The following is a 72,089-nucleotide window of genomic DNA, read 5'->3' as shown; positions in this document are numbered from 1 at the left end:
AGTTGTGGTGTTGTGTGAAACATTTGAGGCATCACATTTGAGGTGCTAGGCTCACAAAGTCTTAAGGAATCCAAGCAACTACAAAGGTATGTCATTCTACTATTTTTTATATTACAAGTACCCCATGCCATGCTAGTTAGGATGTAAACCTTGGAAAATTCTTATTTGCATGAATATTAGAGAAAACTTAGATCCAAGGTTTCTAGGGTTGCATGTACACCATAAAAGTGTTAGAATGATCAAAACCCATCAAGAATGAGCCGGAAGGGGTCGAGCCAGAAACGTTGTTGGTAGAAGTAGACATCTAAAAAGAAAAAGAGACAGAGTTTGATTAGATAAGAATCCCCAATTTAACACCCAAATGAAAAATTAGGGCTAGGACCCAACACAATTATTTACAATTCAGAAGATGGATGTCGTAATCTCATTGCAAATAATTTGAAGGTAAGTGAATGACGATTCACTAATTTCCACCATTAAAAACGAAAAGGACAATTATGTTTTAAATTAATTGAAATTCCTAGATCCTTTTGGGATTCATTGAACTTTTCAGTGGCATGTTTAAATCTCGATATGCCCTTCAAGTTTGTGACTAAGATACCGAGGATCACAAACAAGGTGTGAGTAACAATGCAAATGTACTTGGTACTCTCGATGTCATTTAACACCTAATCAATGTGCCAGTTAGCCACACATGCTCCATTGATCTATGATAACCATTGAGTTAGCCTTTTCCACTTTTGCTAGTCTCAGATTAGTGTTCCGGTTAACAACACACGCTCCACTAACGACTTGACAGGATGCAAAGTGTAATTTCATGGAATAGCATCATTTTTCACATTTTTCCTAAAGTAATTAATATTTGGGAATTTTATAAAAATATTTAGTTACTTTATTAATCATTATACTTTTAATGATGAATTAGTTACCCTATCCTACCCGTTCGGCTAACGACCCTTCACCAGTCAATGAAGCGGTGGGTGAGAGTGGACACCTATTAAACTGTCATTTTATAGGCAGCAACCTTATACCCCTTTCATTGGCTTCGTGAATGAGGCCTACTAACAGTAAGACTAGCTTAATCTTAAACACACACACACACACACACACATATATATATATATATATATATATATATATATATATATATATATATATAATTATTATTAATCTTATAATATTATAATAGTATAAGGGTGTATTTTAAACATTTCAAAATACTAGGGTTTTAATCAAATATAAATTTTTCGAAGATTAATACTTTTTAATTTTAAAATATTAAATATTAAAACTTTTATTTAATAATTATCCAAAATTAAACAATTAATTTAAATTATTAAATCTTGAAGGATTATCCATTAAATTAAACAATTAATTTAACCTAACCCCTTTATCCCCTAAAATTCAAAAATTTGGGATGTGTTAATTCAAAGATCTTTAATTATCTATTTAAACAATTAAAGGGATAATTACAAAAGATGACATTATCCTAATTCTTAAAATCTTGGAATCTTATATTGGGGAATAAGACATTTTTTGAAAACCCTAGGGTTAGACAACCCTATTTTCGAAATTTTAATGCCAAAGGAAAGGGTTCAAGAAAACCTTAACAAAATTCGAAAACTTGGGGTTTGGAACCCTAATTTCAAAAATTCAAGCCCTATGGTTTATTAGCCATAAACCCTAATTTGTCATGTTCATACTTTCGTATCAAATCCAATTGAAAACAAAAACCAAAGGCTTTGATACCACTGTTGGGTTTTATACAAACGATCCTATTTGTGCATGCAACCCTGGTTTTAGATCTATGTTTTCACTATTAGACATACAACAAATGAACTCAAAAGGAAACCCTAGCATGCATCTAATATATCGAAAATCATAAAAAAGGGATTAGAAAACATACCTTTGTTGCTATATAGTAATAGCAACTAAATATTGAAGTTCCTTTGCTCTTGAGAACAGGCACCACAAATATAGTACCTCTGATGACTCACAAACACACAAGAGTGAAATGATGAATATGAGAGAGATGAGAGAATGTAACTAGCTCTAGAAATCACCTCTTATAGTGTTTATAAAGGTGTAGGATGAATTCTTAAGCCTAGGGGTCTATTTATACTTGAGGCCAGCTAGGGTTTCAGGGTGGAAACCCTAATCCGTTATCTTAGGGCCTAAGCAAGTCCATGGACCTCCTTGCATTAGGCCTTGGACGAAAACTCTTGGATCCTTCTAGGATTTTCGGCCTATCCCTAATAAGGGTGATCCAATGGCCCAAAGCCTCAACTATCAAATAATTACAAAACGACCCCTGTACTTTTAATCAGTTCCTTTAATCCCAAAATTAATTCGAAATTAATTTCTGATTAAATAATAATTAATAATATGATTCCAAATTAATATATTATTCATATAATATATTAATAAATCATATTTATGCCCCAATTTATTATTCTTAATAATAAATCAGCCTCTCTCCTCAAGAATCATCATATTTAGTCACCAGTGTGAAGGTAACCCAAAAGGACCATGCTACTATCGGGTCAAGTACATCCCATTTATAGTTATGGGCTTAGACACCTAATCTAACAAGATCATAAAGATGTGAGATTTTTACCTCAAAAGCTTGCAAATGAGAAGGTAATCTTGGATCTACAAGCTCAAGCTATCCCCTCAAGTGTTCATTTTCTTCTTCTCCTAACAAACCACCAACAAACACTCTTTTAAGCTAAAAACTTACCAAATGCTCCAGGGTTTAGATTTTAGGGTAAAAGAAGATGGAGGATGATCATAAGTGTCCAAGAGGTGTTATAATGAGGTTTAAATATGGAAAAGACCCTAAAAACCAGGGATTTTCATCTGGATGGAGTACACCCCGCGTACTCCTAGTATGCCTAACGTACTCCATAGGGTACCCGCGATCCTCCCTGCCTAGTACACCCAACTTACTCCATTGTAGTCCCTGCGTACATAGCTTATCCCTTAAACCACCAAACTTCTAGAGGCCATAACTTCTTCGTTTTAAGTCCGATTTTGACAATCTTTATATCCATAGAAAGGTAAGGAGGAGCTCTACACATCTATCAACTCACCATTACCTTAAATCTTTTCGAATTAAAATCCAAAACCCATAAAGGCCCGAACTGACACATTACTGATATACCCTTGGGCTCCAAAACACTAACCGAACTCCCGGGTCAACCAATCTACACTTTCCACACGCAAAGGGGTCTAATACTATCTTTACTGAGGCCTTAAGCCTTATGATAATCGATCTTCGGGTCACAACCCCGAATAAGGAAACAATTCGGAACATGGTGTTACAAATACTCCAAGGCTTGGGTTACCTTTATAACTTACATTTGCCAAGGAATATCCTAGATGTGTACTCAAACCATTGATCTAAATGATTCATTAGGTAAGGTGATTCTTTCAGATGATCGTTGATTAGGATTTGTGAGAATAGATTGGGTTGGGTATGTATGGGCATATTGTCTTATATATATATATATATATATATATATATATATATATATATATATATATATATATATATATATATATATACGTTGAATTATATATCTATATTGTTGGTCATGTAGGTTTGTAGGATTATTAATTATGAGTTATTATCATAATAATATTGTGAGATTGAAAATCATTGGTGTCTCATCAGGTTCCTAAACCTGATCCACTCAAATTATATGCATCACAGGGAGTGGTGCTAAGACTGTTGGAACTTGATTAGGATGTAGAGTGAATAAGAGACAATCTATGATAGTATTTAGGACTGATATGTATTTACGATGTAACTCATGTTGTGTATTGATTGTGACATCCTTATGATTTTGTTATTCTAAAACAACATCTCTACTCAAAATATTTTAATAAACTGATATTTTTTGCAAACAAAGACAACATCTGTAGGGTTTTGTTATTCTGAAATAATATTTGTCGCACTTATGGGGCATCTAAGCGTACTTATTCTACTAAGATGACATATGCACCAAGTTCAACTTCATTAAGAGATAAAGGAAATGGTGTTGTTGAAACCTCGCATCGTAGATGGGCTTCTGGTTGATTTAGCTTGATTGATAAAGAAATAGAATAATATATTGGATTTTCTGAAGATGACGGGGAGGAGGGGGTACTTGGATTGATGTTGATGATGATGAGTTTTAGGCATTTTGGTTATTGATGATTTTTGTTATGTTATGTATTTGTTATTTTGAGATATGACATTGGTGTTTTTGCTTCTTAAGTTAATTATTAAGTTGCTTGTCTATGAGGTATGGTTCTAAAATACTTTAAAGTTGTTTTGAAAATAAAGACGACCCGCATATGTGGACCCCTCGATTCAAAGTGCCTTGAAAAATAAAGCTCTCAGGTAGCTAATCACCTCGGAGCGCTTCACGCCTTTTAAAACTAAGGTTAGTATTCCATAATGGCATCCAAGAGTTTGAATTCCAAAATTGGCATTCCAAATATTATTATTGACATGATACTCGAAACCAAACATCTGACGTATGTTATATGTCATCTACATGAATATTCGCTCTACCCCGATGGATACTTTATTGTTGATATCCACCTTGCATTTTTTTAGTTTTGTGTGGTTTTGAGTTTGTTGTTATTGTTTGATGTTGCAATAAATGTAAATCAAAACATTCATTTGAAGTGTGTGAAGATGTGTACTTTTAAGTTTTACAATGCCTAAGATATATATTTATCTACTTATAGATATTTTACGATGGTTACGAATAATTGGGTAATTTTGTATTTATCCTAACAAAATCCTCCATAATAAATGAAAATAATTTTGTCATATTTCATTCTTTCCTTCAATCTGCCAAATGTTAATTTGTGGTAATTTAAAAATATATATTTGCCCTTGTCACTTGTCATTTACTTTAATTTTCATTTTCTAATATATCAATAATCTAGTTTCCATAAATTAAATATACCATAATGATTATATTAATTTTAAATTTTAAATTTAAAATTCTAAAAATTTATAGCTTAAACCTTCTTATTTAACATTTTTTTTATAATTAACCAATTTAATACACGGGTTGACAACTAATCACATACTTTCAATTTATTTATTTTTTGTATGTTTATTTTCTTAAAAAAATTAACAACTAAGCACATAATTTCAATTTATTTATTTATTTTTAAAAAATTTCTCATAGTTTTCACTTATTTCAAATTTCAAATATAAATAAACTTTCCATTTACTCCTTCGTATTTAACATTTTGTTTTAATCAACCCGTATAATATATGCGTCTCACACTTAATTACTTTATTACAAAAAAAAACCTTCATATTATATATTTCTCAAGACATGGTTATTGTTAAATACGAAAATATGTCAAATCTTCTTCATATCGTGATATATGATATTTAACCTTAGTATGCATATTTAATTATTTATCCTTATACACACTTAAATCCGGAAACTTTTTCCTCATAACACACTCAAATTAAACGTGAATTCGTGAACAATAAAACGACCGTTAACTACCCAAAAAGTCATTGTTGGTTAAAACATTGGAGGACTAAAATGGAGGGTGAGTGATAGTCCAGGGACTGGAATGGACCATTATATTTAATAGTGCGGTTTAGCCTGGATGTTCGATCCTCAACGACCACTTCTCCTTTTTCAATTTCAAAATTCACAGAGAGCCGGCCGAAGTGACATCCACGACGATCAGGCAAACAGAGTGTTCATCAAGTGCTCGATCCAGAAAATCGGTGGAGTAAGAACGATTACTATTGAAATGACGTCGATTCAAGGAAGCGATAGTAGTTGGGTGGGAAGAAAACCTCTCAGACGACTTGGTGGCATGTCAGATGCCCTCTCAATCGCTGCCGACCTTGGTTTCTCTGTAGCTCCTCCTCCTTCCCAGGTCAATTTTCTTCTCTGTGATCTTACACACATTCGCCTTAAATACATGTTGAATTTGTGAATTTAGGGTTCTAGCCTTCTAGGTGTCTGCAATCCCCAAACGAGGTGAAATTAGTGACTATTTTTATGTTACTTTGCTAATGGCTTTCAAGTTACAAAATTATTTAAGATTTAGGTTTACCTATTTGAAGATTTTGATCGGGGGTTTTGACGATAATTTATTGTATGTGACATGTTTTATATACAATCACTGTATGAAAACTGGAAGGGTCTCCTTTAGTATATTGTTAGATTTCCTGAATCTCTTTTATATGATATTTGGGAAATGTGTGAAAGATAGTCACTTATTTGTAACATGTAGGTCTACTATGCAATGAAGAATATTAGCGTACTTGTGCTTCAACCATACTGATAGATTGGAAAATGTTTGTGTTTTTTATATTTAAAAAGAAAGAAATTAAGATGCAGTGGTTGCCACCTGATTACATACAAGTTGTGCATCAGGATACATTGTGGTCCTTTTCTCTAAAAGCAATCTATGCTTATCTTTGAAGTTAGAGAAGCAGTAATTTATCATCACTGGTTACTTATATTGTCAAAATATTAGACTGCTTGCATTTCCCTTGATTTTTTTTGTGTTCTTGTTTAGGAAGACTTGCAGAATTTATCAGCTGGAGGTGAAAAAGGGGATGACTTGATACGAGTCTTGAGGGAACTTACCTCTGTACAAAGAAAAATTGCAGATTTGCAAGTGGAACTTCAAGGTCGCAAGGTGAAGTCATCAATCTTTCTATATTGATTCTAGAATTTTATTTTGGGTTAAAAAAAAAAAAACCCAACTTTCATTTTGTGATTGCTGATTTCTTTTTGCATTTTCAGGAAGATAAAAATGTCGCCCACTTGACACACGTAAGTGAAATGGAGAAAAAGATAGAAACTTTATCAAGAATCACTACTATATTAAAAGATGTTATCCAGAATAAGGTAATACATTTTCTGCCTTGTCTCAAATCTTTTTATCAAACACTTTTTTTGAGATTTCTCATTTGTACTTTATTCAACTTTCAGGACCGAATTATAGCCCGTCTTCAACAGCCATATTCTTTAGACTGCATTCCTGTGGAAGCAGAATATCAGGTTAATCTTTTAATACTTGCAATATTTTATTTTCATATCAAGAAAACTTTTATGTTTAACATTTCCAAAATTTTACAGAAACAATTCTCCGAACTATTGATGAAGGCTGCTAGTGATTATGGTGCTCTAACAGCATCTGTTGCAGATTTCCAGTGGACTCAAAACTTTAAAGAACCACCATCCGTTTGGGGGGTATGGCTATCAGGGCATTTACGTCTTTTCAGCTTACAAAAAAAAGCAAAATTTTCATTTTTTGTCTCATTGACATAAAAAGTACTAGTAAATTTGTTTTGTTCTGTTCTGTTCTGTTTTGTACTGTATTGACACAGACAGTGTGATGCAGGAGATGCTACGGCCAATCCCTGTGGCGTTGGCATCATGTACGAGGTTTTTTGAAGCGATGACAGCCATGAGAGAATCTTTTGCGACACTACAAAAACTTAGGTTAGGACCCTCTGAGTCTGGAATGACGATAATGCCCTTGGGAAATAATGATGTTTCTCAAAGAACAACATCGCTGGATTCCAATTTTATGACTCCACCTCCATGGGAAAAGGAATCGAGTTTTGATGATTTGGGTCTTGGAAGCTCGAAAAGGCAAGAGCAAGAAGAGATTGGAAACAATAGTGATTTAGATGGAATGAGTAACCGAAGATTATCTTGGCCTTTGGGAAAGGCAACTGGTTTATGATAAAATTGATTTGATTTTGTTTGTTGGTTTTATTGTGTATGTGTGTGTATTTTCACCATGTTTGATGAGAAGAAAGTGTTTGATTTTGCATGCATTGGTGTTGTAAAATTTACAAGAAGTATAAATTTTGATTGAATGGAATACTTGATTCAGTCGAGAAGAGGAATTTGATTGATATGTGTATATAACATTTTAACAAACATCATTAATCATAACAATCAATAAACAACAAATTAACACCTAGAAAAATCAACACAAAGGTCGCTTAATGTTGATCATTTAAAAATTTTGCACTTCGAAAGTAGTTGACCAATGTTTAAATCACATATTTTAGCTTTGGGGTTTTCTTTCAATCTTAAGAAAAAAAAAAAAAAAGGTGAACATTATAAAATCACGGACGTTATTGGGAATTTGAGGTAAGCATCTGGCATTTGTGATATCATTTTTTTTCATCTATGTAACATACTTTTGTATAGCAAATTTGTAGTTTCATATGAAATGCACGTCAATCCGTTAAAAAATCTATATGTGAGGTCAATAATAAAACACTATTAATATTTAGATGTGTCAAAGTTTGAACATTGGACATTCTGTATGAAATTTTCATTTCTTAACTACTACGACTCCCACAAGGATAGTTTTATATACAATAGTAACCAATGTTACAAAAATTGATTAAGAAAAGTACTAAGTTTGTTACACCTACATGGTTAAATCTTTATACAAAGATAAAATTATAGTTTACTATATTATGGCAATATGGCATCTGCTACTATGCTGCACGTTCTATTTATCGATGGGCTTTTCTCGAGCACCGAAAAATCTCAAAGTAGAGTACTAGAGTAGCAATGTGATTATTACAATCTTTTCCTTTAAAAAAACACCAATTTATTATTAAAGTCTTTGCTTTTTCAGTTTTTTGTTTAGTTTGGTATAATAATTTTCTAATAAATCATTAGTCGCTAACGTGAGTATTTCGCGATTGGTTCAAAATATATCCTCATGAATTTTAGATTATATTTGGATTTTACTGCCAAATGGATTTTAGTTTAACATTTTTTATTAGATCAAATATTCAAGTACTGTTTACGACATAAGATGATAAAATGAAATTAAGAGTAGTATTAGATTTGTGGTTTGAGACATAAAATGAAATTAAAAGTAGTTTAGATTTGCCGTTTGAAACATAAAATGAAATTAAGAGTAGTTTGAAATAAATTAGATTTGTTGTTCTAAAAAAATACTAGTATGAAAGCTTACGTTATGTTTATCTTGACATATAAACTAATAAATATCGATCGAATCTATCATATTCTTCTTAATAATACAAAATAAAAAAAAAAACCTATTTGCATCAAGAGAACAGCTCTTGTGTAGGACTTGAATTGAAGATTCGTACTGAAAAATAATGACACCCACAAGTTGAAAGTCCTCCTTCACTAATCTTGAAGGTAATGTAAATTTCTTGATGCAAAACTCAACTGGTATCATCAATATTAGCATGATCTATAATAAAACTTTCAAAGTTTGTATACAACTGGGTTTGTACAATCACGAATAGTAGGGAAGACTTAATATTTATTTAAAAACTACACTGTGACAAATAGATAATAATTATTAAGAAACAAATAAAAAAAATACAAATCATAAAATTACGCATAAAAACTAGTGATTTATATAAGAAACTATTACAAAACAAATTAAAACTAACAGATCATAAAAAATTATGTATAAAAATATAGATGTAAAAAGTTATAATAAAAACGATCACTTAAAAAACTATTTTTGTAAAAATGAATTCGTTGAAAATAAATTTGTAAAAAATGTAAGGAAAGTTGATTACTTTTTATAAAAAAATATTAATTAAAAAAAACATAAAAAGCTAGAAACTAAAAAGAAGGATAATTTAAATAAAATTGTAATATGTATAAATGATTGAAATTTTAAGGATTTAACTAGTAACTTTACAAAACACCAAAAATTTAAAAGAAATAAGTATTTGCCATTTATAAATAAAAAAGGAAAATGTAGGACCATTTCTACAACTCTAAACTCTATATCAATTTTGTTCAAATACAAAAGTTGAAGTCGTGAAGAGGCATTGGTCCTTGAGTTGTTGGTTTTGATTCGAATGTGTGAATATGGTCTTTTTGGTTCCTAGAAATAACATCCGTTTTATTTTGGTATTTGGTATGTTAAATGATTGTTCAATTACCATATACCCTAAATTTCAAACTTTTAATAAACTTCTATTTATTTGTTATTAGTATTTTATTATCAATAATTTATTTATTCTTTAACCTAAAAACAACAATGAGGAGGAGTCTCCCATCCCCAATGTCCAGTTCATCATCATCTTTAGTAGTGCGTCCATAGAGTGAGTGTTGGCAGGCCCGGTCCTGAGATATTGGAGACCCTGTGCAAAATTAAATTAAGGCCCTATATCTTTTTTGTAAAATATTATTAAGGAAATCTTTTACCGCTAAAGACAAAAGGAGTCCACTATTTTATCAAACAAAATTTTTATTGTTTATAATATAAATGAGATTTGTAACATGCAATTCTGTTTTAATTAACTTATTATTATTATTATTTTCTTCTAACTCTTTTTAGTAATATAATATTAACAAAAATTCTCAATCGGAGGCCCCTTACGATTGGAGGCCTGGTGCGATAAGGGCAAAGTGATCATTCTATCAAATTTAAAGACAATAAGGATAAAGTGATCATTCTATCAAATTTAACAAACAAAAACAAACATGTTAAATCTAAAAACCCGATCCATGGTTAAAATGATCAATTTTGTAAAATTGAAAGCCATTGAAGTGTATCAAAAAAATCATCAAACCCCATAGACCGAATTTGAAATATACTCTATAAAGTTTGTGTTTTGTATGACATACTTTTTTATATATTTATAAATTTATAAATAATAGAATATAAGTATTAGTTGTAGCTATAACTTAATATTTAAATTCGAATCCTATGTATAAATAATAAGAAAGTAAGTGGGAAACATGGGGTTGATTTGTTTTGTTTTTCAAAAATAATTCACAATCACGCCACATGCTTTCACAATTATTTCACTTCTTCATCGCCTATTAAAAAATTTAGAAAACTATACGAGTCAGAAATTAATCAAAGAAGAAAGATGTTCTATTGAAAAGAAAAGGTAAATTTCACGTAAGGAATATATATTTAATTAACTTTATCTTAAGAAGAGCACATTTAAAGTGAACGTTTGTTTGCCGATATCATAAATTTATAATTAAATAAATGATTTAATTAGTTAAAATAGTTTTAACTTAAAGGTAACTAGGTCCGTGTCCATATTTAACCATAAACTTACAAGATTATTTTGTATAAAAAAATGTTTTGTGTAATATAAATTGATTTAGATGTACAAATGGTCCTAAAAAGTGGTTTAAAATTACACATTTTAGGAAAATTAATAGAAGGATAAAATTAAAAAGTGAAGAAAACAAAGACATTTAAATAAAGTGTGGGAACGGATTTTTCGTTGTATATTTAGTATTGAATTTAACAATTTGTTCTTCATAATAAAACCATGCTAAATATGATGAAATATGAACATTCATGCATATATGTAATGTTATTTGTTTATTTAACACCATGAAATCGACAACTCAGATTCTTTAATTCAAGATATTTAGTTAGAATATATTTTTATGCAGGCTAGGCTCATTATTAATAAGAATCTTGCAAACAAAAATTCGCAGCAATGTTTTTGATACCCAAGAAAGTTATATCACATTAAATGGACTTTGACATGTTGTAAATATCATTAATAAACGACCTACCTAACGGTTCATTTACTATTGGACTTAGAGAAAGTTAAAAACCAGTAATTGATAGTAGCTCATAGAATAAATTTTATTTGTTATATGTTTAGTGGATGTAAAATTTTGAAATATGTACAATTTTATAAAAAAACATTATTTAAAACTAGATAAATATATAAATATATTTTAAAGGTAATTCTAAAAATTTAGTAAAAAATCTCAGTAGTTTTTCTTATAGGCTACAAGCTTTTAAGTTTTTTTTTTTTTTAAAATAAAAGTTAAATGTTTGTATTCTCAAACAAAACTTTTTTGTTAAAAGCTACAAAACTAGAAGATATTAAAGGTTCACTACCAAACATCTGCTTTTAAAATATAGTGTTTAAGGAAAAGTTTTGTTTCTAAAATGAAAATTATATCATTTATTTTATAATTGATTTTCTTAAAACATTTGATTAAACTTATATACAAATAAAAGTATATAAATACAACTCTTCAGATGGGATGCATGATAAGGCATTAATAATTCAACATAATATATGTATTTGTAATTTGTTGCACGTGAGAAAATTCTCATACCAAATTATATATATTATCTCCCCTCCACAAACGCTATGTTTATGTCTAATTTTAATCATATAGATATATCTCTAATGATTTTAAAATCGAAAAGTAATTAGTTTGTTATCATCCTAACAAGTTGTTTTTTGAACTAACCAATAAAAACTGTTATATTTTTAAATTTAGAAGGCAATTAACATGAATAAAGAGATAATGTCAGCTACTTCCCTTTGATTTGACACAAAAAAAGTCAAATTTAGGGTGTGTCTATTAAAATAAATATTAAAATAAGAATGTATATTTAGTATCCACAACGTGTTATGTATCGGAAAACCTATAGATGGGCAAAAACGATGTCGATATGAACAATACAAAAATAAAAATACAAACTTTGAGAACTTATTACTTAAAATCCAAAAATACTAGTACTATTATTTTACGTAGCGTGGGTGCGGGTCCAGTATTATCCAGTGGGTAGTTCTTTATGCTAACATTTCTTCCTTATCCACGTCATCACACTTGATCCTATAACTCTATCCTACAGGCAGGAACAGGTCTCCGATCCCTAGGCTATATTTACTCTTCTGCCCCTATATCTTCGTAACAGTAAGCTTCTACCCATTTCCATTAATGCCCCTGTCGTCCTCTCGAAACTGCTTTCGTCTTCTACGTGTCGTCGCCGGAAAACGCCACCTCAGCCTTAGCGACGAAGTTATCCGAATTCGTCACTTCTAAATTTAGAGAGAGAGAGAGAAAAAAAGAGAGAGATCGCACACAGAAGTGTGCGTTGATTCATGAACGACTATGAATTTCAAAATTGTAATATCATATGTGCTGTATTTAATAATGGTTGCTCTGATAAGCATGGACTGATCCATTCCATTGTTATGAAGTTCGACGGTGTTTTTGTTTTGCCGCTCTCTTCTTCTTCTTCTTCTTCGCAGTTCTTATGCATTGTTCGCTTGATTGATCTCCATCAGGTTCCGATTACTTTGATACTGTTTTATTGTTAATTTGCGAGCATTGGATTTATAGTTTAGGACGTTTGATATGCTTTTTATAGATCCTCGGATTTAGTTTATTTTTTCTGAAAATTGAGCTTGTTTTTTGTGTTTTGAGCTAAGCAGAGCTTCGATTGCTATTTAAATGGCGAAATGCAGCACTGCTCGACACTTTTTTAGGTTAACCAGTCTTCAGATTGGGTATGAATCTTCACGTCAAGCATACCTGATTTATTAATTTTAGGTTTTCACAATTATTTTCACTTGGTGCAACTTGCGAATTAAGATTTTGCTTCATATTTGAGATTGAATTGTTCTATCTGTGGTATTGATGAAATTTTTTTGCAACTTGAATTCATATCGCGGAGTTAATTCTATGGTATCATATTTTTCTTTGTTGCAGAGACTTGCAATCGTATCTTTCAGATCTTAGCCTCTTCTTAGCACCTGATAGCAAGACATTCTATGTATTGGTAGATAACAGACCATGGCTGCAAGACTTAGTATCACGTCCTGCACACCTGTGGCAATTAATGGTTACCAAGGTCTCTAAAAAAATCTAAAACATCATATTATTTCTCCACCTGTTATACGTCAAACAATCATATCATCATAATACTCTTCTTGATTATGTTTTCAGTCTCGGATGTCCCCTTTCGCGATCAGAAGAGCAAGAAACGACAGGAAAGACACCACCCAAAATTTCAACGAGTTGAAGTTCTCTTCTGAAACTTCAACTTCAACCCCATCTGAAAATCTGAGAAGATGGTTCCTGGTGATTGATGCTGCAATTCTCTCAAGAAAAAGGGCCCTGCTACCTGTTGAGAAGCTTAGAACTTCCTTGCTTGCAAGTAGCAAACTGCATAGAACCTTATATGGATTCATCGTTTTTGAAGTCGCCTGGAAAGATGTACGTGGCATCAATTACTTGAATGAACTTCAGGTATTTAAATCTCTCATCTTATTTCTTTATATATATCTTTCTGGTTGATTCATGATTTAACTGGGATTTCTTATTCTTTGAACAGACTGATACTTGTCTTGCCATAGAAGCAAAACATATGAGAAGATGGGAATTCGATAGTATATCTCAAGCTGCTAAAGGCATAACTTCATGGTTTCCAGGGACACCAAGTGAGTGTTCTCTTTTAAAACAGCAACTCAACTCCATGAATGTTGAGACTGATTCTCAAAGCAACTCATGTGAAGAGGTAGATGAAGCTACTGAATACATGGACGCATTACTTATATTTCGTTTCAATGATCATGATCTTCCTTTCGAATTACAAGACATAATTATGCCAGACTTGCGATTGCTTACTTTATTAGAAGCTGGACTTCCATCTTGGGTTATCTTCTTTCAATCCTACCCAGTATTCTGCCATATATATCGGCCATGGATGTGCCCTCTAGCAAGATTTTTATACGTGGCAATTTCAATTGTTACAGTTGTGATTGGCTTCTATGATTTGTATAAAAACATCCCTCTTCTTAAAGCAACCGCATCCCGTTTATGTGGGCCACTTTTTGGGTGGATAGAAACATGGGAGATGGTGTCACGAATCAAGTATTTGGGGACTATGTTGTTTTTGCATAACTCTCAGAAAGCAGTCAAGTGGTTCTTGATGATGACGTGTACTCTACAATCACATGTTTCATTTCTGACTCGGCCATTAATGGTTGTTTTGGAGGCCCTTCTTCCCATTTGGAACATATTCATACAGACGGGGGATTATTTTTTCTCTTTCGTTTGGATTCTGATGACAACATTTTGGAATACATTTGAGAATCTAATCGATATCATATTGCTTCCTGTTTATTTCATCGCATCGATCATTTGGATTATTGGTAAGTTAATAACTTTATTTCAGGTTCTCGATAGTTTGAAAACTTATTTAAAATTTTTAATATTGCAGCAACAGCGATCTTGTACCCGGTATTTTGGTTTGTTTGGGGGATAGTGTGTGCTCCAGTTCACCTTGTTGTTGGGGTATCGAATTTTGTGGGATTTATGTTTAACCATATGTATAATTTGAGTGGAGTTATATGGATTTTTGTGAGTGGTATATTTAAGGTGGCTTCCAATGCTGAAACAGCTGCTAGCACTTATGAAGTTTCCATGTGGCGTGCTCTTTGGAATGATCTTTTCTCTCAGGTACATATACATATGGATGGATGTATCATGTCATCAGGTTTCATATATTGTTTATGTGGTTAATAAATTAGTTTGTATAATTTTTATTTTGGTAGATTTTTCGTGCTGTTCGGAGCATTTTGAATGGGTTTGTTGCATTTTTCACAGCTTGCAATAGGCATCGACTAAGGTGCAGTATTTGGATAAAAAAAAAAACAGAATTCTCCAATATTTATAGAAATTAATACAAATATTTTGTTATATGGATTAATTTGCAGCATATATAATCATGTACAAGAGTTAATTAGAAGACTTGATCAGCCAATTACAGGGAGGTCACGCCTCTTGAATTCCATACAAAGAGTGAAGAAGTCAGGAAGCAAGACACTGGTACGTTGTTCTTGTTAGTTTGTGTCAAAGTTTCCTACCAAATTAAAAAGTGTATATGATATGATGGTTTGACATTGAACGTGAATTTGTTATATATGGATATTTATAATATAGGTGGAAAGCATGGATAGAAGGAGGGGATTGGTTGCTAAAAACATAAAACAGTGTTGACAAGTAACTAAATGTTGTATACAAAGAAACACCATTGATATAAAGATCGAGGAGGTTTGTTATGAAAGACGAAATTGGTAAAGACAATATCAGGCAGCTTGTTGTGTTGAATATTTTTGGGCTAACAACAAGAAGGCGTGATTTTGGAGACGAAATTGGTAAAGACAATATCAGGCACCTTGAATGTACATATTTTTTTAAGGAAATAGATTTATTAAGGTAATTAACTTTTCGGTTTGTTCACATTTGATTAATTTTTTTTTAATACACATCTAAATAACAAATTTTTATGAAGAGTTTACGTATGACCATTATAACTAGGGGTGTTCAAAACCGGATATCCGAAAATTCGGATAGTTGATTTTTGATATCCGAATCCGTGTCCGAAATTTCGGATACGGATTCGGATATTAAACCGGATATCCGAATTTCATTAATTTTAAATAAATATCCACATCTGAACATCCAATCCGTAAAATTACTGCAACTCTTAAAATTAATAATAGCAACTATGTTAAATCTTACGACATTGATGGATATCGATAGCAACAAATAAATATATGTAGCATTTATTTAATAGTTTTTTATTATAAGCCAACAAACTAGGATTATAACAAACAAATATATAACGATTGTAAATGGAAAGGTTTGCAATAAAAGTTTGGAAAGAATGGTCACGAAAATGGTGGGGAACATTAGTCCATTAAGCATGTCAATGTTTCTAATTTCTCATTTTAAAATACTAAAAAATAAAGAAAAATTATTTTTTTCGGATATCGGATATCCGAAATATCCGAAACTTTATAAATTCACTATCCGTATCCGAATCTGAAAAATCGGATATCCGAAATTCGGATATCCGAAATTTCGGATAATTTCGGATCGGATATTTCAGATGCGGATATTTTTGAACACCCCTAATTATAATTGGTTATAGCAGGTTACTTCCGGTTATAATGGTAAAGATTCCAAAAAGTTCAATATTTAGATGTGTACAAAAAAAAATAGTTATCGCTGTGAACATAAGAGTAAATTACACGAATGGTTCCTATGATTTGGGTAATTTATGTGTATGGTCCCTAACTTATTTTTTAACTCGGATGACCCTTACCATTTATTTTTGTTATGCGTTTGATCAATGTCTTACTTCAAAAGACTATTGTGCCATTTTTAATTTATTTTTTAAATAATTTTTCTTATAATTATGTATTTATTTTTTATATATTAAAAAAACTAATAGATCACACATATTTGTATCTTCTCACTTTAAACCCGAAACCACATTTGAGAAATCTAAGCAGGGTCCCATCAATCACCATCTCATCACTCATCTTCCTCAACTTTTATTTTCTTTTCATCTTTAGTGACATCAATGTCTTCACCGTCCTTTTTTTCCGGTCCTTCAACTCCGACGAACCAACATCACAAATTACTGTCTCTTCGTTGACTTTTCCACCACCACAATCCAATAGAAGGGTTGTGGTGTTGGTTCGTCAGAGTTGAATGACCGAAAAAAAAGGATTGTGAAAACGTTGATGTCACTAAAGATGTAAATGAAATAGAGGTTGAGGAGGATGAGAGAGGGATGGTGACTGGTGGGACCTAGCTTAAATTTCTCAAATGTGGTTGCAGGTTTAGTCCGTTTAGACTAGGGATGAGCATACGACCCGTGGGACCGGACCCGGACCGAACCGGATTATCATATTAATGGGCTGGTTTTCGGGTTTGGTTTTTATCAATAATCGGGTTTCGGGTTTGGATCGGACCATACCTGAATTAAAGGATTTAACCCGGGCCGGACCGGAAAACCAAAAATTATTTTCTTTTTTTATCGACAAACAGTAAGCGAGAGTTACTAAAATAAAAAAAAATATTGTCCGATTGAATTGATTCGGCCTCTCCTGTGGATCACATTATAGTGTCAATTTTTTTTTGTTTCGACCTCTTCTCTTGATCGTATTATGGTGTTGATTTTTTTCTCGAAAAACCAAAAGTTATTTCCTACTACATTTTTTTTTAATAAAAATAGTGCAGTTTTTTTTAAATAGTATTTTTTAATAAAAATAATGTTGTTAAGTGTAAATTTTTTTTTATAAAAATAGTGCAGTTTTTTACATAAAAATAGTGATGTTAAGTGTAAATTTTTTATATATAAATAGTGTAGGTTTTTTTTTTAATAAAATAGTGTGACTTTTTACTAACGTTTTTATTTGTTTGCATACACCTCATTTACACGTATTCTAATTAGAGTCTCGCATCGTACCATTGTATTCATCATCTTTTATGTATTTTTTTAGTTGAATTGTGCAAACAACAAAGATACGAATAATGGATGTTACGTAATAAGATTATAATTTGAAATACTATGCTAGAGAGTGACATGACAAACAAAACCTGAAACTGTAAATAACAAACATACGAAACCTAGTTTGGTACAGGATTTGACCGAAATCGTAAACAATACTACTAAAGTCTAATTCGGTCCAAAACCCGAAACCCGGTTTAGTACCTGGAACCGGACCGGACCAAACCCGGACCCGCTACACCCAAAAACGGTCCGGTTTTCGGGTAAGGCAATTCATGATTTTTGGTCTTCGGGTTTTCGGTCTTTGGGCCGGTTCGGTCCCGGTTCGGCCCGTTGCTCATCCCTAGTTTAGACCATCTCCAACCCACTTCCATTTTCCCCCAAAAATAGAGTAAAAATAGGGCAAATAGTGTTTCATCTCCAACCCTACTCCATTTTTTACCCCATTTTCCCCAAAAAGGTATATTCCTAGTGTATTCTATTATTCCAACTTATATAGATTGTCAAACACACCCTTCTACTAATTTAGTTTTAACAAATATATAATCTATATTTTTTTCATTACATTAATATTAAATACAAAGCTTATATTTATAATAAACTTATAAATAACTATTATAAATGCATTTATAAAAATATTACACATACACTTTTAAATAAATATTAATTAAATAAATAATAGTATAATAGTATTGTTACTTATTGATTTTATTAGATTATTATTGTAATATATAGGTTAACTACATGTTTAATAGCATATGTTATCGTGTTTGTAATATATATTTTAATTATGAGTTTTTGTAAAATACGTTATCGTTTTTTAAAATTTCAATATGTATTTAAATTTTTATATGAATTTGATGAACAAAAAACAAACTTTATAAGTATTAAATATTATCTTTAAATTATAATTAGTAGGTAAAAATGAACTAGAAATGTATAAATATATAACAGAGGGACTAAAACCGACAACGCAAAGTTCATCCCCATTTTGGGAGAAATGAATAGTATAACACCATATTTGGTGTAATACTATTCATATCCCCCAAAATAGGGGAATAAATAGGGGAGGGTTGGAGAAGAATGAGGGAAGAAATAGGGGATAAAATGGAGAATAGGAGTGGGTTGGAGATGCTCTTAGGGTGAGGAAATACAGATATATGAGGTCTATTAATTTTTTTAAATATATAAAAAAAATAAATACATAAATAAGAAAATTAATTAAAAATGGCACAATAGTTGTAACACCCAGAATCAGAAAGACCAAGAAAATAAAGGAAAGGCTCTAAGTCAAGAGTCAACTCGTCGAGTCCAGGGAGGAACTCGACGAGTCGGAGCGGGATCCGGGGCATAAATTAAGTGACCGACTCGGCGAGTCGGCTAGTGGACTCAACGAGTCTGGTCTGGACGAGAAAAATCCTAATCCCGAGGGTTGTGCCCTATTTAAAGAACATTACATCCCTTCCCCAGCCTCTTTGCTACCCTTTTGAGATCCAGAAACCCTAAATCGTGAGTGAGAGTCCTTAGAAGCAATTTGGAGCTTAGATAAGTGGTTTTTGTGAAGAGGTCTTGAAGATCAAGAAGCTTGGATCAAGGGGGTTTACAGAGATTTGGATTATTCTTCAGTAGGAGGTCATCTTGGAGGTAATAAGTTGTTACCTTCACTCTTTTTGCATCTAGATCTATTCTAGAATGAGATTTGGGGCTATTTTGGCAAGATTGAGGTCTATTTCGGGTTTGGGGCTTAGATCTGAGGTTGCTACTGCAGATTTAGGGTTGTAATGGTTCATAATGTCTTAAAACAGCAGTCAATGAGTCATTGGTGAAGCCCCTTTGTCTTCAACCCTAGCCCTAGAGTGTTTTGGGCCTATATCTCCTTGGTTTCACGTAAAGTTTGCAACTTTATGTGAGGGTTAGACTGTAGAAGAGTAGATCTATGGATTGGAGCCCCTGTATGGCTCGAAAATCCACTGTTTGGATTGAGAACTGGAGAGACTCGGCGAGTCACATGGGTGTAATCGACGAGTTGTATGAATATGTGCATGGACTCGGCGAGTTGGAAGAACAACTCAGCGAGTCTGTTGAAGATTGCCTAGGACTCGAAGGGTCTGTTCTTGGACTCGACGAGTCAGGTCGCAGAACCCCCAACCTCTTCTGGTTAAGACGTAGATCAGTGAGTTGAGCGGTGACTCAGTGAGTTGGACAGGATGGGACTCAGAGATCGTTGAACTCGACGAGTCCTGGGGTGACTCGGCGAGTTGGGTCGTATTTTGAGAGCTTCTAAGTTTAAGGACTCGGCAAGTCTACGGGTTGACTTGGCGAGTCGAGTCAACTGGAAGGTTGACTTTGACCAGGACGTTGACTTTAACCAGAGTTGACTTAGTTTGACTTCTAGAGTTCAGTTTGGAACTAAGTGTTATATTAATATTAGTAGCTCGAGGAGTTAGTGGAGCAGCGGATCAGAGAGTTATCGGACATCAGCCAGAGGATTATCAGCAAAGTTCAGCAGTGCGAGGTGAGTCTCCTCACTGTTTGTATGGGTCTACGGCCACAATTCCAGCCCATTTAGTTATTATGTATGATAGGAAGACCCGGGGGGTTAGCCCTAGGCATTATGCATGAAATACCAGTAGGCGGCTCCTGGCACACAGTATGTTATGTATGATAGGAAGACCCGAGGGTTAGCTGTAACACCCAAAGTTTTGAAGGCCAAGAAAGGAAAGAAAACCCTAAGTTTAGGGGTCGACTCGGCGAGTCCAAGGAGGGACTCGGCGAGTCCGAGCGGGATCCGGGTTGAGGAGTAAGTGACCGACTCGGCGAGTCGGCCAAGGTGACTCGGCGAGTCTGGTCTGTGCATGGAAAACCCTAAATTCGGGACTTGGAGCCTATATAAACGTCTTAATCTTCTTCCTAGGGTTCCTTACTGCCTCTTAAGCCCTGGATATCAAACCCTAGCCGCCATATCCTCTATTTGAGCCATTTATTGCCTTCAAGAGTGCATTAAGCTTGGAGAAAGAAGAAGATTCTTGAGAGTGCAAGAAGGGGGTTGTAGACCCGGGATTGGGAAGACATTTCTGAGCTTTTGGAGGTATAAACTCGTTCCTGGACCCTTTTTGCATCTAGATTTATGTGTGGTTGTTGGGGCTCTTTAGCCATAATGATATTATTTTGAGTTAGGAGCCGGATCTGGAGTTGCTACTTCAGATCCAAGTGTGTTATGGACTGGAGAAGCATAAAGTATCAGCCCTTGAGTCGATTTTGAAGCCCCTTGGCCTTAAACCCTAGTTTATGGTGCTTTTTGCCTAGATCTCCCTCTCTACACGTAAAGTTTGCAACTTTACGTGGGGGATAGGCTTGGGAGGGGTAGATCTACAGTTTGGAGTCCATGCATGACTAGAAAGTCCTCTGCATGTAAGTAGATCTGAATGGACTCGGCGAGTCCTTCTAGTGGACTCGGCGAGTAGCATGAAGATAAGGAGGAACTCGACGAGTTGGATGAACAGCTCGGCGAGTTGGATGAAGATTGTCGTGTGCTCGGCGAGTCTGTTCTTAGACTCGGCGAGTCAGGTCGCGTAGTCCCAAACCCTTCGAGTTAAGATTCGAATCAGCGAGTCGAGCAAGGACTCAGTGAGTTGGTCAGGACAGGATTCGGGAATCTGTAGACTCGGCGAGTCAGGGGCTGACTCGACGAGTCAAGTCGCGATTGGAAGGACTTTGAGCATAAGAACTCGGCGAGTCAGTAAGTGGACTCGGCGAGTAGGGTTGACCTGGAAGGTTGACTTTGACCAGGACTTTGACTTTGACAAGAGTTGACTTAGTTGACCTTTGAAGGTCAGTTAGACTAAGTGTTATGTTGATATTGGTAGCTCGGGGAGCTAGTGGAGCAGCAGTCTGGAGTCAGTGGTCAGGTAGCGGTCAAAGGAATTAGCAGCAGCAGTTCAGCAATATCAGGTGAGTTTCCCTTTGTATGAATGGGTCTACGGCCACAATGTCGGCCCATGTAGTTATGAATAGAAGACCCGGGGTTAGCCCTAGGCACAATATGCTAGTATGATATTCGGGACGAGGTCCAATGATAAAGGGCGGGTGCCCAAGGAATGTTTTATGTGGTAGTTTGTACTTGTTGTCTGTGTGATACTTGTATGTGCCTGGTAGGGAGGTGAGAGTGGGCGAGGTCCCGTATCTCACCAATAGCAGAGTGTGGATGGTGTTCCACATCTCAGTAGCAGCAGAGCAGGGGCGAGGCCCAAGTTAGGGAAGGAGTGAGGGTGGGCTGGGCCCGTACCTCACTATCATCAGGAGTATGGACGCGGTTCCATGACTCATCAGTAGCAGGACAAGAGCAGGGCCCAAAGATAGGCGAGGCCTTAGAACAAGAGTCGTAGTTTATGTTTAGCTTAGGTGATGATATGTGATATGTGTATGTGTTATTATATGTTAGTGGGCGGGGCCCTGTGACAGGCGAGGCCTAAGTGAAACAGATCTGTATCCAAGCAGGGCTCGAAACCAGGCGGGGCCATTGTAGCGGGCGAGGCCCGAGGTAGGGGGCGAGGCCCGAGGTAGGGGGCGAGGCCCAGGATAGCGGGCGTGGCCCGGTATGTGCAGTATGTGGTTATGCATGGTATGTGGTAGGGTGGGGAACTCACTAAGCTTCGTGCTTACGGTTTTCAGTTTTGTTTTCAGGTACTTCCGGTAGCGGAGGGAAGAGCTCGGGGTGATCGCATGACACACACCATAGTTTAGACAGCCTGGGAATGTTTACTCTGATAACGAATATGTATTTTGGAAACTAATACTTTGTTTATGTTTGGAAATGATGAATTTGCTTAACGTAATGTTTTAATGAAAAGAAAATTTTTTAGTCTTGAATTTTGGGACGTTACATTAGCCCTAGGCATAATGCATGAAAGACCAGCAGGCGGCTCCTGGCACACAGTATGTTATTATGTATGATAGGAAGACCTGGAGGTTAGCCCTAGGCAATATGTACGAAAGACCAGGAGGTGGCTCCTAGCACACAATATGTCATTGTGTATGAAAGACCAGGAGGTGGCTCCTGGCACACTATATGCGGAGTAGCCTAGTAGAGTAGTATGTATAGTTGTCTTTGTGATAGTTGCATGAAAGACCAGGGGTGGCCCTTGGCACTTGTCTGTAAGACCTAGGAAGTGGCCCCAGGCTTGACCAGGAAGACCACGTGTGCCCCATGGCATAACCACAAGACTATGTTTGACACATAACACCTTACTTGATTATGGATATGTTGGTTATGTATGGCTCTTGGCTATGTATGGCATGTATGGATCAGTTGGTTTGTATGGTATGTGGTATCTGAGGAACTCACTAAGCTTCGTGCTTACGGTTTTAAGTTTTGGTTTCAGGTACTTTGTTTTCAAGGAAAGGAGTCGGCTCGATTGCAGCGCATCACACTATGTTTTCCGCACATGAGATCTTTGGGATTACACTCTAATATGGTTTTATGATAATATGTTTTGATTACCGACACTTTGGTTTGTCACGAGATATTATAATGAATGTTTTTATACTGATGGTTTTATGTAATAACTTATTTAAAAATGAAATTTTCGGCAATGAATTTTGGGATGTTACTATCTTTTGAGGTAAGACATGGATCAAATACACATCGAAAATAAATAGTAAGAATCATCCGAGTTAAAAAATAAGTTAGGGACCAAACTCAAATTACCCAAACCAAATGCACCATTCGTGTGATTTACTCTTACATTTTCGGTTTGTTCACATCTGGGTAATTATTTTATTTTTTATTTTTTGTATATATCTAGGTAACAAACTTTTTGGAAATGTTCATCTATAATCATTATAACCGGATGTAACTTGCTACAGTCGGTCATAATAGTCATATGTAAACACTTCCAAAAAGTTGTTACCATATACAAAAAAAATAATTACCTAAATATGAACATACCAAAAAATTAATTACCTTAATAAGTTTAGTTCCCTATTTTTTAAAAAGAAACCATTTTCGAAAAAGGAAGTGATATTTCCTTTCCATACGGTACAACACATTTTAGTTATTTATGAAAAATAGGTGTTATATAATTTTTATTCTTAGTTAAAAAGTTAAAAATATCTTTTAGTGGAAAAGGATAACAACAGGAAATCTACCAATTATTGGAAAAAGAAAAATGTCTAACTAGTTATTATAAAGCTTTTTAAAGAATTTAGATAAAAAAAAAAGGTTTTTCTGAAAATAATCAGTAGGTTGTAAATTTATCCTTTTGAAATATAAAAAATGATGTCGTTTTAATTTTTTTACAGGTTTGATCTTTGAAAACACCAATAAAAATAAAATATAAAATTGTTTGCATCATGACTTTTTTTAAATATTTTTAAAGTTTTTTTTGGTATGAATATTTAAGACCATTTTCACATTAAAGATCGTTTTATATAATGTAAAATTGAAGTTTTTTTTTCTTTTTAAATCGTTACCTATGAAAATTTTAAAAATCGTACGTCAGCGATTCCTGTTCGTCTACAAAATCATGGTGTTTTTTTAGTCAAAAGTAACATTTTTTGTGTTAGGAATTTTTAAAGGTTATTTTCAAGGCAACAAAAGTTATTATATTAAAAAAATATGATTTAACAATGAATAAAAATGTGAAAATAATGCATTATAAATCACGGACTATTTAGGGCCCATTTAGACAATTTTGAAGCTATTAAGGTATTAACCCATTTCGCATACCATTTTTTAGACATTCACACAAAAGACCGGTCTCGGACCAAATCCGAAAAAAGATCAAAGTCAGACTGGCTTAAAATGAAACCGGACAGAAAAAAGATCGGTCCTAAAACAGACTGCACCGAAAAAAGACTGGCTCGAAACCGTCTAAGACCGGTCCGAGAAAAAACCGACTATTCTCATATGGGTCCCAAAAAACCGAACCGTTCCAAGATTGACACAAGACATATTGTCTGAGACCGACCCGAAACCGGTGTAAGACCAACCCGAGACCGGTCTGAGACTTCTCAAAAAATACCGAAAGCCAATGTTTGTAAATATATCATTTTTGTGTTAATTACATAACTTTTAATCACACACTATCTAACTTTATTTCTTTTTTTCTTTTATTAAACTTTAGTTTATTATTTTAATAAAGTATATTCTATTATTTTTGTGTTAATTGCACATTTATTAAAGAAAAAATCGAAACCAAAACTAAAAAAACCAACAAATACCGAAATCGGGTCAAAAAACGCAAAAACCAAACCGAGCAAAGCGCACGGAAAGACTGTGAGACCCGACCGAAAAAGACCACGAACGGTCCCAAAAAAGATCGGATAGAAAAAAGATAAAAAAGACAAAACCGAAAAAAGACCAGCTCGAGATCGAACGAGACCGGTCCTAAAAAAAACCGAACCGCTTCGAGACCAACCACAAAAAGACTGGACCATTTCGAGACCAACCTGAGACCGGTCCCCGACCGCACCATTTGCTAATTTTGTAGTGGATCCTACGAAATTAGTTGTTAATTTCGTAAGACCTTAGAGCATTGGGTATGGGCCACTGTTATAACGTCTTCTTACATGCCACATCAGCTTTAACACCACCATAACACTATGTAGGAAATGATGTTTCAATGTTAGAATTTGTTAAGAGATAGAAAAAGGTAGAGAGAGAGAGAGAAAGAGGAAGATAAATGATTTTTATTGGTTCTTATTCCCGTTTTGATACGCTGTAACGCCCACAAGATGCAACACAACAAGAAGGGGGGCGGTGTACAACGAGATGCAACGCCGTTTTTGGCGTCCACCTCAGCCACAAGGAGTCTCAACGAGACCCATACCTTACGCTCTTAGTTTCTGTCTAAAAATTCAGAAAAACAAATTATAATTAGATTTTGGTTCAAAAAGTACTTCTATAATAAAAAAAAATTTACTTTGCATAGCTGTTTGGTTGACAAAGAATACAATGTGTTTTCTTTTTTGTTTGTAAAATTGTAAAAATAATTGATTAATAGGACCAAAATAACATTTTATTGATTTTTTAAAATTTATTATTATTTTTATTAAAAATGATAAAAAAAAATTATTTATTAAACTCTTATCGTTTAAAAGCAATGTGGTTAGTTGGCATGAGCGTAGGTGAGTGGGTATGGGGTAGGCATCAACGTTGTTTTGTAAGTTTGGGTACGGGTTGGGTAGGGCGGGATGCGTACATGCGTACATAGGTGTGGGGTAGAATAGGATAAAGTGTGGTAGAGATAATGATAATATGTTTTAATTCGATAAAATATGATTAAAATAAAGAGGATATGAGAAGAACTTTTATTTTTGTAATAAAACATAAATAATATAATCTAAAATCTTTCCATTTAGCTAAATAATGGTAAATTTCTTCCACACAAAATTTAATGGAATTTAAAGAGTTTTAATTCCCTTGATTTTGTCGACAAAAACAATTTTTACTATAAGTTACATTCCAATTTTGACTGGATTAACCAAATTTGTTTTATCGGTCAACCAAGTTTACAACTTGTTTACGTAATACAAATTATCATTAGATATTGCCAATGTTTTTTTATAACAAGATGGATGTATAAATCTTCATGTTATCTAAAATCAAAAAAATATCGAGACGCACTTTCACTTTCATTTTATGTTTGCAAACGAAAAGCCGAAAGAAAATTCGAAAATAATGTCCAAGGAAAATATCTTTTACAGAGTGGCGGTACCAAATAGAAGAACTTGTCAACAAATAAATCAAGAGATTTGTTAGTTTTGAAACGAAAGTATAAACCAATGTTTTAAAAACCGGTTTTTCAGTTAAACTGGTTCGACCGTCGAGTGAACTGGTTTTTATATTTATATGTTTTTTTCTATTTTCCTACACATACATATATAAATTATGAATTTGATGTTTACAAGTTGAAACATTAAAAATACACATAAAAATAAGTTGTAAATGAATCTAAATACATTAAAATAACACATAACCATAAATTTTAATGTTTTACATCAATCCATATACGCCAAAAAGAAAATAAAATATAATATCGAAACCAAATATAATTTTAGATGAATATAACCACTTCAAAAAACTTTATAATATTTACCATATGTTTTTATTTAGAGAAAACTAAATAGTTTTGAAAAAAAAAATCATCAAAGTTTATTACGTAAATGATTTTTTTTCATGTATTTTTATTCGGTTTAACCAGTTTATTTAGACCGGTTCAACCGGGTTTTTCTAAAGACCGGTCGGTTCAATCCGGTTCAGAAATCAATGTAAAACCGGTGATAGTTGAACCGCTCCCTCCACCGGTTTTCGGTCGAACCGGTTCAACCGGCCGGTTCAAACCGGTTTTTAAAACATTGGTATAAACATTGTGATATTATAGTTGCTAATTAACAATTTGGGTAACCAAAAGGTGTTAGTAGAATTAAGACACACTTCCTATGTTACATGCACAGCAACAATATTTTACTAAAAATTGTTACTTGGCATTGGCGAATCTGGCCGGTGTCTTGGGGTCCGTGTCATACTTGATTTCGTCTGTGAAGAGTAATTTTTTTTGTATTATTATGCAACAAAAAAATTATTGTACAAGTACTATTAGGTCCCATATTAAAAAATATCGAAATTTTTTTGTGCCACTACTATTGAATGTTCCTCGTTCCGTTACTGCTAGTTGGTCTCCATCCTTAATATTTGATGTTTTTTATCTCTAAAATCAATATTAGTTTGCATCATATGTCCCGTTATACCATCCCCATGTGCAATATACATGAGGATAACACACGTACACATACACACATATTACAACTAGCATTTTAGATAGGAAATTCTATTCTCATGTAAACATTCAGCTAGTGTAATGACTTGTACTCTAAATGAATATCATGCTCTATGCTCACTCAATACATCTCTTATAGTCAATTATGTGTTGAAAACCTAGAAATTTTGGTTCAAGTTTATTATGAACTAGGATTCTCTTATTGGACCTAATGAACCAATAAACCTTCAACTTGACTATCTTGGGCCTAGGAACCCTAATTGGGCTGTAAATAGACCATATTCATAAAACTTAACATCTTGGGCCATGTGGGCCTAAAATGGTTCATTTTATTCCTAATGGGCCAAATTGGGCCATAAATGATTTAATTAACCCTAATGGTTCATAAACCCATTCATTTTTACCATATTGGGTCGTGAACTTTCATAAAGACCCAATGAGCCGAAAAATATGGTTAGACTTCTTAAAATTTGAACAAGGCCAAGGTTGAGCCCAAATCATTTCATTCTTATTTCGTTGGCCCAATAGAGATAATTATGCATATTAGAAGAAAAGAGATATATAGAGAGAGAGAGAGAGAGAAATGAAGGGATTTTGTGCATATGACACCTCATGTTTGAATGGTGGATATCCATGCAAACATCACCCCAAACTTCCTCAGTATTTTATGGATTTTGGGTTTTGTTCGGGAAGTTTTAAGGCTATGGTGTGTCGTTAGAAGCGTAGAGTTTCTCACCACCTTTCCGTGGATATAAGGTTCGTTAGAATGTCTTAGGTTAAGTGGTCTTCGAGGTTGGCTTCTAAATATGGTGGAGATTAGGGGTGGCAAAAGTCGACACGACACGACAAAAATACACGACACGAAACGAAATTGGGACGTAATCGAAATTCGAATTCGTGTTCGTGTCGTGTACGTGTTGTTTAAAAAAACGACGTCGTGTCGTATCGTGTTCATGTCGTGTTCGTGTTTGAAATTAGAAACGATAACAACACGACTATAACACGATATATACACGACTATAACACGGTATTAAAACGAAATGAAACACGACTATAAAACGATAATTTCATTTTACACTATTGAATAATAGGTATTTAATAAAAAATAATAATAGGTATTTAAATTTATGCATTAAACTAATTAAACAATAAAGGATTCAAGACCTAGGCTAGGCCTTTCCATCGGCTTCTTTGAAAACCCAACAGACTCTTAGAAATTCTAATCGGCGTTTTCCATTTCCCCATTCTCAATACTCAGTAGAACCAATGAACCATAAACCATTGATGGCGGTGTTATTTGCAAACCATACTCAATCGATTCGATTAAAGGATTCTCCAGTTCATTATTGGTTTTTAAACTACCATCTCTCAACCACAAGTCGACAATCGGCAATCGCAAAACCCAAATGCTCTAGCCGTTTCCTGTTCTTGCTTCTCAAACACAACCGCTTACTAAACAAATTTCGCTTCTGGTTCAGCCGTTCAGACAATCGCAATCGACTCATATACTTGCTTTATTGGTTCTCAAATCTCAACCACAGTCGACGCAAGAAAGGTAATTTTTTTTCATGTGGACTTAATTTCTTGATTGTTGGATTGATAATTCTTGATTGATTTTGCGATAAGGAGAAACTGTATACATCTTTTCTCTTGATTACTTCTTATATTACTCCATATTTGCTTCTTATATTACTCCATATTTGCTTCTAAGATACCTGATTTTACTTATACTTCTAGACTTCTTGATAAGAAATTGACTTGAAGAGGGCAAAGCTTGATAAAACACATAATAAGAAAAAGGCAAAGCTTGATAAAACAGATACACATTCTGCTGTTGTAGCTCCTCAGGTATTTCATTTTTTTTTAACTTTTCCCCATCTAAATTATATAATTTCTGAAAACAGACCCTCCTTTTTTATTTCAGGATGTTGAACTTGAAGAAGAAGCTGATGACATTGATGTTGTGGAGGTAGATGTTAAAGTCGAGGGTAAAGAAGATCAATTAAAAATGGAAAGGGAAAGGTGCTCTGAGGTATCGAAGTATTATACCAGACTTCCGATTGGTATAGATGGTAGGGAAAGGGCTGAATGCGATAGGTGCAAAAAAAGATACATTTGTGAAACAAAAAATGGGACAGGTAGCTTAAGAAATCACATTCCAAAGTGTCCAAGAAGGGACAACAGTGACATAACACAATTCATTTTTGCAAAATCAGGTGGTTCCATTTCAATAAATTCCACAGTTTTTAAACCCGAAAGATTTCGTGAACTTATTAGTGAAGTTATTGTCAAGCACGACCTTCCCTTTAAGTTTGTAGAGTACGAGGGAATTAGAGAAATCTTTAGTTACTTAAATGAAAAAGTTACCACAATTACTAGAAACACTGCTAAAGAAGATGTGCTGAATTTGTTTAAAAGAGAAAAAGGAGAACTCAAGAAATTGTTTGAGTTACTTCCTGGTCGGATTTCATTAAGTGCTGATTTGTGGTCTTCTAGTAACACAGACGGTTTCTTGTGTGTTACTTCTCACTTTATTGATGAGGAGTGGAAGTTGCAAAAAAGAATTTTGAACTTTCAATATATGCCACCTCCACATAATGACGTATGTTTAACTGAAACAATATCTACTTTATTGACCAATTGGGGGATTGATAAAAAGTTGTTTACAATCACATTAGATAATGCTGCAAGTAATGATACTTTTGTCAATCTCCTAAAAGGTCAATTATGTAATGAAGGTGCACTTCGTAGTAATGGGGATTATTTTCATGTTCGATATTGTGCTCACGTGTTGAATTTAGTTGTGCAAGATGGTTTGAAGGCTATTGATGAAGGGATTGTCAAAATTAGAGAATCTATCAAGTACGTGAAGGGATCCTCAATAAGGAAAAGAAACTTTCTGAATTGTGTGAAACAGGTTAATTTGAATCCAAAAAAAGGCTTGCGACAAGATGTTCCAACTAGATGGAATGCTAATTTTCTTATGATTGAAAGTGCTCTTTTTTATCGTCGTGCTTTTTTCCGTTTAGCACTAAGTGATTCTAATTACTTAGATTGTCCAAGTAATGAAGAATGGGGTAAATTAGAAAAGATTTTCAAATTTTTGGAAGTATTTTATGAAGTCACATGCATTTTTTTTGGAAATAAGTATTGCACAGCAAACTTATATTTTCCTTCGGTATCCACGGTTGAAAGAACTTTAAAAGAAGAAATAGAAAGTTCGGATACGTTTATGAAGATAATGGCTTGCAAAATGTATGAGATGTTCTCTAAATATTGGTCCGAGTATAGTCCAATTTTGGCCATGGCTGCAGTTTTATAAAATGCAATATGTTGAGTTTACTTACAAAAAACTCTATGGAAGCAGTTTCGTGAGCATAGTGATTGTATTCGGGAGAAGTTACATGATCTATTTGGTGAATACGTTATTGAATCACCCATGTCTTATAGAGCATCAACCGTTTCAACAAGTGATTCAAGTAACAGTGTTTACAAAAAGAAAGATGACACGACACTTAGTAAAAGCACGAGAGAAATGCTACAAGTAAGAAGTTGTTTTTAGTAATTAATTGTTTTTTATAATTAGTTTATTTCATAAGTTTTTTAATTTATACTAATTCATTTTCTGTTTTTATAGGAGTTCACAGTGTATGAAACTAAGGAGTTTGTTTTGTCTCAAAAATCACAATTAGAGATGTATCTAGATGAACCAAGAAGTGACATAACTGAAGATATAAATGTACTTTCTTTTTGGAAAGCTCATCAATATCGTTATCCGGAACTTGCTTCCATGGCTCGAGATATTTTGAGCATCCCCGTCTCCACGATTGCATCTGAATCAGCATTTAGTAATGGTGGTCGTGTTCTTGATCAATATCGGAGTTCGTTGAAACATGAAAATGTTGAAGCTCTAATTTGTGCAAAAGATTGGTTGTTTGGGATTAAAGGTAATTTGTATTCTTCTTGAAACATTTGTATAAAGTATTTAATATTTTTTAAAATGTTTTTAATATTATTTGTAGGTGATGAAGAATTATGTTTACAATATCTTACAGAAGATGTTATGAAGTTGGATAGCAATGCCAATGGTACACATGAAGAAATGGAGTCACAAGCTTGAAGACATTTAGCAATATTTTATGACGTTTTATGTTATTTTCTGTCACTAAATGCGTATTTATTATGTTTAATTTAACTTTTTTTGCAAGAACTATGAATGAAATTTTGGAATTTTTTTTTTGGTAAATTATTTCGTGTTTTCGTGTTTTTTATTTTTTCCGTGTTCGTGTTAACGAAAACAAACACGACATCGTTTCGTGTCGTGTTCGGGTTGAGGGAAAATAATTTGTGTCGTGTCGTGTTAGATAAAAACACGGAACGACTACCCGATTTGCCACCCCTAGTGGAGGTCTTGGTATCGGTAGCTTGTTCACGCTTAATAACTCGTTACTTATGTCATCGGCGTTTTGTGAATAACCCTGATATGCTTTGGTTTAGAGTTATTAAATCGACTCACGATGTTTCTGGATGGTTTGTAGAGGCTACATGAGGCTTAGTTGTGAAAGGTGTGTGGTCTTCCATTGTTTTTTCTTTTGTTAAGCTTTGTGAAGGACAAATCATTCCTTTTCATACTTTGAAAAAGTCTATGTAATGGCATAAATACATTGTTATGGAAGGAAGTTTGGTAAAGAATGTGGTATTGCAATATGCTTTTCCTAGACAGTAGATTAAGAAACAGTTCCTGATTATTTGAATGTTATAGAAGGGAGAATCATAGTTGGAGTTGCAGGTGGAGAAGAGAGTTGAGAGGTGGGCCTGAGTTGTCCCTAAAATTGGATTTGATGGAGTTTTTAGGTAAGATTATGTTTGTTGATCGGTTAGATAGCTAGATTTGGGATTTGACAAATGGGATTGAGTTCGCGTTCAAGGATACCCGTCTGGTTATAGATGATTACAACCTTCCCCATGGATCACGTCATGCGAGTTGGAATAACTTGACTCATATCATGGTGAATAATTTTCGTTCGAGATTTCTTCTAAATCGCCTCCAAACAAAAGATAATCTCGTTGCTCGTGACATTGATGTCCCTTACATGTTTTGTCTGATGTGTGGCGATCATGTTGAAGATATTAATCATGTTTTCGTATTGATCAAAGTTTATGGCTTTAGAATCCAATTTTGAACACTTTAATACAATTGTTTTCTTTTTTTCTAATAGCTCCTTACTACTTTTTTTTAATAATATTCATTATTTTTTTAAAAAATAATAATAAACTAACATAAATATTGTTGATGGTCATTGGAATGATAAAGTTGTTTATTAATTTTGAGAATTGAGATGAATCTGAGAACATAAATTGTTAATAATTTTATCTTTCGTTTTTGGTTTTTCCTATTCCATTTATACGATGTGTTGTCATTCAGTTATCAATAAATATCATAAAATAATCATTTATTTTGAAAAATAAACCGTAGAGAATTACATTTTGCAAACTTAAATGTTCTAAATTTTTTACGAAAAATTATATGATTTCACAAAATTTGATAACTTATTTTAAAATTCTTTTCTAATATATATGTTCCTAAATTAATTTCCCAACAAATATGAATTTTCTGAAATGGATACACATTTTGTTATGAACGTTCAATAATATATAGTAATTTCATTTTGAGTCACAGGGAGGTGTGAATGTAGTGCCTTCAAGATATGAGACATAGTCTCGTTAATAATATATATTAATGAATGTTTCAATAATATATAGTAATTTCATTTTGAGCAACATCCATTTTGGTATTTTAATGGTCAATTTTTAACGTTGATAATTATAATGTCATCAATTCTTTTGGTATATAGTTAGGATTAACTTGAGATATGCTAAGTCTAACTTCGGCTAAAACCCAATATTAGAGATGCGGAATGCACACTCGATTAAGCTGAAATAAAATTAGAAATATAACATCTCTTCTTTGTTGGTGTGGGGCCAACTATTGGGAACAATTATGATTTTCCCTCAAAAAATTAACCGAATTAAACTACCATCTTCTTTATATATTGATGGTGTCATTTGTTTAGGGCTGTTAATCGGGTTAAACGGGTCGGGTTAGTCGGGTTTTTCTAGAAAAAATATTCACCCGAAACCCGACCCTAATAAGGTACAGGTTAGTCGGGTTCGGGTTAATCGGGTTTCGGGTTTGTAGGGTCGGGTTAGTCGGGTTGAGGTTGAAATGTAAGATGAATTTATGTTGTGTCATTTTAATACATAATCCACATGTATAGGGACTTAAAATGTAAAGTTGGTATACAATATGAATTTTTGGAGTTTCTTTTACCATATTAGTAATATAAACAGTGAATAAATTTCGTAAAACTGTTACAACACAACCGTACTGCATTAAGAAAAGAGGAAAGTTATGTCATTTTATACATCTCTATACATAGTAATTTTACTATCTGGTTTGTTTAAATAAGAAATATGTATTGGTTGTAAAATCTCAGGGGATCTTGAATTCATGTCATTCAACGTAGTAAAAAAAGTTTTGTTAATAAAATTCTTAATCGGGTTATTCGGGTTGACTCGAAACCTGAATTGTTTTGAAAAAATCAACCCTAAACCCGACCATAATAATAATTCGGGTTAGTCGGGTTAACCCGATTAAGAGTTCTGATCCTATTAAACCCGACCCTAATTACCTGATTCGGGTTCGGGTCAGATCGGGTTAATCGGGTTCGGGTTTTTTTGACAGCCTACATTTGTTACACACAAAATTCATGTCGTTCCTCTCCTAAATTGTTGTCTCACAAGAACATGAAACAAAAATTGTATTCCGATTTATGCAATCTTGGATTTGTGTGAATTACAAATTTCAAAAAATATTTGCAGCACAATCCATATTTTTATCAAAGTCTTATTGATTTTCAGAACCTAATTTACCAACATTTCATATAACCTTTATAAAGTTAAAGTTCATATAGATATTATAACAAGACTTATTTTTAAAAATAAATATAAATCTCTAATTTTAAATTCGATTTTTTAATCAGGATTTATGAACGTTAATAAATCGTACGTACAGTCGGCATAAACATTAGTCGTATTTGTCGCAAAGAAAATGACAAGGTTTCCGTTCAACAAACCCTCTTTTTATAAAAGTTATAATCTACGGAGACGATTAGATCAGATTCCACGTGGCTGCAGATCCCTGCGTGACTTCCAATATCAGCAGATTGGTCATCTTGTCCACCCTATACGAACGGTCGAATTTCTGTAATCAAAGGCCCATAAAACTAATCCAACGGCCGCCGTTAAATGCCGGACAACGTGCTCCGATCAACGGCCATATTCTGCTATTGTCATTCAGGGCCCACCAATCCATCACACCCTTCTCAATTCTCCCCCATAAAACCCTGTCTTCCCTCTCCCCCCCTTTCCCATCTCTCTCTACTCTCTCCCACTATCCATGGCGACACACCTGTTCTGCTCCATCTGCGTCTTACTCCTCGCCATATTCTCACTTGCAGGTTCATAATCTTCATGATTTTCTCTGCATTCATCATTCATATCTTATGATTTGTTATTTAAATCTATGATTTCTAGCTGAACTTGCCGGTTTCCGCTTGTGACTGTTTTTTAGTCATGAATAATGAATGTCCTATATTTCTTATCAACAACATAGCTTTTGATTGTTAGTTTTATATCGAATTTAGTCATGAACGCATGATTGCCATACATTTATTATGAACAGTATCGTTTTTTTTGGTCGTCTATCGCAGACAATGATTTTGATTGTTAAGATTACATGGCATTGTAGTCATGATTCATGAATCTCCTACATTAACAATGAGTAGCATAGATTTCCATCGGTTTATGAAGATTTCGATTTTAAGTGTTAGTTTTACATGAACTGTAGTCATGAATGTCCTACATTTGTTATGAAGAGCATCGATTTTGATTGTTTTGTATGAATTTCTGATTTATACTTGCAGATGGAGGTTCAATTGGAATAAACTATGGTCGGATTGGTGGTGATCTGCCGTCTGCTTCCAAAGTTGTGAAGCTTCTGAAATCTCAAGGAATCGGTAGGGTTAAGGTGTACGATACTGATCCGTCTGTGCTCAGATCATTGTCCGGGAGTGGCATTAAGGTGACGGTGAACCTCCCCAACGAGCTCCTATACGCCGCCGCCAGCAAACAGTCGTTTGCTAACAAATGGGTCCAACGGAACATCAAGGCTTACTATCCGCGTACTCAAATCGAAGCCATTGCAGTTGGTAATGAAGTCTTCGTTGATCCAAAAAACACCACCGGATTCCTCATAACCGCCATTAAAAATATTCATCAAGCACTCGTTAAATACAAACTCGATTCTGATATCAAACTCTCATCGCCGGTTGCTTTAAGCGCTCTGCAAAACTCCTACCCTTCATCGGCGGGATCTTTCAGACCTGAACTAATCGAATCGGTTTTCAAACCAATGTTCGAATTCCTCCGGGAGACAGGATCTTACTTGATGGTGAATGCGTACCCGTTTTTCGCTTACGAGGCAAACTCTGACGTGATCTCTCTCGACTACTCACTCTTCCGTGAAAACCCTGGTGTTCCCGACGCCGGCAACGGTTTACGTTACTTCAATCTCTTCGACGCCCAGATCGACGCTGTTTTTGCTGCAATGTCGGCGTTGAAATATGACGACATTCCGTTGGTTGTTTCGGAGACGGGATGGCCGTCGAAAGGTGACGAGAATGAAATCGGAGCAAGCGTAGTAAACGCCGCCGCTTACAATGGCAACCTAGTAAAAAGAATCCTCACCGGCGGAGGCACACCTCTCCGACCAAAAGCAAACCTCACCGTTTTCCTGTTCGCTCTCTTTAACGAAAACAAGAAAACCGGGCCAGCATCGGAGCGAAATTACGGGTTGTTTTATCCGAATATGGAGAAGGTATACGAGATTCCGTTCACGGTGGACGATCTGAAGAATTACAGGGAGGACAACAGTTCGCCAGTGTCCGGTGGTGGTGATGCTGCTCAAGCGAGGTTTTCAACTCCAGTCGCCGGTGATGGAAACGGGTCGGGTTTTTCTTGGTGCGTAGCTAGGGATGTGGGAAAGGATAAGCTGCAGTCGGGTTTGGATTTTGCTTGTGGGGAAGGAGGTGCTGATTGCCGTTCGATACAACCTGGTTCCACGTGTTACGATCCTAATACTCTACAAGCACACGCATCGTTTGCTTTCAATAGTTATTACCAGAAAATGAGACGCGCGTCCGGCGCGTGTTATTTCGGTGGAGCAGCCTACGTAGTCACTCAGCCACCTAGTACGTATCCCATCTCTTCTTCTTCTATATCGTTAAGATACAAACCAGAAAATCCATATTAATTTAAGTTCAATAAATATTTTTAAAATAATTATATAAATATTAGACCTATTTAGTTAAAAAATTTAAAGGAAAATGAGAATTGTAGTGAGGACTAGTGGTAGTGGAAGCCAGATCATGGACATAGCACGTGCATGATGTTGACTTACCTCTGACATTGTCCTGAGAATATTTAATTTAAAATAAAATACTCTTTTTATTTAAGTACAAAAAAGTTTTAGAATTAGAATTAAAATTTAATACTATATCAATTCACTTTTTTTTTGTTGCAGAGTTTGGAAAGTGTGAGTTCCCCACTGGATACTGAAGAAGATTTGCAATGCAAGAAAAATGATGGGGTTTGAATATTGAAGATTTGCAATGGCAAAATAACCCATTTATTATTATTATAATTATTCGTTGTAGGTTTTATTGTAATTGGATTAGTTATGGGGTTGGGGTTTGTAGATTTTTTTTGTAATTATTATTCAAATTTATATTTAATACCAGTTATCCAACTGAAGTAAGTATCTTGTGTTTATGGCTAAAAAATCATATGTACTCGTGAATGGGAATACAACTTTATGTGATTGAGTCATATGTATTTATGGTGATAGGTAAAAATCTCTTTTTAGCTGTCAAAATAAATGTTTTGCTACAAAAGCTTGTTTGTTGGATCTACAGTTTGTGTAGGCCTTGAACTATCGCTGTTAAATTTAATCTAGTTTCTTTTTACCAACGATATGTAGTATCCATTAGGTTACTCCTAAATCTATATTTTTCATCTCTAACAAGTAACAAGACCTGAATCTTTAATCTTAATATCTGTCAACTTCTGAATAGGTACATTTATATAATACATAACTTGTAATTTTGAGAATCTAGAAAAATAAAAAGTATAATCATAAGAAGTTGCGTTTACGTTTATATTCCAGTTGGGCCCATTAACTTCTAATTCAAAATTATGAAAAAGTGGCACGTAGCTTAGGGTGCGTTTGGTTGTAGAAAACTGTTTTCATTTTTTAAGAAAATGTTTTTAGAAAATAGAGTTAAGTTTTCGTTTTCAGTTTTCAATGAAATTTTTAGAAAACGCATTTGGTTGAAACAAGGGGAGTTTTCATTTTCCATCTTGAAAATTTTGGAAAACTTTGGAAAACTATAAAAATCACTTTTCTAATTTACATACAATTTGGAAAACTGAAAATTTTCATTTTCTTGGAAAATTTTGAAAAACTGAACGAACCAAATGCGTTTTCAAATTTTCCGTTTTTATTGGAAAATTTTCCTAGAAAACTGAAAAATTTTCCACAACCAAAAGCACCCTTAGTTTTGGGCAAACCATGAAAATATAGAAGAAAAATGAAAATCAATACTACGGAATAACAATATTTTTTAAGTTTATCACAATATAACTATAAAATTTTACAATAATGATCTCATACAATGACATTACCTTTGAGAAATAACTTTTCCTGACCACAATTTTTGTAAATAGTTTGTGAATTTGAATTAACTTGGACAAACAATCCTATAGAAAATGTGGGGTGATACCCGTGAAGAGTGGTCATAGACATGTGTTTATTGCATATGGAGAGTGATTATTATGTCAGGAGTATTTTGTCACTGCGGATGGAATGGCTTCAATATAAGCTAGTTGGGCTGGGTACGGTCGGGTCCATTGTGTTTGGTACCGATCAATTTGAAGTTGATTCGAGTTAATATTAATGTTTTAAAATCCTTTTTTTATTATGTTTTTTTTGTTATTTTCATGTAGACACAAGTTCAAATTATGAAAATACACATAAAAACATGTTCAAACATTAAAATTACACATAAAAATAAATATAAATCACTCCAAAAACATTAGAAAATATATATAACCATAAGTTGTAAATCAATCTATTATTTAGAACCGTAATGTATAATAACTATTATTTATAGGTTTTTATAGCGTAAATCATATCAACCAATCGGTTAGATGGGTCACTCTTCAATTTTTTAGTTTTTATCAACATAAGATATTTTTTTTCAAACACACATATTTGTTTTTTTGTTTTTCCAAACATCAGACTGACCGTTTTTCAAAATGGTTCGGTTGTTCGATTGTTTTTTTTATTTTGTTTTGTCATTAGTTTTTTTTACCTCATGCCATTCAAACACAATCCAATTTTCTTCATCATATACTCCTTTCGTCCCATATTAATAGTCCATGTTTCCTTTTTGGTTTTTCCCAAAATAATTGTCTACTTCTAAAAATAAATATGTTTTTTACCATAATACCCCTCATTATTAGTTAAATTATCATAAAATTAAATGCAACTACCATAGAATTAAATGCAACAGAAGGGTAAGATTGTCATTTCATTTAATAAAGTTAATGGTAATTAATGTTTTCTTAAACTGTGTGTTTTTGGTTTGTGGATTATTATTTTGGGACGGAGGGGAGGGAGTATATAATAACAAGTCCTCTGATATTCTTATTATATATATATATATATATATATATATATATATATATATATATATATATATATATATATATATATATATACATATATATATAAACTAAATATAGTTTTTGATAAATACATACACATGTGTATGAAAAAGTTTATAACATTTAGCATGTATTTTTATTCAGTTTATGATAAATTTAAATAGATGAGAAACAACTATCAATATTTTTATGCAAAACATTTCATTTCGTTATATTTTTATTCAATTTGATCAGTTCAACCATTTTTTAATAGTTTGGGCTCCTAGAATATGGCGCCCTTGGGGCTTTCTATTTGATTGTATCGAAAGGCCCAATGAATTGGGATTTCCCTATTGGTCCAGGTCATTTCGGGGCAAGCGGATCGTTTATGATGAAGAGGATGAGCTTCAAGAGAATGATTCGGAGTTCTTGCAGAGTGGAACCGTGCAGTACCAGACACGAGATATATCTTCCAAAGAACAAGGTAACTCCAACATAATGACTCTGATATAACTGGCCCTTTTAGGGACTTGAATATTGCCTAATTGCTCTGGTGCATTTACAGTTATTGCTTCTGTGAACATAGTAGCTAAATAATCCCAACGTGTTACATAAGGCAAATATTGTATAATTGTTCGATTTTCTGCAATTTTTTCCATACCTCTGTGTAAATAACCCAATATTGGTTCACAGTCAATAACATCTTCACCATCTAGAGTAACAATGAGTCGAAGAACACCGTGCATTGATGGGTGGTGAGGTCCCATATTGACTATCATGAGGTCTTTTCTTGTAGCTGGTCCAGTCATAGGTTTTTCCTGATGGTTCTTTGTAAAAACCGACCGGTTTGTTCCAATCTAGAAAAAGACAAAACTCATACTAATTGAACTGATTTCCGGTTTTCGGCCAAACCGGTTCTACCGACTAGTTTTTAAAACATAGGTTAGCAGGGTCTCTCTCTCTCTCTCACTTTTTTTTCTTAAGTTTTTTTTGTTACACGGATGGTCATGCTTCGTCAATGCCTGACCCATATAAAAAGACATTTATACATTTTATATACTATATTTTATATAAAATGGGTAATTAAATAACTTTTTTTGTGTGCAACACTTCCTGTACATACAGTATTGTTTGATTCCTTTAGGTCACAACTAACTTGGTTCTCATCCAATGAGAACTTCCACTGGAGATGATTCTGTCTTTCTTGCTATTAGAAAGACACAAATTGCTACTTCTGTTTGTCATTTATTTAGTATACTCAAAAAATGAAATATCAAAAAATAAACCTTAAATTTTTTTTAAATAAACTAATACTAAAATTTGATGGTTGTATTGTATAGTTAAAAGTAAACCTTGTAGTTTAAATTTAAAACGAATATGATAGAAATCCCAAAGCAACAATTTGTATACCTTATTTCAATGAAAGACAAGAAACAGAGAAGCGTAGAAGGCTTTATTTACATATGGAGGCATGTGGGTTTTGTTGTAGATCGCATAGAATCCATTCTTAAAACTTGTTGAGTTTTGTTTCAATGGGGGATTTGTGAACCAATTCAAATTTAGTAGATAGCAATAGCAAATCAAGGATAAAACCAATAAAGCACATTATGAGTCAAAAAAAACTAGTAGATAGAAAACATTCTTAATGATGTGACATTCTCTTTGCTTGAAAAAAATAAAGTATCCAACTCTCAAAAAGACATAAACATAAGTAAAACAAACTATTAATCCTCCTAACATTCAAAAACACCAAACCTCAAAATGATTATGATTTTTGCTTATTAGCTTAATTCATCCTCCTGATTAGCTCGTTGATGAAGTTTTCACGGTTTCCAGCATCTCCACCTTCAACATAATGGTTCCTCTTCTTCTTCATTCCACCCAATGGTGCTTTCAGCTTAAATGGCCACAAGAAGTTGTTTGCTTCTTTAAAATGTGGTCCAGCAGTCAAGATTTCATGAATAAGATCTTCAACACAGATGATTCCAAATTTTCCAAGACCCTGTTCATTCAATTCATAAATCCAAATCAGCATATGTATCTTTCAAATTTCAAAATTATTCATCAAATAAATACAAACAAACCTGTTCAACAATGGAGTTGTCTGTTAATGGGATCCTTTGCTTGTTAAGCTTTCCATATCCTCTCTTGTAGATCAACTCCTTCACACTCTTCAAGTTCGGGTACCTGAGAAAAAGGATAGTTTTTATTTAATAAAGAGAAAAAAAACCAAAACATAAAGAATTTAAAATTGAACTCGTTTATTACCCATAGGTGACATATGGTTCAACTCTGTGGAGCATGTTCAATGTGGCTTTGTTGACTTTCAAAAACACACCATTGAATATCTGTTTCATAAAGATTGAATTATAAATAATATGAAGATATGAACTTCAGCTTCTTGATGGTTTATGTAGCAAAAAATAAAAAAATATATATGATGTTTATATGGGGCATTGGAAATCACCTGTCTCAAACGCAAAAGCTGCAAAATCTTCTTTGACTTTGGGTCCATGGCATTGATACTATATGTTACAGAGTGGAAAAAAGAAGATTAATACCACTACTATATATATACAAAATATGATCTATCACTGTGAGAATCACAACTGTAAATCAAAAAAGGCAACAAAACATACCCACGGATACGAATGATGAACAGCATCTTGGCTTCAGGGTTCACATAGAATCCACCCTTCAACCTTGCCTCACGCTTCAACTGGATCAACTCCTTGTCCTGCATTAAACAGAGATGTATACAAGTCAATGATCAGATACAATCAAAGACGATAGAACAATGAAAAAAGGGATTAAAGAATGATACCTGAGCTTCATACTCCTTGCTGTACTGCTTAGCCCTGTTGAAGATCAACTTCCTGTTGGCAGCGTTCTTCTTCTTCAACTCTTCAACGTCTTGCTTCTTTGCAAGAGCCCATTCCTCGTTTCTCTTTTGCTTCTTCAATACAGACTCTGGAACGAGCTGTCCTGCCTTGGCAACTTCAGCCATTTCTTCAACCTGCGTCAAAACTTCGATTCATCAATCCATGAGAGAAAAAATATAAACACTTTTTATATAAATCATGTAAAGTGAATTTCAAACATTATTTCAAAGCAATCGTTTCCATTAGAAAAACAAAATCTAGATACAAAACGAGACATGTGCTGATTAAGTTTTCGAATCAAAAGCAACTGGCAGAATCACGCATCAAAATGATAAACTTATAACCTCTGTATAGTTTCAAATTAAAGTTCAACGCCAGTAACTCATAGGGAAGACAATAACTTATGAGATCACCGCACTAACGCCGGTATACTGATATGATGCTATGGTATATAACACATGCTGGTTCAGTGTAGAGCTTACAGAAGCATACCTTTTGGAAGCGGCACCGGCGACGAAGGGATTGTAGACGATGAAGAGGCGAAATAAGGGATTAGGGTTTTGTAAGAGCAGGGCATTTGTAAATATCAGTTCTACTTTTGCGGGCTTGGGTTTGAACAGTGAATGGGCTTTCCTTTTAACTATTACAGATACTTTTGGGCTTTTGCTGATCCAATTTACTTGAACTTATTTTCAAAGATAAGTTCAACTAATTTACGAAAAAATAATAGTTCATAATTCGTTTCTTCTTTGCTTCTTTAGAATGTAGCCAATGAGGGTTTGGATTCAGTTTTGAAACATTAAATGTTTTTTGGTAAAATAGTTTATTAGCTTATTTGGTAGGAAAAAAATTATGTATTTGATAAAAAAAAAAAAAACTATTTATATATATACAATGATCAAAAAGAAAATCTTCTCTCTAATAAAAGAATTCATTTATGCCATGTGGCATCTCCTCAATCTATAAATTTTGAAAGTGAATTGCCAAAAATGCCCTTCATATTTTTCCACATAATTTTACCTCATAATTTTTAATTTTTAAAAAGTAATTATGTTGATTATGAGACGTTTAATTAGGAATATCTCGGAAGTATCTACGTGATCCCTGATTTTATGGAAATTATAATTTAAATTATACCTTTTAATTTGATAACCCTGGTAACCCTGCAAATCAGGAACCAAATAAATGTTTCTTTTTTTTTTAATTGATAATAGTTGCGAATTTACGAGGAATAAAAACTTTGGTCAACTTTGTTTGATGTTTAGGATTCAAATCCTCTGTCATTTATAGTTCTTTCTACTATAGCGTAGCTATTGGATTTGGTTTAGAAATCGCAAGAGGTCATTTCTAAATTTTTTCTCTACTTCTGTTTTCATACTTTCTATACTCTCCCATCTTACTTTCGAATATTTTTCATGGTAATTCCTTCTTCATCTTTTATCTTATATTTTTCGTTGATATGTTTGTAATCGATTTTGATTTAGAGCTTGGTGCATTTCTTGTGGTTTCCATGGATTTAATTTAATAATAAAAATATTTTACCCGTTGTTTTCACGGGTTGTAACCTAGTATTTATATATTCCAATCTTTTTAAAGCAAAACCGTCAGAGTTTTCACATAAATTTGCCATTACTATAAAGTTGAAATATATCTCATCTTTTGTGAAGTAAAACCGTTAAAATATGTTATGTATCAAGAAAACCATTTTTGATTCCTGAATTAAGAGGCTTGCTAACTTTTTTTTTGTTTTTGAAAGAGAAGAGGCTTGCTAACTTCAAAAAATGAAAATAAGAAAATAGAAATCAATATAATGAAATTAAGTGACAATGACAAAGATACCTCTTTAGCATAAAATACATATAATTTACAAATTTTTATAATATTATTCGGTAAAAAAAGTATATTTTCTATTGTAATAAACACATTTAGAATATATATATATATATATATATATATATATATATATATATATATATATATATATATATATATATATATATATATATATAGGAAAAGTGAATATACCTAACAACCTTATATAAGCTTAGGTACCTAACCACATCATACTACGTAATTTTGTATCGTATTTGCATTGTAATCACCCAAAGTTCTTAAAATTCAACCTCATAACTTGATTGCTTCCAAAATTTTTGGACTTTCACCGTTATCTTCTTTCAAATGACGTCTTTCTATCGGAGACCCCCTGGTGGGCTTCATATACTACCGTTACAAATCAAATGGTGTGGGAGGAATATAATAGTGAATGTCTGAAAATCTTGGAAGTAAATCAAGTTAAGGGTTGAAGTTTAAGAACCTTACACGATTGCAATGGAAATATAATGCAAAACAATGTAGTATAATAGGGTTAGGTACCTAAGCTTATATAAGGTTGTTAGGTATATTCACTTTACCCTGTATATATATATATATATATATATATATATATATATATATATATATATATATATATATATATATATATATATATATATATATAAACAACAATTATTGCATTAACACAAATAACATATATAAAGATCGGTATTTATAATAAAGATCAAAATTTTATCATAACATACATTACAAAATTTGTTTAATAAAATAGATCATCCTTCTCAAATTCTTTAATATTTTATCATAACATACATTACAAAATTTTATCATAACTTCATTATAGTGATCATATTTAAAGAAAATCACCACATACTAATTTAAAAGTTGCAAGTTGGTCTAAATTGAGTTTGGGTTGGACTTATTTATTAATTGATTTGAAAATTTCAATCTAATCTTATTTATTTATTTAAATCGATTGATATTTTCAATTTATTTATTTATATAGAAGGTCATACAAATTGGTTGTCACCGAATAATATATATGTTTCAACTCAACCTATTAAATAAATAGGTTAAAACATGTGTTAATGCGTTTATATATATATATATATATATATATATATATATATATATATATATATATATATATATATATATATATATATATATATATATAAAGAAAATTAACTAACAATCACATCAATTAACTAAGTTCCAAACTTAGATGAAAATTCATATACGACAAAAGCATAATCCTAATTTAGAAATACAAATAAATTATTCAAATAACATGCAAAATGTTTAAATTTGAATTCATTTGAGAAATGGCTAGTGTTGGCATAAAAAATATAGGAATTAGACGTTCTAAAGCTACTTTGTGTACTTTAGAATGTACAGGAAGTTTTATCATGGTATGCTTAAGAAGAAAAGACGTCATATGACTATAAAAGGTGTTTGTGTTGATGATGATTGGGTATCTCATCCTCATCGGGTGAAAGACGCTTTGATGAATTTTTATACGAAAAAGAATGACAGTTTTATGGGGTCTAGATATTTAAATCACAATCCTAAATTAAAGTCTCTCAATTCAGATCATATTCGAGGGTTGGATAAGTTGTCTGCTTTAGAAGAAGTTTGTGATGCTATCTGGGCTTATGGGAGTGATAAGGCGTCGGGTCCAAACGGGTTTACATTTATGTTTGTCAAGAGATTTTGGGATTTGATGCACAGTGATGTTCATAATTTTGTTCATTTTTTAGGTTGAATTATATTCCCTCGGGATGTAATTCTTCTTTCATTACTTTAATTCCTAAAATTTTGAATCCTATGTTGATCAATGATTATCGGCCTATTACCTTTATTGGCATTCAATACAATATCATTTCCAAGTTATTGGCTAATAGGTTGGCTTAGGTGGTTGATTCGGTGGTAAGATCTGAGCAGTCTGCCTTTATTAGAAGGAAAACAAATTATAGATGGTCCTTTGAATGTTGACGAAGTGGTCGACTGGTGCAAATTAAAGAAAAAGAAGATTATGATTTTCAAGGTGAATTTTGAAAAGGCATGTGATTCTCTTTCTTGGAATATCATAATGTTATCCATTGGAGGTCAGTTAATGTTGTTGAAGTCTGTGTTGAGATCCATTGGTATTTTTATATGTCTTTATTTCATATGCCAAGTGTGGTTAATAAGTACCTAGAAAGATTGAGAGCCAGTTTTTTTGGGGTGAAGAAGTAGGGGATCGAAAATAACATTAGGTTAAATGGGATTCGATTTTGGCTTCAAAAGAAAAAAGTGATTAGATGTTGGCTCAATGGAGGCTTTTAATAAGTGTTTTATCTATAAATGGAAATGGTGCTTTTTTAATAACAAAGAAGCCTTATGGGTTAAAGTTATTAAAAAAATAACGGTAGAGATGGTGGTTTGGGATGGGTTGACGATTCAATTTTAAAGAAAGGTATTTGGTTGAGAATTGTTGATATTATAAAGTAGCTCCATGATTATGTTGTTATTTCTAGGACTGTGATTAAGAGGAAGGTGGGGGATGGGTCTCTACGTTTTTTTGTAAGGATCTGTAACACCCGGTTTTGGATTTGCTTCATTTTTTGTGGTTGCGACCCAATCATCAGTTGTCATGAGGCTTGAGTCTTGGGGAAGATAGGAGTTGGCCCTTTTCGGTTGTGGGTGTTATGGTTAAAGTAGTCCAAGTGTTCGATGGTGCTTTCGGAGTCCAAAGGTATAGTCGTAATTTGATAACTCGGTCCTTTTATGAATTTTGGGTTTTGTTCGAGAAGTTCTAAGGCTATGATGAGTTAATATAAGCGTAGGTTTTCTCTCCACCTTTCCGTGGATATAAGGTTCGTTGGAAACGGATCTACGATGAGGAAGTAATGGCAATTTGAATTATTGGCAGAATTGGCCTCTAATGGAAAAAGATGGCAAATCGGTCCCATGCATGCAAGGAGGGGAATACACGTGGTTGGTCATGTACACCCAACATAATGAGCAGAGTGCCAAACCCTAATTGTTAGGGTTTGGGCACTATTTAAGCATTCTTATAAGCTCAATGCTCTTTCATTTCTCAACCTCCACTGACTTCTAGCCTGATTTCAGAAACCCTAACCTCTCATTGAGTGTTTTAGAGATCTAAGTGTGCATATTGGTGTGCTTTTGCTGATTTTCAAGAAAAGGGTGCTCGGTGCTAGCTTGTGGTTCAAAAGAAGACTTATAGTGTAACGCCCGCAGATTCGGGCTAGTTAATTTATAGACAATGAGCGTCAAAAATGAGTTTTTGATTAACGATTATTTAGAAGGATTAATCTTAACCAAGTTGTAGTATATGTTACAGGGGTTCCGTACATATAAAGAACGCCGAAATCCGAGTTATAACTAATAAGTTATGGCCCGTCGAAGTTTTACGGCAAAACCGGCACGACACCGGGAGACTAAATAGTGAATTTATGATAGAGGACTTTTTATCCTTGGATATCTAAATAAAAGTTGTAGTATACATTAAACCGCGAACATACAAAAAAAGAACGCCCAAATCTGACTTCATATGAGGAAGTTATGATTTTTCTAAGATTTGGCATAGCAGTGCACTGTGCACAACCCGAAATTCGAAATTTACATCGAGCGGTTTTTGTCCAATGCAACCTAAATGAGAATTGAATATCTCATTAATAGGAGCTCAACGATAAAAAAGACAGACGAAAACGGAGTCCGTATGAAGGAGTTACGAATTTTTCGCGGTCATTTAGCAGTATAATCTCCTCCTACTGTTAAATTTAAGATCGGTCGAGAATTAGCCGACGAAGTGAAAATGAAAGTTGTAAATATTTGTTTTACCTACGTGTGGATATAAAGAACGTCGAAAACGGAGCTCGTATGCAAAAGTTATGTTTTTTCTAAGTCGGGAATGAGTTGTGCGAAATCGGGTGACGTGGCGAAATCCTGGTCGTTGCTTCCTCCCCAAGGCTAGCCACCAGAAGGTGACATGTGGCATGAAATCAACGAGTAGGTCCTCCTACTCGACGAGTAGAGCTATTTTTTAGCCTATAAATAGAGGTGTCGGGTGAAGCTCATTTCTCACACCTTCAAACCCTTCTTTCTCTCTCTAGAAACTTTCTCTAAGCCCCCCAAACCCCCCAAAGCCTAAGGTAACTCCATAGCACGAGAAGGAAGCCCTGGAGATTCCCATGTGGAAATGGGAACAGATCACAATGGACTTTATTACCAAGTTTCCGAGGACGGCGAACGGGTTTGACACTATATCGGTCATCGTGGATCGATTGACCAAGAGTGCCCATTTCTTAGCCATACGGGAGAGTTCATCGGCCGAGAAGTTGGCTGACATGTACGTCCGCGAGATCGTGGATCTCCATGGGGTTCCGGTCTCCATTGTCTCCGACCGGGATGTTTGATTTACCTCTCATTTATGGCAGAAGTTCCACGAGCAACTGGGCACATGGTTTCACTTTAGCACATCATTCCATCCGCAGACCGACGGTCAGAGCGAGTGGACAATTCAGCCCCTCGAAGATATGTTGAGGGTGTGTGTCATTGACTTCAGTGGGAGCTGCGATTCCCACCTACCCCTTGTAGAGTCCGCCTACAACAACAACTATCATTCCAACATTGGCGCCCCGCCTTTCGAGCTGTTGTATGGGCGGAGATGTCGCACCCTAGTTTGTTGGGGTAAGGTCGAACACAGGGTGATGGGATGAACGGAGGTAGTCTTGCAGACTACCGAGAAGATTCATCAGATTAGGCAGCGACTGCAGGCCACTCAGAGTCGGCAGAAGAGTCACACCGACAGATGCCAATCCAAGTTAGAGTTTGAGGTGGGTGATATGGTACTCCTGAAGGTCTCACCCTGGAAGGGTGTGATTCGCTTCAGGAAGATGGGGAAATTGGGTCCCCGTTTCATTGGGTCGTTCAATATCATTGTCAAAGTTGGCTAGGTGGCATACATGCTAGAGCTATCGGAGGAGCTTAACCAGATCCACAACACTTTCCACGTTTCACAATTGCAAAAAGTGCATTATGGATCAGGAGGCAGTGGTGTCATTGGACGATATTCAGGTTGATGAACGCCTGAATTATGTGGAGAGGCATGTGGCCATACTGGAAAGGAAGATGAAAGTTCTTCAAAACAAGGAGATACCTTTGGTAAAGGTACAGTGGGAACATCGGAGGGGTTCCGAGTGGACTTGGGAGCCGGAGGATGAGAAGCGAGAGCACTATCCGGAGTTGTTCATGTTGGATTAGTGTCTAAGTCCATAACTATTTTGGTATGTACTTGACCCGATGGTGCATGGTCCTTTTGGGTTGCCTTCACCAAAGCAACTTGATAGGATGAATTATGGAGAGAAAGGATTAAATATGATTTATTAATATATTATGGGAATAATATATTAAAGGAGAAATCATATTGTTTAATTAATATTAGTCAATAATTAATTGGTAATTAGTTTTGTGACTAAAAGAGATTAATTAAACTTAAGGGACTGGAATTGTAATTATAAGATAATTGCAATTTGGGCCATGGATTGTCTTAAATCAAGAGGTGGACGAATTCTTATGGGAAGCCCATAAGGAAATCGTCCAAGGGCTTGATTAAAGGAGTCTATGGGTTGCTTAGGGCTTAAGCAACCAAATTAGGGTGTCCATGTTAGATAACCCTAATTGCCTCACTATATATCTGAAAAATGGTTTCAATTGTATTGATGCATTATATATCTGAAAAATTCGATTTTTGGTGTTTCTGGAGGCTGGACTCGCCAAGTCCATAGTTGAACTCGCCGAGTCCATAGCTGAACTCGCCGAGTCCAAGGTGACTCGACGAGTCCAGGCTTGACTCGACGAGTCAACTCATCAGATGGAGGTTATCTCGGGATTTCTTGCTGTTTTTGCATTAGGATAGTTACCTTGTCATGTTAGATCAATATTAATCCGTTTATATGATATATTTGACTATAATTTTGATCTAATTTAAGATATTTATCAAGTAATAAGATAATTGTTTCCTTATGTGATAATTGATTAATTATTTTGAGTAAATTGATAAATTGTTTTGCAAGAAATCATTAAACAAATCAAATATGGATAATTATGTGATTAAATGTTAATTTAAATTATTTATTATTTGATCCTTGTTGTTATGAAAGGTTTCATATTTTGCCCTTTAGGTTTTATAGTTTAAATTTGAACCCAAAAGTTTTGTTGTTTTGAAATTTAAATAGTTGAGACCCTTATGTTTTGAAAAAGGTTTCAAAACTTGCCCTCAAGTTTTGGAATTTAAATTTTGATTAAATGGTTTAATTTTGATGTATATTTAAATTCTAAACCCTAATGTTTGAAATGTTTCAAAACTTGCCCTCAAGTTTTGGAATTTAAAAGTTGATTAAAAGTTTAATTAGGAATGTTAAATTCTAAAACTCTAGTATAGTTTTGAAAAAGTTCAAATCACACCCTTATGGTTTTATTAATTAATTAAGGTGTATAATTAAAAGAAGTTTAATAAATCCATAAAGTTTTGGTTTAAAATTTAATTGAATTAAAAGTATAATTGTTAAATTTGACCACCTAGTATTTTAAAAGTGTAAAATACACCCTATACTATATATAACATTAAAAGTCTAACATTATATATATGTATGAGTAAAAGTTAGTCTTACCGTTAGTAGACCTCATTCACGAAGCTGGTCTGTAAGGGGTGTTTAAGGAAATTGCCTATAAAATGGCGATTGAATGGGTATCCACTCTTACCCACCGCACTCTTGACTAGTGGAGGGTCGTTAGCCGAACGGGTAGGATAGGACGAAACCTTCCATTATAAGTATAATGAATTATTAAAGTAACTAAATGTTTTCATAAAATTCTCAATCTTAGTTACTTAGGCAAAAGTGAATTGATGCAATTCCATGAAATTACATTTTGTGCCCTTGCAAAGACGTTAGTGGAGCGTGTGTGGTTTACCGGCACACTAAATGGTTCTAAGCAAAGGTAGCAAAGGGTGAATCAATGTTTGTCATAGTTCGGTGGAGCGTGTGTGGTTTACCGGCACATCGAATAGATGACTGTAACATGTGAGGGCACCATGTAAGTTTGCATGGTTATTCACACCCGCTTTGTGATCCTCGGCATCCCAGTCACAAACAAGAGGGGCATATCGAGATTTAAACATGCCATTGAAAGTTCAATGAATCTCAAAGGATCTAGGAGTTTTCATAGATTTAAAACTTAAAATTCTTTTTCGTTTTTCATGGTGGAAATTAGTGAATCGTCATTCACTTACCTTCAAATGTTCTGCAATTTGGGTTACGGCATCCCTCTCCCGAGTTGTAGAATATTGTGTTGGGTCCTAGCCTTAGTATTTCATTTGGGTGATTTACTAAGGACTCAATCAATCAACTAACTTGAATTCTTTTTCTCCCGTTTTGTAGATGTCAAAGTTTGACAAACCATGGTCTTCTCAAATCCCGTGGAACAAGCATTCCACATGAAGATGATATTCCACGATTCGATCGAGGAACAAGATATCATGCTTCACTTCCTCCTCCTCCTCCTCCAATTATTCCCCCTAACCCACAAGTTTAAAGGCTTGAAAAGTTCAAGATCACTCAAGCCGTTTTGGCAAGTAAACATAAAGAAGGAAAGTCGGTGTGTGCACACATCCTAGGGATGAAGTCACACATTGATAGGTTAAGAATGTTGGGATCCGTTGTCTGTGAGGAAATGGCTGTTGATTGAGTTCTTCAGTCACTTCCTAACTCATATAGTGAGTTCGTAAGAGAGTATTATATGATGAACCGCGACGTAACCCTTATAGATCTCACCTATATGCTTATTGCTGCTGAATCAGCAATGGTTTGGCGCAATGGAAAAGCAAAGTTGATTGGTGAATCTGCCTTCAAGACCTCTATGGATATAGACAATGGCAACGAAAGAAATGCTATGATCGAAAAGTTTGATCATAAGAGAAAGGCAATGTCTAAAGTAGTTCCATGTCATGCTCCAAAAGAGTCAATTTGCTTTTATTGCCAAGAGAAAGGGCATTGGAGACGAAGCAACCCCATTTACCTAAGAGATCTAAAAGATGGGAGAGTCGAAACGTATGGCTCTAATATAGGTAAAATCTATTAACTAACTCTTTTAAGCTTCTATTCTAGATTCTTAATACATAATGTGATAGGATTACAATTGATGGATCGAAGAAAGAGAAAGGAAGCTTAAGGGAAGAAGTGAGCAGAAACTAACTGTGAAAGAATGGATTTCGATCGCATTTCTAAAATATTAGATTCTTGAGCTACTACTTAGAGTTAGAATTAGATTGCTAAGAAAGATGTATTAGCATAAGTTTTTCAATGAGTTGCATTGCAAGGACAATTTTTTCCGCAATAAAATAAATTTTGATTTTAAATTTTATTTATTTATCCTTACAATGGCGTGTATGAAAAATTGATGTTAAAATGTTTCTATTATTAACAATAATGGATTTGGTTCTTATTATGTTATTTATGGAAAGTCGAGAATTTACCAAATAGGGAGAGTTTCTCATCACCCAAAGTTTTAATTGGACAGAAATTTGGAATCACGCAACTTGGTTGCACGATGAATGAGAAATTTCATATTTGGAAATTAGACCAATTCATTGACAAAGTGTCAAGTGAAGGACTAGGAGATCGAGTACACAAAGTTGTGTGTTGATCAAAGTCCACCATAAGAGTAACAAAGATATTCGTCATGATTTACTAAAGGTTTAGTAAATATGATTATACGTATAAGATTAAGTGTAATTCTGAATTGATTGAAAAAATTTAAATCAATAGCAGAACGAATAAGAAGAATCAAGTAGGCAGAAAGATAAAAGTTTCTCCATTCTAAGATTAAGGGAGAGTACCTTTTATGCTTTATGATATGTCTTAATGATTAAGAACCATATCTCAATTGATCCTCTAAGTGAGTCTTAGTACAATTGTATGTCTAAGAAGAGGAATCAAGATTTGAAGAAATGGTTAAATCAAGAAGTCAATCATACTTCGTTCCAATAACAAGTCTTAAAGTTAAGATTGTGACAATGAGTGAAAAGTATTAAGAAGGTTTGTAACATTCATCAAATGTGGAAAGTTGTGATGTCTTGGATAAGACAAAGACCAACTAGGACCAATTTATGAAGAGTCTTGATAAAAGCTACACTAACTCTTGAATATTTGTTTGTCAAGAAATGTTTTGACAAGAGAATCGTATATGTCAAGGAGTCAGTGGGAGTCTTAATAGTCTTGAAAGGTTTCAAGAACAAATCAAATAACCCTTATCAATCATCACTAGCACACGAGTTGAGGTTTACAACCTATCGTGTTGACATTATTTTGATTCTGTGCCAATCTAATCGAGTTAATTATGCATGTGCGTTCTATGAGTTCTCATTTTGAACGCATAAAAGGCAAAGCACCTTAATCAATGAAAGGTACATTGATAGGAAAGGGTGAGCTGCTTAACTACTTGGAAGACATGGTGGGCAGCTGTGCTACCATAAGGCAAGAAATCAAGATTAAGAAAGTTCGGTCCATATGAGTTTGAATTTGTCGTAAACTTTAGTTTTAACAAATTCACATGGATAGGAACACATACACCGTTTAAATCTAAGTGTCATAAGATTTCCTCCTTCATGAAAATGATTGTGAGGAAATGCTTTCACTAAGAAAGATTTTAAGAAGATGGTGATTGTAAAATTGCATTCTCGAATTCGATTATGGTTACGGTATCCCTTTCCATAATTTGAATTGTGAGGTTTGGTAATTAGACTTAAGTGTTTAGACACACATATGAACTATCGAAGACAAAGGTGTATAAGTTCAAAAAGCCTTGATAAAAGATTATCAAAGCACTAAGTATTAGAAACATGAACTTAAGAAATTCAGTAAGTATTGTTTTTCTGAAAGTTAAGATGTTTATGAATACATGTCGAAGCTAGTGGGAGCATAAGTGTTATGTTTTATAATAATCATCATGATAGTGGGAGCATAAATGTTATGATTGTATGATTATTAAGGAAAGTATTGCAAGGTTAGCAATATTAATTATAGAAAACAAGAGTCATACTTTGCAAAGTCGCAATAGTTGAAGAGTTGTTTTGCTATAATTAAGGGAGAGAATATTATGCTTCATTTCAAATCTAAAGGTTTAGGTTGAGAAATGTTAATAAATTTAGTCAAAGGTACATAGTGTGTTCTTAAAATTTCGATTATGATTACGACATTCCTCTTCACAATTCGAATTTTGAGAACATAGCAAATAAAACATTGTGCGTCGTGTCCCATACGCTTCGGGTATAGGATCGATTGCAAATGCTTTAATGTTTGACCATTCTAAAATTTTCCAAATGTCGAGCGCATTTAGAGGGAAAAGGGACTAGAATTGGTTTTGACTAAAATAATTAAACAACTATCAAAGGACAATCCAAAGTTCGACGAGGATTGGTCGCTTGTGAGTAGTTGGAAGCATGGTATTGGATGGACCATATCGACATTATTATGAATAGAAAGGATTCTATTAAGAATGAGTTGTCATATGGAAATTATGGAAATGTTTCCATATTGGATGGACCATATCGACATCATTACGAATAGATGAGATTCTATTAAGAATAAGTTGTCATATGGAAAATATGGAACTGTATCCATATTGGGAATTGAATATTGAAAAATCTATGTCTAAGATTAGAAACTTTTATGCAAAAGGATGTTCAAAGGAAAGTACTTTGAGTGAGAGACATCATATCTGAGGAATTGTCTTGTAACAATCTCCGATAGAGGACTTTGTAACATCATTGGCAAAAGTCTTTGTGACTTTGGTGCAGTGACATTACATATGGATCGTTGCATAAAATGTTAGAATCTAGCATACTCTACAAGTGGCAAGAATTTGATATTCTTACACTTATGAAAAGGATTTGGAGTTGTGAGATGAGAATGATTGGAAGTGTGTTCAATTTGATCTATTTCAAAAAGTAAGAACCATAGGTAAACATTGTGTACATGCTAAGAGCATGGGACAAGTGTAATAATTCAAGTAAGAAGTTGATTACCCGAAATGACAAATAATGAGTAATCGATATGGTGATAAATAAAAAGGAGTTTTATTTATACTCAAAGGTTTGAGGCCATATGGGATTAGTATTATTCTTGTGTTTCACATTTGCATGTTTTGGCTTCCAGAATAATTGAGTTTATTAAGAATAATCGAATTATTCAAACGGGCCACAGTCGTTCATATGTTGGAAGTAGATATGAATGAAGACTGTCGTGAATTGGTGTGTGGATTGTCTAAAAGAGTATTAGACATAAGCAAATGTTTGTTGCAACGTTCATGAGTGCTTATGAATATGATTTGAGCATTGGATTAAACCCACGCTCACTTGGATCACTCCATAGATTGTATCACGAGTGATTGGTGAGACGATAACATCTTATATTCTTGAAACTGAGATGTGTGAGTTGTATCTTGCAAATCGGTTGCACATTGATAATATGTAAACACACTAGTAACTTGGTGTTATAAAACATATTGTTGTGTGTGATTTGGTTAGTAAGTGCAAGCAAGCATTGTATCAAAGTTTATCAGTTCCTTTTATCCAAAGTAGGATAAAAGCGATATCTTTGGGCCCCTCGATGGTTTTGTGATGACAAACGTAAATGCTCGGCCGGGCTAGGGCTAATTTGATTTGTTTAATTAGTCAGTCGTCATAAATCGGGAATCGAGATATAGTACAAAGAGAATGATTTGAAATCATATCTCATACGATATCAAGAATGGAGGAATATATGATCCCTTATCTAAGGACACGCGTATCTGATAGGATCAGAGTTGACAGCGGCTTTGGAAAGCTACGATTGCAGATCAGGATCTGAAGCCATACGCAGAATAGTTGTTAGACTTATCCAAGTGGGAGACTGTTGGATTAGTGTCTAAGTCCATAACTATTTTGGTATGTACTTGATCCGATGGTGCATGGTCCTTTTGGGTTGCCTTCACCAAAGCAACCTGATAGGATGAATTATGGAGAGAAAGGATTAAATATGATTTATTAATATATTATGGGAATAATATATTAAAGGAGAAATCATATTGTTTAATTAATATTAGTCAATAATTAATTGGTAATTAGTTTTGTGACTAAAAGAGATTAATTAAACTTAAGGGACTGAAATTGTAATTATAAGATAATTGCAATTTGGGCCATGGATTGTCTTAAATCAAGAGGTGGATGAATTCTTATGGGAAGCCCATAAGGAAATCATCCAAGGGCTTGATTAAAGGAGTCTATGGGTTGCTTAGGGCTTAAGCAACCAAATTAGGGTTTCCATGTTAGATAACCCTAATTGCCTCACTATATATAGATCCCTTAAGGACCAAAAACGTGGCTAAGCTTCTTGCTAGGGTTTCACACGTTTTTGGGCAGCTTCTAACCTCTCTCCTCTTCATCCTCTTGCTTATGGTGTTTGTGAACCATTATAGGAGTGACACTTGTGACTCTAAGCCTTCCAAAGTCAATTCAAGGAGGAATTGGGATTGTTATTGCTACATAACAATCAAGGTAATATCATAAACCTAATTATATGTTAATACTGATTTCCATATGCTAGAATTAGGGTTTATAGTCTTGGATTCAAAGCATGTACAATAGAGAAACCTAGATCCAAGCATTAGGTTTTGTATGAGCACACAGGATGTCTTATGACCAAAACCCATCAGTTCATCACAACGGACTTCGAGGATGAAGTCTAGTTCAAGTGGGGGAGAATTGTAACGCCCCGGTTCTCAATTATTGATAGTATGACTTTAAATTTCAAGTTTCAAGGTCTACTCAATGAGTGGATGCCCTGACTCGTCGAGTAGGAGCGGGATTAGGCAACGTATTTAAGTGACCAACTCGCTGAGTCGGAAGAGTGACTCGACGAGTTGGAGCTGGAGGGTGAAACCCTAATCCCCATGGTGTTGCACCCCATTTAAAGGATCCTTTGCCTCCTTAGCCTTCCCTTACAGCCCCTGTGAGTCTAAAAACCCTAAATCTTCATTTTCTCTCCATAGTTGTGTGTTTAAGCTTGAAAGGTGGATCTTGGTGAGGAAAGGTTTGCAGATCAAGAAGCTTTGATCAAGGAACAATTGGGGATCTGAAGTCAACCTCATTTTATCATCATTTGAAGGTATCAAGTCGTCACCTTTAGTTTCTTCTAGCTAGATCCCTTTTATATTTGAGTTTTTGGACCATTTTGGGGCATTTGCTGTTGCATTTTGAGTGATGAACCAATATCTGAAGTTGCAACTTCAGATCTAGGCTCATCTTGGCTCTTATCATCATAAAGTCTCAGTCTTTAGCATGATGGTGAAGTTATTTTGCCTAAAACCTCTTCTTTAGCTTGATTTAAGTCATTAGCACCTTGCATGCAAGTGAAGTTTGCAACTTTGCGTGATAAACATGCCCTAGGAGCTTGGATATGCAGTATGGAGCCTTAGCATGGCTTAAAAAGCATATGTATGGATGAAGGATCAAAGGGACTCAATGAGTGGCATGGTCGACTCGGCGAGTTCGATGAAGATTGTCGTAGACCCGACGAGTCAGTAGAATGACTCGGCGAGTCCGATGAAGATTACCTTGGGCTCGGCGTGCCAGACGAGTGACTCGGCGAGTTGGCAAGTTATGCAAGGAACTCGGCGAGTAGCTGAGGGTACTCGACGAGTTTAGGTCAACATGGACTGTTGACCTTAGCAGTTGACTTTGACTTTGACCAAGGGTCAACCGGTTGACTTCTGAGGATATTTTTGGTAAATTGGATATTATAGCAAAGGACATTGGTGAATATAGGTGTTGGAGTTGGAGTTACAATTGGAGGAGTTTGACACTATCGTCCGAGCTACTTGCGAGGTGAGTTACCCTCACTATACTAAGGGGTCTAAGGCACCAAGGTCGGCCCATTGGATTCGATGTCCTATTAGTTTTTGATATGTTGAGTTTGAGCTTGTAATGTATAATAGTGGTATGCTAGTTTGGCTGATCTATATAACTACCTGTGATTTTGTATGATTATATGTATGTGCGTTAGTTATGTTATATGTCGACATATTATGTGAGATGGGTTGAGGAGATACTGCTTCGTGCGGTAATCAACAAACCCTGGAGCAGATATGAGCTGAGCGAGACTCGTACTGTGGGCTTGGTGGAAATCCAGATGTGAGTTGTGGGTCGTAAGGTAATCCAGACTCACATTGTGGGCCCAAGAGGTAACCCAGTCTGTAAAGTTGTTGACCTAATATATGTTGTTATTTATATATGTGTTATGTGTAGTGTATCGGTATATTGGGGGAACTCACTAAGCTTTCGGGCTTACAGTTTTAGTTTATTGTTTCACGTATATCGGGGGATCGTGGCAAGGCAAAGACATGATCATACAACTCCTCATGTTTTATTTATGCTTTTGTGAAAAACTCTAATATAGACTATTTTGAAAACAAGTCTTTAATAACTGCGGGTTTTAAATGTTTTGAAAAGTTCAAATTTGTCTAGAAATTTTGGGTGTTAGAGAATAAACTTTAGCAACTATGGAACTAGTGCTTTACGAACGAGCATTGGTAGCTATGGACTTAGTGCTTGTCGTATAAACCTTGGAAGCAATGGACTTCGGATTGAAGGAATGTAGGATAAATAATTCTTAGGGTAGACCCTTAAGAATAAAGAAGATATTGGGGATGGGTAACTGGGTTGATTGTTTGATGTTTAAACATAATAATTATATTATTATGGGTTGAAAACCCTATGTACTCACCAGGTTTCCCAACATGACCCACTCAAGCATATTTGAATCACATATGCCAATACGAAGTTACATTACACTGAGAGATTAAAGAGGTGTAAATCACTAGTGTAAATGAATGTAAGTTCTGTTTATGCTTATGTTTATGTATTGATGATAACATCCTAAATGTTTTAAAATGAATAAAAATACATTTCTTTGGAAATGCCTTGATAACGTATTTATCATGTTTTACTGGAAACAAATTCCGCTACATTTTTATTAAAATAAGTACTCTGATTTTTATAAAGCATAAAAAAAATCGGTCTTTTCTGGCCGAGAAAAATGGAGATGTCACAGTTGGTATCAGATCATTAGTTTAAGCGAACTAGGAATAAAGATTTATTTATAGACTTAAACTTAGGATGCTAAGCAATGATGGTGAGGAGTGTGTCTAATAAATTTTAGGCAATACACCTGAATAGACACAAGCACTGGCTAATTTAGGGAAAATCCCTAACATGCTTTTGTGTGCTAAATTCTTTATGATGCTAAATGTCCGAACGGATCTATGGTCTGTTGCCGACCGAATTTGGAAAATTTATGTGTTCAAATTTCAAAACGTTTAAGTACGATATTAGAACTAGCATGTAAGTTTTTGGAGTGATAGGGAGGTTTACACGTTGATCGTAAATAAAATCTTTTCTATCTTAATTCTCGTCATTTCACACCAAACGTATGATTTGGTGTATAAGATCGAAATGACAAGAACCCAAAGCGGAGTCGGAAATGGAAATAGGAATCAACCCCAAGTGATTGAGCCAGTACCTATGGTGGTAGTTGGACCTGAGCCAATCACAATGGCTGGAGTACAAGCCATGGTTCGGGCTATGTTGGCTGAACAAAGAGAAGAGATGAGGCAAATGTTGCAAGAAAATAGGGACGAACCTACAATACCCATTATGCAACCTGAGCTGATCGTCGAGCAATCGGAGTAAGGAAACTATAGTCGTACTGTGAGTCAAGCAAGAACCCAAGGGGCAAGGATGAATGGACCATAGAGTGGAAATGAGAAGGATGAGCGGATGTACAAGAATTTCTTGGGTGCAAAACCACCGAGTCTTTCAGGAAGCCCAAAACCAGTGGAAATTATGGACTGGATTTCCGAGATGGAGATGATATTTGAGAGCTGCGACTACAGTGATAAGCAAAAGACTGTTTTTGCAGTCAAAAAACTAAAGACCGGACTGTTAAGTTGGTGGAAGTTGCTAGTAGATACAATGCCACAAGGAGAAGCCATACAAATGTCTTGGGAAGCATTCATGGAGCAGTTAAAAATGCAGTACTGCTCAAAGATAGTTCTCATAAACCTAAACAACGAGTTTCAGAACCTGAAGAAAGGGAAGATGAGTGTTGATGAGTATGCCACCGCATTCACCGAGAGGATGAAGCTATTTTCCTACTTGGTGCCTACTAAACTCTCCAATATTGATAGGTTTGCTAACGAACCATCCACAAACTTTGGCCCAATGGTCAAAATGGCAACTACTTTGAAAATAGTCGTTAGAGCAACTAAGAACGTAGAGACTCAGATAAGAGAAAAGGGTATAGAAAAAGATAAGGTAGGAGAGAAGAGGAAGTTTAAAGGATCTTCAAGGTCCAACAAGGAAAGAAAATTCTCGAAGCTTAGAGGAGGAGAAAGAGGTGATGTGAAATGGTGTGATAAGTGCAAGAAGAAGCATAGTGGGAGATGCAACGAAGAAGTGACTTGTTACAAGTGTAGGAGGACTAGTCACTATTCCAAGGACTGCACTCATAATGATAAGGTATGCTACGAATGTGGAGGCAAGGGGCACATGTCCAAAGACTGCCTGAGGAAAAATAAAGCAGTAAGGCCAGATACACCATCAAGGCCAAGGGTGTTCCACATGATCCTCGACGAAACAAATAACAATGCGAGGAATCAAGGATGAGGACTTCATATCCAAAGATCAAGATATGAAATAGCCAGGAGGTGTAGCCCATTAGAGGCATAGTATAGGTTGAACTTGAACACCTACGTAATCGCTTCAAGGAATAATATAAAACCTTCATTTTGTTATATGGTGTGTTAAGTTCTTATGTGATTTTCTTGTATAGTGAATTGGAAAACTGCGAGACAATACTTGGGACGAGTATGAGTAGGTGTGAATGGTAGTAGAGGTCTATACTATCGGAAGCATAGGACTCGCACTTGGATCAATGAAAGTCACAAGGTTACCAAGAAGCTAGTAATTGATTCTGTTTTATTCAAGTATGTCGTTACCATCGTTTCGGTAATGACTGAGAAGATGATTGTTATTCCGACCCTAGAGGTCATTTCATATCAATTCCGACTAAGATGAGTGTGTTACATGGTTCATAGAACCAAGATCGATGTAGCATCTGACTCAAGCCACACGATTGAAGTGAAAGATCATCGAAGCGATCAGTAGGAGTATCGCGATCATTGTTGAAATATGAAACTTGTGGCTAGAAGTGTTACATGCTAGAATGTGATTATATCACATTAGAAGATGAAGGAAGGTATAGTCTGTTTTGGAATTTGACTCTAAGAGACCTGGGTTTAAGCATTGCAACATACGATGAGAGGTCATTAAAACGAGACACGTCGATCTATTGTAGAAATCAAAGAACTTATTCTTTAGTTGTTAAGAAGAAGAAGGAGTCTCCAGTAAGGATCAAGATTATGACTTGGAGGTCATAGTTTGGAGTCTAACATAATTCGAGAGTGGGTGCAAGATCGAAGTTATGGTTATTACCTAGGATGAATAAATAACATATGGAATCATTATACAAGCCATGTTTCGTTGATGATTCCGGGACGTAATCATCTTAAGGGGGAAATAATTGTAACGCCCGCAAATTCGGGCTAGTAAATTTAGAGACAATGAGCGTCAAAAATGAGTTTTTGATGGAAGATTATTTAGTAGGATTAATCTTAACCAAGTTGTAGTATATTTTACAAGGGTTTCGTACCTATAAAGAATGCCAAAATCCGAGTTATAACGAAGAAGTTATGGTCCGTCAAAGTTTTACGGCAAAACCGGCACGACACCAGGAGACGTAAATAGTGAATTTATGATAGAGGACTTTTTAGCCTTAAAGAACTAAATGAGAGTTTTAGTATACGTTAAACCAAGAACATACAAAAAAAGAACGTCCAAATTTGACTTCATATGAGGAAGTTATGATTTTTTTTTAAGATTTGGCATAGCAGTGCACAACCCAAAATTCGGATTTTAGATCGAGCGTTTTTTAGCCAAAACAACCTAAATGAGAAATGAAGATCTCATTAGAGTAACTCAACGATAAAAAGATAGACGAAAACGGAGTCCGTATGAAGGAGTTACGAATTTTTCGCGGTCATTTACTCATTTAGCAGTATAATCCCCTCCTACTATTAAATTTAAGATCGGTCGAGAATTAGCCAACATAGTCAAAATGAAATTTGTAGATCTTGTTTTTTTACCTACGTGTGGATATAAGGAACGTCGAAAACGGAGCTCGTATGCGAAAGTTATGATTTTTCTAAGTTGGGAATGAGTTGTACGAAATCGGGTGATGTGGCGAAATCCTGGCTGTTGCTTCCTCCCCAAGGCTAGCCACCAGAAGGTGACATGTGGCATGGACTTGATGAGTAGGTACTCCTACTCGACGTGTAGAGATGTTTTCCAGCCTATAAATAGAGGTTTCGGTGTAGCTCATTTCTCACACCTTCAAACCCTTCTTTTTCTTCTCTAGAAACTCTCTCTAAGCCCCCCAAACCCCCAAAGCCTAGGGTAACTACCTAGCACGAGAAGGAAGCCCCGAAGCTCCTAAAGGCTCCGAAAATAAGAGCTTTTGGCTCAGAAACGCTGCTTCAGCGAAGCCCGGTTTTGAGAAAAACTCGTTGTAAGTGAGTTATGCTTATCCTACTTTAAGTATATCTTATGTTTAAGTTCATTATCGTTATTATGAACTTATAAACAAGATTTATCAGTGATTCCAAGTCATTATACTGATTGATCTACTTACCAGGTTGATGTTTAGGCTGTGATTTAGTGACGTGTTTAAAGTGGGATTTCCAAACAGTATACTTCGTATACCAAACGAACCCTACCTCCGATATGATCCTACCTGGTCGTTCCTTACTTGATAGATCATTAAAGTATACCTTGAGTTAGTGATGAATCTATACTAATAATTAGTCATAATAAAGATTAGACTAAAACTTAGCGATAATAATGCTAGGTTTCATCGAAGGAAAATAGAATCGTTAGAAGCGAAGCGTTGCCCGAGTTTGGAATCATCACTTTAACAAGTGAGTGGATAGTTACTTTCACCTTACACATAAATATTAAGTATTTTATATAAATTATGTGCTATGTGTGCATATAACCTGTATACTTGCTATCTACGCTGGATGAACGATTTTATACATGTTTTAAATAATTTAAACTGTATATGTATTTTATATTTACGGATATGTTGGGTAAAACATGAGTAGATGAATGATGAGAGATGAAAGATGATATGAGTGAACATTAGCAGCTATAGACTTAGTGCCTAATAAATAAGATCGGCAGCTACGGACTTAGTGCCTATTGGATAAACGTTGGTAACTATGGACTTAGTGCCTGTTAGATAAACGTTGGTAGCTATGGACTTAGTACCTATTAGATAAACACTGGTAGCTATGGATTTAGTACCCTATGAATGAACTTTAGCAGCTACGTAATTAGTGATTTACGAACGAGCATTGGTAGCTATGGACTTAGTGCATGTCGAATAAACCCTGGAAGCAATGGACTTTGGATTGAAGGAGTGTAGGATAAATAATTCTTAGGGTAGACCTTTAAGAATAAAGAAGATAGTGGGGATGGGTAATTGGGTTCTGCAACACCTTGTTCCGAAAGTATCCGTATTGGATTTCATAGGCCCGGGCTAGGGGCATTTCGGTCTTTTATGGGTCTTGAAGTTTTGATTCGAGAGGTTTGGGGTCGAGGTGTGTTGCTAGAAGCGTAGGGCTCCTTGCTACCTTTTCGTGGATATAAAGTTCATCGGAAATGAACTTAGAATGAATGCGTTATAGACTTTGAAGTTATTGACATTAATGGTCCCTTAATGGAAAAAGTGGCAAGGAAGGTGGCCAGCATGAGTACGCCCAACGTAAGCTGGGGTACGCCCAACGTAGAGGGGTGAGGGATTGCGGGTGCAGAGAGGTGTACGCCCAACGTACACTCAGAGTCTCAAAACCCTAACTTTTAGGGTTGAGCCACTATATAAAGAACATAACACCGTGGTTATCATCCTCCCTCTCATGTTCATACAGCCCCCACAAAACCCTAATCCTCTTTGAGTGTTCTTGGAGCATGGAAGGCTTGGTAAGAGCATTTTGGTGTTTTGGATCCACTCTTCAAAGAAGCAAAGGTCAAGGCAAGGTGTCGGTGCAAGGGAGAAGGTTCAGATCGGGGATTGTTGCTTCACTTCAGACCTTTTTAAGGTATAAAGTCATGAGCTTGATGATTAATCTTTTAGATCTCTTTAGGGTGGGTTTATGGACTCTTTTAGTCCAAAGGATGGATCTTTGTGAGGAAATCCCGTTTGTGAGCTTAGGGTTTCCACCCTCATAGCTAAAAGGGTCCCTTAAGCAGCAAAGTTGCCATCTTTGAGGTCTTAATGAGCTCATGCATGAGTTAAGACAATTTCCATGGAAGTAGAAAGTCATTTTTGAGTTTGGTCTAGTTTGGGGCATGCAAAGTCACCAAGTCAGTGACTTTTATCGATTAAGACATGGAAAAGGACTTAGATATGAGATTGTAGCTTCTAGATCGGAGTATTAAGCACTTAATGAGAAAACGGCTTAACAGGGGGTTACGATAAGCGTACGTGTAGGTACGCCCAACATACTCACCATTTACTCAGTACGCTTAGCGTACGTTAGTGTACGCCTCGCGTACTCTAATTGTTTGGGCTTTGAGTTATTGGGACTCGGATTGGGCCATGCTTTGGACTTTGGGCCTTAGTGGGCCAGCAAAAGTCAGATAATATGGGCCAAGGAAATGTTTGTGCTTAGGTAAGGCCCATTAGAGGAATTGGGCCCAATTTAGCAAATTGGGCCATTAGTGGGCTACTAGTAGGCTTGGGAAGCTTACTTAGTATTGGGCCTTAGTTTTAGGCTTTAGATATGAACCAAGTTGGACTAGGGGTATCATGGTCATTTTACCCTAAGAAGGATTATCGTAATGGACAAAGTGATGTTTGACATTGGTAGTTCGGGAAGCCGAAGGGTCAGCAGTTCGGGAATCTGCCAGTCAGCAGTTAGAGGAGTATCAGCAGGGTTCAGCAGTGCAAGATGAGTCTCCTCATTGTGTTAATAGGTCTACGACCATAATGCCGCCCCATTTAGTTTATGAGTAGGAAGACCCGGGGGTTAGCCCTAGGCACTGTATGCTAGTGTGTGATTCATGATCAAGGTCCGATGTCGGGCGGGTGCCCGAGAAATGCTTGCATGATAGTTTATACTTGTTGTCTGTGTGATACTCGTATGTGCCTGGTAGGGAGATGAGTGTGGGTGAGGTCCCATATCTCACCAATAGTAGAGTATGGACAGGGTTCCATATATCATTAGTAGCATAGCAGGGGCGAGGCCCGAGATAGGAGAGAGGTGAGTGTGGGCGGGGTCCCGTATCTCACTATCAGCAGGAGCATGGACGGGGTTCCATGACTCACCAGTAGCAGGACAGGGACGGGGCCAAAGATAGGCGAGGCCTTAGTACAGGAATACAGTAGAGTATTTAGTTTATGTGTTATGTGATATGTTATATGTTTGTATGTGTTTAGCGGGCAAGGCACAGACACAGGTGGGGCCAAAGAGAAACAAATATGTATACTGAGCGGGGTTCGATGCTAGGCAGAGCCTGATGCCCGAGCTAGTCCGATGTCGGGCAAGTCCCGATGCATCGGGCGGGGGCCCATTATGTGGTATGTGTTAGGTTGGGGAATTCACTAATCTTCATGCTTACGGTTTTTAGTTTTGGTTTCAAGTACTTCTGGTAGCGGAGGGAGGAGCTCGGGGTGATCGCATGGCACACACCATTGTTTGTTTAGCATGGGATGTTTTACTCTGATAAAATAAAATAATGTTTTTTGACATGATGCTCTGATATGATATGTTTTGAATGAATGGTTGACACTTATGGGTTTATTATCAAATTAAAACGAAATTTTTGGTTATCATTTTTGGGATGTTACAAGTTGGTATCAGAGCCTTGGTTTGAGGGATTCGGGCACACTCTAGGGTGTGTCTAAACTCAAACTAAGGAAGTGGTATAATGTTTTCAAAAGAAAAACCATGTTTATAAAGGGATTTTGAAAATAGAAAAGAACTTTAAAAAGAGAAAAGGGTGTGGTGCATGCAATCAGCCGAGCTCAAGTAAGTTCTCCCAAATTACCCATACATGTTTATGTTATGATATGATTATGTGATCAACATGCTAGATTTAGGGCTAAGGATCTAGTAGGATGCCTTATATGCTTGTATATGTGTTTGTGAACTGCATGCTAGTATCAATTAGACACCGGTAGGACAACATGTTTAGGTTATGCCTGATTATATGAGCTTAGACTCGCATGCTAGTACATGTCCTTGATGTGTGAATAGAATTGCCTAATTATATTCTGGTTAGATTTCTTTTTGTCTGAATGCTACTTGCTTTGTGCTTTGTGGGACTCTGAGTGATGGGAGTTAGCCATTAGGTGAATGCGCCAAGTCACATGTGACCAGGGTTGAATAATCTCAAAGTGCTGGATTTGGCCCTATTGCGCAACTCTTGTCTGAGTCCAACCGTTGTAGGGAGGATTCCTTTACTCAAAGGATTATCTAACCCTCGTCACATGTGATGGTATTCAGGTAGTGGCTAATTGGCATTACGAAGATACCTTAAGTAGTTGAGGATTGGGTGTGGGTTGGAGGTTACCCTAGAGCAAGCCTATGATGAGAGAAGTGTTGGGAGCAATGTCAGTAGCGGTGAAAGGGACTTGGTGTAGTCGAGGCAATTCTTGAGGAAAGTATGGATAGATGTGGAAGGTAGTAGGGGCCCATACTAATGAAAGCAGAGGATTTGTACATGATTCAAGAAGGGTTAAGATAAGACCAGGGAACTTGTAGTGAGTGTGTGAGATCTCTTAGTAGTGATATGTATTCTGATGGTTGTTATGGCATGTTTTCAGCATGGTGACGCTACGAGGTAGGCCAGTGGGTGAATCAGGCGCAGGTGAGGGATCAGGCTCGGGTTCAAGAGCCGATCCGCTCAGGGAGCAGATGAGGGAGTTTATATTAAATGAGATTACCCGCAGTATTCTAGACCATACTCCTTTGATCTTTGTTATGATCAAGGAGGGAATACTATAGATTTTGGATGAGAGGCTAGGAGCCTTCCGCACTGAGATGGTGACCATGATGGGGGCGCGTACACTGACATTCCCAGAGTTTAGGGCTTGTGGAGCTCCAGATTACCATGGGGCAAGGGACCCTATTGCTAGCAGCAGGTGGTTGGCTGATGTCGCCAACACTTTTCGTACGAGCCAATGTCCCGAGGGGCACAAGGCCCGAATTGCCTCCTGTCTTCTGAAGGACAGAGCATGGGATTGGTGGGAGGAGGTTGGTCATGCCATTGGGGATGATTCCGCATTGGACGTGATGACATGGAGTGATTTGTCGACCAGGTGCAGGGCCGAGTTTGCACCAGTGATTGAGGTGCAACAGTTAGCACGAGAGTTTCAGGATTTGCGGCAGACTATAGAGACAATGGCGGATATCACCGACATTTTCAGGGAGAGGGCTCTTATTGTTCCTCAGTATGTCGCGGATGAGGATATTAATAAGGCCCGATATCAAGAGATGCCGAGGAGTGACATCAGGGAGTTTGTGAGCAGGTCCAACTGCAAGACGCTGGAGGATATGATTGCTAGGGCCAGGGAGAGGGAGATCGATCTGGAGCACCTCAGGAAGAGGAAGCCGGAGGAGGCATCGATAGCCTCAGGTTCAGGCAAGAGACCCAAGGGGTTGGACGTGAGATAGAGGGATCATCAGGGACACAGTCGTTGTGTCAAGTGTGGTAGGACGCATGAGGTTGCATGCAGGAGTGGTAGTGGTGGAGATTCTGACTGCTTCAAGTGCGGCCGGACTGGTCATTTCAGCAGGGATTGTACTGCTACCACCACTCGGGGATCATGTCTGATATGTTTTCATTACAGTCAGAGGGGCCACAAGAAGGCCCAGTGTCTGAGTTTGTTTCCAGCGGGACAGGTGATGGCACCTGCCCCTATGACCATGAGGATCACCGACGACCGTCAGAACCGAGCAGAGGCGCCTGCAATGGGGATCAGGGCTTTTCAGTTGTCTACGGTGGAGGCTCGAGCAGCACCGGACGTCGCAAGTAAGTATCTTTTGGCTTTCATGTTAGTTTTTATTTATGATCATATTGGTATGGTACTGCATCTATGTTAGCAAATGTATGTTAGAATCCTATTTCTGTTCATGTTCGGATCATATGCCATCTGCATACCATGGGTTTTGGGCGATAGTTCATAGCAGTACCCTCTTCTTTTGGGTTGGTTTTCGGGACGCAGTCGACGTAGCAGGTGAGAGTGAAACTCGGTAAGTGTCTTGGTAGTCTACATGAGTGGTTCGGGTTTGGTACTGTTAAGTTTTGGAGCTCCAGCAATGGTAAGCATGGCTGACAGTAGATCGACCTTTGGATGGAGAAAAGGATTGGGAATCCTTTCCAAGCTGGAACCTGTAGGGATCTAGTTGAATCGAAGTGGGGGAGTATTATCCCAGTAGTAGGCGTTGGGGTAGGAGCGCAACATGGATGCGTTCACCTCCTGGATAAAAAGGAAAGCAGTCGTGGTAGTCGTTGGATTGAGCAGCGGGGAGTCGGAAGTTTGAGAAACATCCTGATGTTGAGTTCATGTATTTGCATTAGTAGAGGACTGGTTGGGAAACCAGGTTGTTGTTTCCCGATAGCACGCGAGTTAGTCAGGATGTTAGTCTGTAGAGCGCACATTGTTGGACGTTTTTAGGCTGGTAGCTAGTAGTTAGAGAAGTGTGGGCGGGGGGGGGGGGGGGGGGGGGTAATCTCCTAGTTAGTGGGTTGTGGGCGAGGCCCATATCTCCTAGTTAGTCATATAGAGATCGGGAAATGATAGCTTGTTGAGGATTCAGGATGGTTTAGGATCCGTGTAGCCCTAGATAAGTGGGTTTGGGTGAGACCCGTGGGCGATGCCCGTAAGATTTTAGCAGTGCAGGTGGGACCTGGTAGAGACCTTAGAGTCAAGATAGGGGATCGAGGATCCCAGGACTTATGGAGCTAGAGTGGTAAGGGATATAGAGCAGTTTTAGTTAGCCGAAGTTTTCTTCGGAAGTCGCTGAGAGCGATTGAGCTTGGATGCAGTAACCGGCGGGAGTCCGGTAACCCAATTTATGGCAGATTTGTTGGGACCAGGGTGGTCTCGGTTCGTCTGGAAAGCAGACAAGAGATAGAAGGACCTTCGATCGGGGATAACGTTAAGAGAATCCCCAGTAGAGCAGCTAGTTGACTGATAGGTGGTACGCCACTCACAGAAGGGTTGAATAATCTCAGAGGGAGGGTTTGATCATGTTTCACAACTCTCGTATGAGTCTAACCGTTGCAGGGATGAATCTTTTACTCAAAGGATTATCTAATCCATTTGTTAGGCTGGGTGTTCAACACTGAGATATAGTATGAGGAAGCATTTGGGGGTAGCAGTGAAGTGACCAGCACTGGGAGTGTCTGGAAATGCAGATACATCGAAGAGTATGTCCTTCACAGAGATAGGAAAAGGAGTTGATTGTGTATCATTGCCTTGGGAAGGCCGTAGAGGCGCAGGGTAAAGGGTTGATCCCTTTGGATGCCAAGTGAAAGTACTCAGGGAGTACTGGAGGGATTGTCAGTTGGATAAGAGCCATGTTCTCAGGATTGTTAGTGTTCAGAGTGATCGCGAGGTTTTTTACCTTCAAGGTTTAGTTTTATCCGAGTGATCGGGCGAAAGGTCAATGGAAGTGATTCCTCGAGGATCGGACTCAGTAAGAGATGTATTCACCAGGCAGAAACATTGTGACCAGATTGCAGGATAGTTGGTCGTAGCGGACTTCGAGGAAAGAGTCTAGTTTAAGTGGGGGAGAGTTGTAACACCCTGTTCTGAAAGTATCTGTATTGAATTTCATAGGCCCATGCTAGGGTAATTCCGGTCTTTGATGGGTCTTGAAGTTTTTATTCGAGAGGTTTGGGGTCGGGTGTGTTGCTAGAAGCGTAGGGATTCTTGGCACCTTTTCGTGGATATAAAGTTCGTCGAAAACGGACTTAGAATGAAGGAGTTATAACACTTTGAAGTTATAGAAATTAATGGTCCCTTAATGCAAAAAGTGGCAAGGAAGGTTGCAAGCATGAGTACGCCCAGCGTAAACTGGGGTACGCCCAACGTAGAGGGGTGAGGGAATGCGGGTGTGGAGAGGCGTACGCCCAATATACAAGAAGTACGCCCAACATACGCTCAAAGTCTCAAAACCCTAACTTTTATGGTTGAGCCACTATATAAAGAACATAATGATGGGTTTTGAGCAAAACATCATTCCTATGGTGTACATGCAAACCCTAATAGCTTTTGGATCTAGTTTGTCAAATGAACATGCAATTGAATATCCAAAGCTATAAACCCTAGATCTAGCATACAATTAATCATATTAACATATGAAAGGGTTTTAGATCTTACCTTGATTGTTATGTAGCAATAAAAATCTCAAATCCTCCTTTGTAATGGCTTTAGAAAGCTTAGAGTCACAAGTGTCACTCCTCTAATGGCTCACAAACACCAAAAGCAACAAGATGAAGAATGATAAGAGAGGAGACACCCAAAAACGTGTAGAAACCCTAAGGAAACTCTTGGCCACGTTTTTTATGCTATAGGGATCCTTAAATAGTGAGGTTACTAGGGTTATCTAACAAGGAAACCCTAATTTGACTGCTTAGGCCCTAAGCAACCCATGGACTCCCTTCTTAGAGGCCTTGGAAGATTTCTAATGGGTTTCCCCATAGAATTCGTCCACTCCATCCTCTATGGAGTCCATTAGCCCAATATTCAACTATCACACAATTGACAGTTCTAGTCCCTTTTATTTAATTAATGTCTTTTAGCCATAAAATTAATTCTTATTAATTCTTGACTAATATTAATTAAACAATATGATTTCTCCTTTAATATATTATTCTCATAATATATTAATAAATCATAATTAATCCTCTTTCTCCATAATTCATCCTATCAAGTTGCTTTTGTGAAGGCAACCCAAAAGGACCATGCACCATCGGGTCAAGTACATACTAAAATAGTTATGGGCTTAGACACTAATCCAACAGTCTCCCACTTGGATAAGTCTAATAACTATTATGCATATGACTTCAGATCCTGATCTGCAATCGTAGCTTTCAAAAGCCGTTGTCAACTCTGATCCTATCAGAAGCGCGTCCTTTAGATAAAGGATCATATATTCCTCCATTCTAGATATCGTATAGACTGAGACATGGATTTAAATCATTCTCTCAGCTATGTGTTGTTTCCTGATTTCCGATTTATGACGACTGACAACAGACTATAATTGAACACATCAACTTAGTCCCAGCTTGGCCAAGCGCTTAGATGTCATCACTAAATCATCGAGGGGCCCACAGATATCGCTTTCATCCTACTTTGGATAAAAGGAATGGATAAACTTTGATTCAATGTTTGCTTGCACTCACTCACCGAATCACACATAGCAGTATGTTTTATGA

At 35.6% G+C, this 72,089-nt stretch overlaps 5 protein-coding genes across 11 annotated transcripts; 3 read left to right on the top strand and 2 right to left on the bottom strand.

Moving 5' to 3' along the window:
• The first annotated feature begins 5,635 nt into the window (after positions 1-5,635).
• LOC111878859 (AUGMIN subunit 2) lies at positions 5,636-7,897 on the top strand. The gene is made up of 6 exons (XM_023875341.2): positions 5,636-5,910; positions 6,559-6,681; positions 6,789-6,893; positions 6,978-7,046; positions 7,125-7,238; positions 7,390-7,897. The coding sequence occupies exons 1-6, from the start codon at positions 5,782-5,784 to the stop codon at positions 7,735-7,737; spliced, it is 888 nt and encodes a 295-aa protein (XP_023731109.1). The 5' UTR covers positions 5,636-5,781; the 3' UTR covers positions 7,738-7,897.
• Positions 7,898-12,642: 4,745 nt separating this feature from the next.
• LOC111878863 (uncharacterized) lies at positions 12,643-23,664 on the top strand. 7 transcript variants are annotated; one of them, XR_008232517.1, is made up of 10 exons: positions 12,647-13,078; positions 13,226-13,300; positions 13,503-13,644; positions 13,740-14,042; positions 14,128-14,947; positions 15,016-15,254; positions 15,350-15,423; positions 15,512-15,623; positions 15,738-15,952; positions 23,481-23,664. XR_008232517.1 is itself a non-coding variant. In XM_023875349.3 (9 exons), the coding sequence occupies exons 2-8, from the start codon at positions 13,245-13,247 to the stop codon at positions 15,375-15,377; spliced, it is 1,482 nt and encodes a 493-aa protein (XP_023731117.1). In that variant the 5' UTR covers positions 12,643-13,078; positions 13,226-13,244; the 3' UTR covers positions 15,378-15,423; positions 15,512-15,623. The 7 variants fall into 7 exon arrangements, 3 of the variants coding, with proteins under 3 accessions (XP_023731117.1, XP_023731115.1, XP_023731116.1); XR_008232516.1 differs by having other exon boundaries at positions 15,738-16,013; XR_008232519.1 differs by lacking the exon at positions 23,481-23,664 and adding an exon at positions 22,783-22,968.
• Positions 23,665-35,236: 11,572 nt separating this feature from the next.
• On the top strand, positions 35,237-37,826 carry LOC111878847 (glucan endo-1,3-beta-glucosidase 12). Its single transcript, XM_023875334.3, has 3 exons — positions 35,237-35,398; positions 35,864-37,189; positions 37,522-37,826. The coding sequence occupies exons 1-3, from the start codon at positions 35,338-35,340 to the stop codon at positions 37,554-37,556; spliced, it is 1,422 nt and encodes a 473-aa protein (XP_023731102.1). The 5' UTR covers positions 35,237-35,337; the 3' UTR covers positions 37,557-37,826.
• Positions 37,827-40,111: 2,285 nt separating this feature from the next.
• Positions 40,112-40,513, bottom strand: LOC111878841 (NAD(P)H-quinone oxidoreductase subunit H, chloroplastic). The gene has a single exon (XM_023875329.2). The coding sequence runs from the start codon at positions 40,511-40,513 to the stop codon at positions 40,112-40,114; it is 402 nt and encodes a 133-aa protein (XP_023731097.2).
• An 817-nt stretch (positions 40,514-41,330) lies between these two features.
• LOC111878853 (60S ribosomal protein L7-4) lies at positions 41,331-43,212 on the bottom strand. The gene is made up of 7 exons (XM_023875338.3): positions 43,079-43,212; positions 42,529-42,720; positions 42,344-42,441; positions 42,172-42,229; positions 41,973-42,052; positions 41,789-41,891; positions 41,331-41,706 (listed from the first exon to the last, which is right to left on the bottom strand). The coding sequence occupies exons 2-7, from the start codon at positions 42,709-42,711 to the stop codon at positions 41,491-41,493; spliced, it is 738 nt and encodes a 245-aa protein (XP_023731106.1). The 5' UTR covers positions 42,712-42,720; positions 43,079-43,212; the 3' UTR covers positions 41,331-41,490.
• Positions 43,213-72,089: the final 28,877 nt, after the last annotated feature.

The sequence above is a fragment of the Lactuca sativa genome, chromosome 5 (genome assembly GCF_002870075.4).
Source record: "Lactuca sativa cultivar Salinas chromosome 5, Lsat_Salinas_v11, whole genome shotgun sequence".
Classification (NCBI taxonomy): Eukaryota; Viridiplantae; Streptophyta; class Magnoliopsida; order Asterales; family Asteraceae; genus Lactuca; species Lactuca sativa.
This window is presented reverse-complemented; position numbering and strand designations above follow the sequence as displayed.

Bases quoted from the DNA above. Each gene is read 5' to 3' on its own strand.
- LOC111878859 (XM_023875341.2), top strand. From the start codon at position 5,782: ATGACGTCGATTCAAGGAAGCGATAGTAGTTGGGTGGGAAGAAAACCT. The intron at 6,682-6,788 runs GTGAAGTCATCA...TTGCATTTTCAG, and splicing joins TGGAACTTCAAGGTCGCAAG to GAAGATAAAAATGTCGCCCA. The intron at 7,047-7,124 runs GTTAATCTTTTA...AAAATTTTACAG, and splicing joins CTGTGGAAGCAGAATATCAG to AAACAATTCTCCGAACTATT.
- LOC111878863 (XM_023875347.2), top strand. From the start codon at position 13,245: ATGGCGAAATGCAGCACTGCTCGACACTTTTTTAGGTTAACCAGTCTT. The intron at 13,645-13,739 runs GTCTCTAAAAAA...TTATGTTTTCAG, and splicing joins GGCAATTAATGGTTACCAAG to TCTCGGATGTCCCCTTTCGC. The intron at 15,624-15,737 runs GTACGTTGTTCT...TTTATAATATAG, and splicing joins AGTCAGGAAGCAAGACACTG to GTGGAAAGCATGGATAGAAG.
- LOC111878847 (XM_023875334.3), top strand. From the start codon at position 35,338: ATGGCGACACACCTGTTCTGCTCCATCTGCGTCTTACTCCTCGCCATA. The intron at 35,399-35,863 runs GTTCATAATCTT...TTATACTTGCAG, and splicing joins CGCCATATTCTCACTTGCAG to ATGGAGGTTCAATTGGAATA. The intron at 37,190-37,521 runs GTACGTATCCCA...TTTTTGTTGCAG, and splicing joins CGTAGTCACTCAGCCACCTA to AGTTTGGAAAGTGTGAGTTC.
- LOC111878841 (XM_023875329.2), bottom strand. From the start codon at position 40,513: ATGACTGGACCAGCTACAAGAAAAGACCTCATGATAGTCAATATGGGA.
- LOC111878853 (XM_023875338.3), bottom strand. From the start codon at position 42,711: ATGGCTGAAGTTGCCAAGGCAGGACAGCTCGTTCCAGAGTCTGTATTG. The intron at 42,053-42,171 runs GTGATTTCCAAT...TTTATGAAACAG, and splicing joins AGCTTTTGCGTTTGAGACAG to ATATTCAATGGTGTGTTTTT. The intron at 41,892-41,972 runs GTAATAAACGAG...CCTTTTTCTCAG, and splicing joins GAACCATATGTCACCTATGG to GTACCCGAACTTGAAGAGTG.